At 32.9% G+C, this 72089-nt stretch overlaps 1 protein-coding gene across 1 annotated transcript; it reads left to right on the top strand.

The window, feature by feature from the left end:
• The first annotated feature begins 20481 nt into the window (after positions 1-20481).
• Positions 20482-62264, top strand: LOC129227355 (importin subunit alpha-1-like). Its single transcript, XM_054861902.1, has 12 exons — positions 20482-20565; positions 20943-21012; positions 24186-24314; positions 27814-27995; positions 33914-34086; positions 40220-40302; positions 41712-41835; positions 43805-44073; positions 46089-46193; positions 50123-50305; positions 50659-50808; positions 61996-62264. The coding sequence occupies exons 2-12, from the start codon at positions 20959-20961 to the stop codon at positions 62089-62091; spliced, it is 1548 nt and encodes a 515-aa protein (XP_054717877.1). The 5' UTR covers positions 20482-20565; positions 20943-20958; the 3' UTR covers positions 62092-62264.
• Positions 62265-72089: the final 9825 nt, after the last annotated feature.

Raw genomic sequence — 72089 nt, 5'->3', positions numbered from 1 at the left:
CATGTATAGTTAAAATTTTCTATCAGTTTAAAAGCGAGTAATAGCAATAAATTTAGTTGACCATTATTGCATCTCAAACTAAAATGCTTGCTTTTTAAGTGCGTATTACTTACGCTATTATTTTGTTGTCCATCATAGTTCTAAACGAAAAATATTTAAAAAAAAAAAAACTTTTAAAAACTGAAACCCGATATTGGGAAAAAAACCTTAAAATGTTTTGAAACAAGGTGTGGTACTGTTTGATATCATCGTTTAAAACCAGTGCTTTGATATGTTAGATATTCCTATTCATTTAGTTCTATTGAAATGCTCTGTCACTTTCACATTAATAACATTATAATTCAATTCAGAAGCCATTGTCGTGCTTTGTCAACTAGAGTTTTTTTTTAAATCAACGCACGACTACGGCATTTGAACGGAATTATAAGGTTATTAATGGGAGAGTGTCAGAGCATTTCAATAGAACCTAATGAATAGGCATCTCTCTTAGCATGCAGAAAAGAAACATGTCTGGGGGGAAATGAAATAAAGTTAATACATATTTCTTCAGTCTTTTGCAGTGTAGTCAAGAAAAATTTAGCACAATAAAAGGAAACAGTACCCATGTACCAAATAATTCTTTGCTGCTGAATGATTACAATCAAGAAGGCATGATGGCATGGGATCCCTTTGTTTTGAACGATATGATTATTCTTATGATAGGATTTTAATTAGGTGGAAGGACTGTTTTAACACCCCCTCTGCTTTCCCCAGTAAGGTAAATTCTGGCTGCGCTAGTGGCAATATTCAATCATTTTAAAACTTCTTAAGTTTATTGAATGGCATACTGCGAAAATATTAAAAGTTGGTCCCAAATAACTTTTTCTAACATATAACGTCTGTCAGGTTTTATGTTACGAAATAATACTTAATAAACTAAGCAGAAAGAAAACTATTGAAGAGGAACCACGATTACTATGCATTTCGTCCATTCGTCTTACTATGCAATCCTCATTGCTGCCTATCTATAAGGGCGAAAAATGCCTTGTTGTGTCTGAATATGCAATTCAGAAGCGCAACCTTTTACACTGAAAACACGTAATGCTAATTAGTGCATACATCGGCATTTTTCTTCATATGTGGAGCCATGATTGTTATTTCGGTATGTTTATAATTTCACAAGGTTGAGCATACGAAGTAGCGCAAGAAATTTAATATTCCCCATTTTTGTTCTTGCGGTGAATATGTTATAATTTGTGCAAAATGTCTTTTTGTGATTTTTAACTACTGTCTTTGGTAATTCCACTGCATCATATTATCATACATTAAAAAATACGTTAAGCACGTTAGTATATTATTTACTTGTGCGTAATATGCATTTTTTGTAGACAATAATTTACATTAACTTTTAGTTCAGAAAAGTAACGACTTAACCATGATTACTCAATTCCTTCATCCCCTTTTTCTTCAACTATTTGTGTATTAAATTTAAGAAAGAGCTTTGGACAATGTTTTTGTTTTAGACATTAAATTGAATGCCTTTTCAACGACTTCGTAAGTTGGAAGTAGTCTTTTTAGCGACAAGTTTCAGTCTCAGATTTTAAAGCGGAATATCCTCTGCAATATTATCCTTTAATTCAGAAATATAATCAGTCACCTCCTGTTTCGTGGCGCAACCAGACTGTTCAGAGGACACCCCTTTGGTTGCACCGCCCCGTGCCCCCTACCCTCCAGAATGCTTAGTTGAATGTTTTTCAAAAATATTTACTTCTGAAAGGGAGGGGGGGGGACGCGTCCAACAAAGTGATTTTCATAAGGAAAAAATAATGATGTGTGTTGGGTTAAAACTTTAATATCCATAAATTGGTCAGCTACTCCCATCGGGTCCTATTTCTTTTTTTTTTCTTTTTTTCCTAGTGCGCATAAAAAAGCATTAAGGAGCATCTCAGACTTCGTTTCCAGATCTTCAATTTCACAAAATTTCGAGAAAGCTCACAAAATTTCGAGCAAATCCAAAACAACATCGCTTGAAACTCCGTTCGAAAATCACTTAAATTACGTTTTGAGAGCTTCAATTTCGAAAGAATGCCGGCCGTAATGTCACCAAATATGATCTTACAATCACGTTTTCAAGACTTCATTTTCAGAAATGTTTGAGCAAAGGCCTCCGTTCTTAAATATCATAAAAACTTCAATTTTTCATAAGTCTTTTGAAAAACCTAAGTTAGAATAGCCTCTGAACCACATCTCCTAATATCATAGAATACTGCTTAGGTTTTTAGGACTTTAACTTTGAAAAAAAAAAAAAAAAAAAAAAAATCGGGGGGGGGGGGGGAGCTTCAGAATTCCCTTCTTGTAAAAATCTTCAAAGTGTCTTTAATTGCGTTTTTGTTCAATTTCGGAAAATTGGTGGGGAGAAAAGGGGAACTGATTTCTATCTATTTTTCAAAGAAAAAAACGATCGGGTAGAATCTCAGAGTTCGATTCCTTATTCTAACGTCTATAGATATGAACTATACAATCATATTTTAAAGCTTCAACTTCTATAAATTTCCGCAGATTGCCTTGTACCCATTTTCCCCATAACACAACTAAAAACCGTCTAAAATTGCGTTTTTCAAACTACATATTTCAAAAATTTTCCGGGGAGAATCCCTGGGCCCCTCTTAGTAAAAGAGTTTTTCTTTCAATTTGTGCCCCTTAAACCTATTTTTTAGTTGCGTCACTGCTCCTGTTATCATGTTTTGACAGCCATAAAAGTTTTATTAATTATTCATCACTTATTAGAGATTAGATAGATATTCAAAGTGGCTTTAACTTAGATATTAATGTATTTTCTTCTTCCAAAACGCATTAGCATATCAGAGGAGCTGCTGAACTCAAAATAATTTCGAGATATGAAGTAAAAACGTACACCACATTGAAAAAATAAATATTCACGCATTTTTTTTGTATAAACTAAATTCCAAACGTTATTCTTTTCCCGTTTTATATTTGTCTATAAAACCTCCCAGCAGGTGTTAACTATATTTTCCTCGAACGCCAGAGCATAAAGGCGCTCAAAAGACATTTGCACGACGGCGCCGATCAGGCTTGGCGCGGCCCTGTGTAGGGTCTTCCGTAATATCGATATTTAGTAGTCAAAAACCCTAAACATGAAAAAAAAGGTTCTATTTTTTAGGATTTTACGAACCCTTCGACTTATAATAAACGGGCAAAGACATTTGCTAAAAAGCTACAACCTAATAAACTGATAATTTGGAACATATTAGATTTGACAAAGAATTTTCTATTCATATATATTCTTATTTATTAACAAATGCATATGAATTGGTTTTAAGGACACCCCGCTTTTAGCTTACTTTCGCTAAGTCGCGAAGGGTGACCGATAACTAGGTCCGACCTACAGGGCCCGATTAAGACGTTGAGGGGCCCTAGGCCAAACCCTTTTTCAGGGGCCCCTGTAATCAAACATTACCGTTTTTTTTCGTTGGGTAAAGCAATTTTAGCAATTTGGGGGCCCCTAAAGAGCGGGGGGCCCTAGGCCAAGGCCTAGTTGGCCTATTCAGTAATCAGGCCCTGCCGACCTATATAATGTGTTTACGATTATTTATAAGCGAAACTCTTTCCACCATGAAAAGTACCTTGTTGCACCATTGGCGTGAATCGGTAAAAATGTGCCGGAAAAAGTCACATAAAGGCCTTATCTTTTTAAACTGCTGGAAGAGTGGGAACGCTGTATCATATTGGGTTTAGTATTTAATTGGCTTGAAACGTTAAAATATTTTATGTCCACTTTCAAAGTACATTTGTGCACATATTTATGTACTTAAAAGTAGATTCGTTGGCCTGAAAGGTTCCTAAAAAAAAAAAAAAAAAAAAAAAAAACACATGAAAAATAAAACTCATGGAAACATTGTCCGGTGGGGGGGGGGGGGGGGTTCAAAATAACTTTTTTTTCAGCTAGAGTCCAGGACACCAATATTTTTTTTACATTTACTAATAGTATTATGCTGTATAAGTTTTAGCTTGTTCTTACTCAATTTTTTCTTGCTAATTTTTTCCAAACTTGTTTTTCTTTTCTTCTATTTGAGATTGCCTTTTGTACTCTGCTCAATGAAAACGTGTGCCAATAGAAAAGTACAAAGTTTCTTTTTTTCCAGTTGCAATATTTTGTGGCAACACTGGAATTGTGCTAAAGAGTAAAGTTACTTGCATTTCAGTATTTCTGGTGCAAGGGATTAAGAGATAGGACATTTTCATTTTCAACTAGCCTTTTTGAACTATGAAAGTTCATCTTGTTGTTCTTTGCGTTATAAGTTTTACTTAAAATGCCTTCAAAAAGAAAGTTAGTTGAACTTGAGATTGATAAAAAGTATGAAATATTAAAATTAATTGAAATGGGAGAAATCCAAAGAAAATTAGCTGCCACATATGGAAATTCTAAAACTAGTGTCTAATAAATGCGCCAAACTTCAATAAGGAATTATTTTGTTGAACAATAGATCATCATGGTTATAAATGTATGTGAGAAAAAAAATAAAGCGAAAAATTTATTATTTTTGAATAGCTATGAATTTTTAGGAACTATTAATACCTAACAAGTAACTTTTCATAAACAATAAGATATAAGATTTATTTTTTTGATCAATTTACTGAAATTTTAAAATTGCATGACACATTATACGTCATTCTGGGAAAATTATCTCTAAAAATATTTGAATAACATTTTACATTTTTGTTTCAAAGTAAATGTTAAACAACGAAAGTGAGTTGAACAGAAAGAGTAAGTGTCAATTAGTCAAAAAATGAAAACGTGGTGCAAGAAATGACAAAAAAAAAATAAAAAAATTACCCCTTTATAAGTTGATCACCAAAGTACTGCACCGCAAGTGGTCAACTTACACAGGTTTTACTGTATATATATATATATATATATATATATATATATTATATGATTTGCTTCCAATCCAATTGTAATAGGATTAGACAGTTGCGTGTTTTTAACTATACTTATGTAAAATAATCGAATATTTAATTTCAAAATTCAATTTCACCATTAAATTTAGCATTAAAAGACAACAAACCAAGGAGGAACTATCTTTAAGAAAAAATGAATTTTGGGTTTGTATGTTTCAACATTCTGATTGTTTTGCTTCGTGAATGTCAGTTACCCGTGGAATTGCCCACTTTTGTTACTTAATTTATTTGTAAAAGCAAGAAATAGAGAGGAGGATTTAATCCAAAGTGCTTTTGACATTACAAATATATGATACTTATAACGTCTTTCTTTCCCATCCCTGCCCACTTAAGGAAATTTTTATCAGTAGTAGTTGCCTTTCAATCACAAGAAAGAAGTTTTTACGACCGTTTTATAATGCCCTTTCGCCTCACGGGAAGCTTTCGACGAAGCCCACACACGTCAATCCCTTTCCCTTGTCCCCTTGTCGTGCAAATTGATCTGCCCCACCCACTGACGCATTATACTGTTTACTTTCCCAGCTGTGCAGGCAGGAAAGAGGGGAGTGGGGGCGGATTTATATTCATTGAATGTATGACACTGGCTGTTTTTAAAATCATATCAAATTAAAGAATTTTTGATGCACAAATCCTATGCTTTTTTTTTTCTAACTCGTTTTGTGTATTCTGCGTGTTTTCATGCTTTTCCTTTGGTGATTTCTATATTTTGTCTTGTGTTTTGAACAATCAGTTCCTTCATGTGCAGTTTTGACGATGTGAATTTATCCAGAATAAATTCCGAAAACTCCGATATGAGTTTTATCCAGAACACAAAATAAATTCAAATAGTTTCATACTAATACTATCACATTCAAAGTAGGGGAATGTGGGGGCAAAGTGTGAAATATTTACTCAACTTTTAGTGCCACCTATCAGGCAATATTTTAGCAACATAGTAGCACATGTGATTCTATTTCAGGCAGGAAAAAAATATCGCCAAAGATTAAAGCATATGATAATACGGGAAATTCAAAAAAAAAAAAAAAAAAAATGATGCTCTCAAAGTGGCGTAGCTACATCAAAACTGAGGGTGGGCAACTGAATTTCGCGAGGTCCTTGATTATAACTAAAAATTACATTTGACGCAATTTAAACTAACATCGCATTTACTGGTGCAGGCTGCAGGAAATCCATATTAAGTCAATCAATCAGCTAAAGGGTTGGGGGGGGGAGACTTCAAAAACATATTTCAGTATTTTTATTCCTTTTTTTTTATTTTAGTAGCTGATACAGGAATTCTTAAGCTTGTAAGTAGTTGAAAGGAACTTAAGGTTTCAAAATTGACCCATTAATTGACATCTCTCTGTTACTCAAAAAAGCTCTGTCGCAAACATTAATTTCTTAATATTCATTCTACAATCTTGACTCTGCTGTAGTCGATAGCTAAAAAAATAATTTTTCGAAAAATGTCGTAGATCGCGTTTTTTTAAAATAAGGTTTTTACATAAATATTTTATTTGGAACAATTGGTTTTCAACATCATGTTGAACGTACATTCCTTTAAATGAGACTTAAGTAAAATTTTTAATGCAAGTTTTAACAAAGTTATAAAAGATGATGTTGGTGTGGAAGGGGGGGGGGGGTACAAATTTTGAATTTTGGTTTATCATGGCGATTCATAAAATAATGTAAAAAAATACTAATGCCTGAAAAACTGGACAAAAAAAGAAACATTTTCGCTTTTCACATTTAACTGCGAGCCAAACATTATTAAAATCTTGGACGTCTGAGCTCAAAAGTTATTTTATTTGTTGATTATTTGCCTTGGAAAGATGCTTAGTTGTGGGAGAGAAGAAACTAAAACACAGGGGAACAAAAAAAAAAAAAAAAAAAAGGTTTTTTTCTTTGGTGCCCAGAGTTTGAGAAGGAATTTTATATATGTTTGGGGGCTCTGAATTGTAATAGGAAACTAGTTCTTCGCTAGTAGCGCTACTTTTTTAGATAAGTGCTGCTGTTTTACCCAAAATATGCAGTTTTAACTCCATTTTGAACATTTCTAAAGCTAGTATAGGCTTCTGAAAAAAGGATTGCTTCCAGCATAATTATCTTATTGTCAGTCTGCAGTCCAAATACTTAAAATTCACGTTCAGTTAAAATTCACTGCATATCAGACAGGTTACGTAACAACACTTGAACGAATTAAGGTCAACCTGTGATCTTTTGCTTTGGATATATGCACTACGCGTGGTGTGTTCCTAGTTGGATCTTTCTGTATAATATTTTCAGGTCCCGGTAACATAGTGGGTGACAATTCCTAAACAAACATTTTTCGGGGGTCCTCTGCAGTAGTCAAACGTAAGCATTAATGGAAACTAGGGGGTAATGGTTTCAGGGTTGTTGAGGTGTTAAACCATTCATGCAAAATACTTGTTGTTGGAAGTTAGAGCATCCCACACTTGTTCTCCTAAAAAAAAGGTAAATAAATGAAGAGTACCTGAATTTTCTTAAATAGTAGACTACTACAATTTTAGTCTCTTTGGGACCCTTAAAAATCGGGGACCCATGGCCAAACAGCTTGGTCTGATTGGTAATTAAGCTCTGATTTATTTCTATAATACAATGGGAATAGAAATTCCATGCTTCATTTTTATTTGATCTATAGATGTAAAAACTCATATCATATATATTTCAACGTCTCCGCATGCGGGAGGGTTTCATTTAAGTTTAAATAATTTCGCGCAATAATCTTGTCTAGTCAATATGAATAGAAAAAAGGGGCCCCATACCACATAGTACCCCACTTATCACATAATAATTCAGCCAGGGACAATTGAGAGGGCATGTCAGCCTAGTCCGATGCGAGGAGCCCGACCCTTGCAAGGGCCCGTGTCGGAATCAGAGTTGTGTTTAATTTTTATAAGTTTTATATAGGGAGGGGGGCCTGGCGACCAAACTAACTAGTAATCCGCCTTGGCTCTCGACAACCCTGAGTTCAACCACAACATAATAGTTTTACAAATTGTCTTCTCGTGCTTAAAATTAAGGATTTTCTCATAAACTACAACTTAAGAATGGTGCGTTGCATCCTACCGCATATGTCAAAAGGAGATTAAAAACACAACATAAGATATATTATATATTAGTAATGAAACAATAATAAAAGGACTAATGAGTTAAAAGGAGAGTAAATTTTAAAAAGGAAGGGAAAAAGAATATTACAGAAGACAAGCAACGATTAAATTAAAAATTAAAAAAAAACATCCGATCGAGTCGCAACTGTAAAATCGAGAGGAAAATTTGAAAATTCTTTTAAAGCCTTATATTATTAAAAATCTAAGTCAAGTACTTTATTTGCTATAAAATAGAAACTGGCAACAGATAAATATTTTTTAAAATTTTTAACTATGTTTTCACAGCTAAAATTGCTAAAAACCTTTTAGAGGTTTTTAAATAATATCTTGGTTAATTAATGTCATCCACAGATGAAACCCCTAGCTAAGAACACTCTCGATCAACTCTCCTTTCGAACAAATTCTTTTTTTTTTTTTTTTTTTCAAAATCGGTCCATCCGTTTAGGCGCTAGAGTGTCACAGACAGACACACAGATACACAGACACGTGAAATTTATAACCTCCTTCCTTTGTGTGTGGGGGGTTAAAAATTAAGAGGTGATGAGTTCAAATAATTACTCTGATTGGATAATGTTAACACTGGTACTCTCTCATAGTTCACACATTTGCTACAAAAATGGATCATATTTATTGCATTTTTTACAGAATATTATTATTTTTAGTAGGATTAGATAACTTCAGATCTTTGGGTATTTTATGACGTAAATCTAAGTTTCATTGCAAGGCCGTGGGCTGTCGCCAGCTTCGCCCACGCCTAGCTGTGATATTTGTTGCAAATCAGAAATGATTTTCGGTATGATAAAAGGATAAAGTTCATGTTATTATCATGTATTAAAGTTCATTTCCGAAAAAATGTTTTGACCAATTCACATGAACGAAATTCCTGTGAGTTGGTTCACCACAGAAGAAAATCTATAATGAGGAACATTAATACAAATGAAATAAAGGTTGTAATTAATGAGGCAAAAATGAATTCGTAAAAAATTTCAAGCAGTTACAAAGCAGACAACCAGGAACAGAAGATAAATAAATACCTTTGTGCTGAACAGTAAAGTAAGACAAAACAACGTTAGAAGAAGCACAAATTTGTAAATTACAGCAGACACGTGTTTCGGCGTTATAGGGAACGCCTTTTTCAATGCAAAAAAATAATGAGCTTATGGATGGCTTTTGTCGGATGTCTCTTCATCCATAAGCTCATTATTTTTTGCTTATGGATGAAAAGACATCCGACAAAAGCCATCCATAAGCTCATTATTTTTTGCATTGAAAAAGGCGTTCCCTATAACGCCGAAACACGTGTCTGCTGTAATTTACAAATTTGTGCTTCTTCTAACGTTGTTTTGTCTTACTTTAACCAGGAACATGTTAAAAACAAAACATTTGAACAAATGAATTAAAATATTTCAGCAGTCACAAGAAACAATCACTCGGTTAAAAAATTAGTAATTTGCGGAATAGGAGGGGTTTTTTACCTGCTTGTAAAAGCTGCGGTTAAAACCGGGGATAAAACAACCAACTGACAAAAACTTGGAAACCCTGTTCTTTCATTCTTTACATATAAGTATAATGCATTTAATGTACATGTTTATGCCCTCGAAATGCTTATTTTTATGAATGATATCCTCATATAAATAATAGCCGATGATAAAGTAACCCGCGAGTTTCAACAAATGAACTTTTCATAATATGTTTTGGTAATGTTTAGGAAATGCTTTATCGTGACAAGGCTGAACACGATCCGGTGACTTAACTGTTTTTTTTGGTAAGACTGCCAGTTTATGAGAATAAAGAAACGTAAAAATGGTCAACAATGACCGCTATCTATATTGGAGTTAATGTTTAATCCACTGGAGTAAGGATTAAACTGCCAAATTTAATTTACACTACCAAAATATCACCAAACAGGCAATCGCTGGGTTCAAATGTACATAGAAGCAAATTTTCACCCGTCATACCATGATGGATGACTTTCTAGTTTACAATAATTGGGAAAATATAATTTAATTTTATCAAAATTACCATTGATGATAGTGGATAGATATTGGCTATTATATTCATGGTCTCTGTGAATCTGATTATGTAACATAAGTGCTGCGCAAAAAAACACTGAAAAACACCACTTCTAATACATAAACTAGGAGGCTCCTCCCAATGCTCGCTTCGCGCAAACTTAATATTTTTTGATCCTGGATTTCCTGCCTCTTAAGGTTTAGACTGTCTAGAAAACTGAAACGCGAGCAAGAAATTCCAGCGTATTATTTTCCCTTGCCGTTTTTTTTCCAATTATTTTTTTGTGTCAATTTATATGCGGTTTATTAAAGTAAAACGCATTCTGATTACTGCTTTTTAATATATTGAGCTAATTATATAGACACGTTATTGCGGTACTTTTTTTTTTTTGAATTTACCTCTTTTTTTTTCTAGTTCTTCTATAGGTTTAATAAAGAAATGATATTTTAATGTGCTGATTTTTTTTTTCTTTTATCGCATGATATCGACCCCACGTCCAAAAAAAATTTCTACGTTGCAAAAATTAAAAAAAAAAACTTCACGTATTATGTAATATTTTTCAAATCCTCCCCCTATTCAAACATAAGATTTCATTTATTTGTTCAAAATAATAAAATGTTTCATAAGGATGAGTTCCACTAAAACTCCCAGTTAGACGTTTAATCAAAGATTTCTTTTTTACACATCACTTATATTATTTTACTGCTTTCAACTACATATTAACAATATCCTCATATAAATAATAGCCGATGATCAAGTAACGCGTGTGTTTCAACAATCAAACTCGCTCAACGGAATGATAATTTGATAATTGGTTTTGATAATGGTTAACATGCAGAGAAAGGCTTTATTGTGAGAAGGCTGAACTCGATCCGGTAACTTAACTGTTTTACTGAAGACTGTAAACAATCTGCGAACAAATAAGACTTTTAAAATAATTATCGACTAGTTTCTTAATTAATTTGAAAGATAATTAACTGTCGCTGACGACGTCGTTCGCGTTATTCAAGTACTGTTACACGCGGCGTATTTAAATACACCGCGCGCAACATAAACAAACATCTCAATACAGTTCTTTAAATACGTCTGCAAATCTTACATCACTGGAATCGTTACTAAATTAAGGTTTTAAAATTATTTTTAAAAACCTTTTTCTGTACAGAAATATTTACGAAAAATTTGTAACCTAGACTGAATGTGTTTTCTATATATTTTCTTTTTTGTTTCTGATGACTAATTAAAAATAAAACTTGCCGTACACAGTGCGATTCTTTTTCTTGTAAACTATTCATTCTATTCCCTGCCAAACCACTTGATTTCCAATACAAAATACATGGACTTGGGAAATATCAAGTAAGAATGTGCCCCCCCCCCCCCCCCGCCCCCCCCCAAAAAGAAAACTAAGGAAATGTGGAGATTTTTCTAAACCCTCCCTCCTCCTCGGGACTCTTACACAACTAATGAACTTACCTTTTTTCTGGTTATACCCCTGCCCCCAACTATGAAATGTTACCATGCAACAATCTCCTGTAGAATAACGACTCAAATGCATCAAAATTTAAAAATACAACCACCTCCCTAAGTTGTAATATATACACGTCTCCCGCTACACAACCATAACTATGAAATGTTACCACGAACTATCTTCCGTGGAATGCTGCCTCAAATGCATTAAAATTTAAAAATACAACCCCCCTTCCAAGTTGTAATATATACACGTCTCCCCCTCCACAATCTCAACTATAAAATGTTACCACGAAACAATCTTCCGTGGAATGAAGACTCAAATGCCCCATTAAAATTTAAAAATACAACCCCCCCCTGTTGTAATATATACACGTCTCCCGCTACACAACCTTAACTATAAAATGTCACCACGAAACAATCTTCCGTGGAATGATGACTCAAATGCATTAAAATTAAAAAATACAATCCTCACCGCCCAAAATTTAAATTTCTACACGTCTTCCCCCCCCCCCCAACCTCAATTATGCAATGTTCCGCGAAACAATCTTCCGTGATATATAATGAGTGAAAGGCCCCATTAAAATTTAAAGATACAACCCCCGCCCAAAGTTTTAACATGTACACTTCCCCCCTCCACACACAATCTATCCCTTTGTAACATTTAAGGTAGAAGATAATAAGGTTTAAAGGGGGGGGGTGAGTACCCCCCTTTCTTTGAAACACCCTACCCTCAATTATGAAATATTACCACGAAACAATCCCCCAAAAATACATCAAATATATTTAAAAAAAACAAAACAAAGAAACCCATAACATGACTTTAAACGCGTTAATCCCCCCCCCCCCCCCAGTGGCGGCGGCAGAAAAACAGTTAAAATGTTGCAACGATACAATCTTCCAACAATGCATTAAATATAATTGAAGAAAAGCACAAAATTACACACATCCATCTCTCCCCCCCCCCCCGTAACCCCCCAGTGGCGGAGGCAGAAAAACAGTTTGGGGGATATACGCTTCCGTGGATACACCACTGCCTCTATTTTAAAGGCTCTAAATTAATTTAAAAAATTTACTTTTTAATTTAAAATGCATAGACGGCCCCCAGAAAAAAGCGTCCGAATGGGGGGAGGGAAGGGGACGAGGAGCAACTGAGCAACAACGCGAACCCCCTAACATCACTCTCGATCTGTATCTATACCTTAACCGATCACATCTTATACACGAACCCCAATAACATTAAACTTAAATGAACAACACTGCATTTAATTTGGATACCGACCCTGATTACGTATCCTATTCTAATACTTGCGCGATTACCACAATTGGCTGCATGCCAATCTTTGGCATCGCTAAACAATTCATGAAACTGAAGAGAGTTCTGAATCGCCAAGCGGGACCCGAGTCCATCGCCAACGGGAACTTGCGGGACCAGAGCGGGACCTGTATGGAACCGTATCCGAAAATTGTACTGTAAAGCATTTTTGTTCCTTGAACAATTAGGAATATTTTGCAGCAAATTTAATTTTCTGCCAAAATTAACTTTCTTTCAAATATCAAGTCTTAAGTAAGAATTCTTTCTGTCTCCTGTGTAGTTGAGCATCAAATGACATCATTCTGACATTTATTTTCTTTTCCTGTTGCATAGTTGAAACTAATTTAGGACCATTCCTCCGTCACATGTGGGACAAAAATATGCTTAAATTTCATTAACATTTCGTCATATCTCTTAATATTTTAATGAAACTGGGGTAAGCAATTTTTTTAATCTTTAAATTTGATACAAAGATACTTCTGAAACAATTTTGTTATTTAAATTAAAATTTATTTACATGCGTCACGTGCGGACATCTAAAGTCAACCTCTGGTAACTTGCTTGTGGATAAGCTAATATTTTTGCTCTATTAATACAACGATGACGAAACAAATTGCTGATTTTGAAAGCTATGGTTCCAATGTAAAGGAAACATATCTGATAAGTTTAGAAATAATTATTTAAACCATTGAAAAAAAATGTCTATGCCTATTCCATAGAAAATGGTCATTTTGTCCGTGACGGTTTCTGTATTTCATAAAAAAGAAATAATTTTTGAAGAAAGTTTTGGCTAAAGAAGTCACACATGCGTTTGTGATGTCTTAAGCAACAAAACTTTGTTCATTATCCTTTTAAATTATTATTTTTTATGACATATACGAAGCGTCACGTGCGGGAAAAAATTTCAGTTTTCCGTGGAATAGCCCTTTGACTGTTCAATTTCCCGGCAAAATATTTCCTTCAAAAATTAACTCTGTAAAGGTTCTTCCTGTTAAGTCCCCTTCCCTTCAACCATCATATCTTTTCTTCTTGTTGAATATTCTCCCTATTAGCCTCCCCGGGTGTGCCAAAAATGAACATTTATTAATTTTCATATTCTTGGTGTCAGAAATCAGTATGCTGTTTAATTTACTGTCAAACTTCATGCATTTTATGTATTATTCTTATCCAGCATTATATATGTGTAACAAATAGGTGTTTATCATGAGTAAAATACTTATTTCCTAATCCTTACATAATTCAAACTATTTAGCTGTTTAATTCATTACTTAAAATTATATGCCAGATTTTTAATCTCTACTGAACTTGAACTTTGTCTAGCAACAAATGAAAGATTTTTGTAGTTTGCTAAGAGCTAAATTATTTAAGCATGAAACACTGTTCTATTAAATTAGTAGGGCACCTGGTACATTTGTCAATAGAACCTGAAGTATAAGTTCACCTTTCAGTGAGCAGTCATTGTTAGAGCAATGATTGAAATTTTTGAGATTGTGGGTTTTTCACTGGTCAGACATCAGTTCCAAGTTCATCTGATGCACAAAATTCCTGCGTACATGTGTATAAAAATGCTTTATTTCAGTGTGCCCAAAGTTTAATGTTCTATTTGTATTATGAATACATTTTTCGCTTATTGTATATTTTTCAGAAGGGTTCCTCCATGTTAGTTTACAAAGATGTCAATTGTTTGATCCTGAATAGCGAGAAGATGGATGATTTCATGGAAACTTAAAGCACAACACTAGTTGAATTTAGACTTTGCATGACAGTTACTTTATTAAAGTCTGCTGCAAAGTCTTAATTTTGCTGGTAATAATGTTTTAACTGGACTTTTCAATGAACAAGAACAACCATTAGAATCTTTGAAATGCTGGGTCTATGCTTCGCAGTCAGAAATCAGTATTAAGTTCATCTGATGCACAAACTTCCTCTGGGATAAGTATAAAAATAATTATTTCAATGTGCCCAAAGTTGAATGTTCAATTTGTATTGTGAATTATGAATACATTTTTTGCTTATTGTATATTTTTCAGAAGGGTTCCTCCATGTTAGTTTACCAAGATGTCAATTGTTTGATCCTGAATAGCGAGAAGATGGATGATTTTATGGAAACTTAAAGCACAACACTAGTTGAATTTAGACTTTGCATGACAGTTACTTTATTAAAGTCTGCTGCAAAGTCTTAATTTTGCTGGTAATAATGCTTTAACTGGACCTTTCAATGAGCAAGAACAACCATTAGAATCTTTGAAATGGTGGGTCTATGCTTTGCAGTCAGAAATCAGTATTAAGTTCATCTGATGCACAAACTTCCTGTGGGATAAGCATAAAAATAATTATTTCAATGTGCTCAAAGTTGAATGTTCAATTTGTATTGTGAATTATGAATACATTTTTTGCTTATTGTATATTTTTCAGAAGGGTTCCTCCATGTTAGTTTACCAAGATGGCAATTGTTTGATCCTGAATAGCGAGAAGATAGATGATTTCATGGAAACTTAAAGCACGACACTAGTTGAATTTAGACTTTGCATGACATTTACTTTATTAAAGTCTGCTGCAAAGTCTTAATTTTGCTGGTAATAATGCTTTAACTGGACCTTTCAATGAGCAAGAACAACCATTAGAATCTTTGAAATGGTGGGTCTATGCTTTGCAGTCAGAAATCAGTATTAAGTTCATCTGATGCACAAACTTCCTGTGGGATAAGCATAAAAATAATTATTTCAATGTGCTCAAAGTTGAATGTTCAATTTGTATTGTGAATTATGAATACATTTTTTGCTTATTGTATATTTTTCAGAAGGGTTCCTCCATGTTAGTTTACCAAGATGGCAATTGTTTGATCCTGAATAGCGAGAAGATAGATGATTTCATGGAAACTTAAAGCACGACACTAGTTGAATTTAGACTTTGCATGACATTTACTTTATTAAAGTCTGCTGCAAAGTCTTAATTTTGCTGGTAATAATGCTTTAACTGGACCTTTCAATGAGCAAGAACAACCATTAGAATCTTTGAAATGGTGGGTCTATGCTTTGTAGCCAGAAATCAGTTTTAAGTTCATCTGATGCACAAACTTCCTGTGAATATAAGTATAAAAATAATTATTTCAATGTGGCCCGAAGTTGAATGTTCAATTTGTATTCATAACACAGCTGGCTTAAAAAAAATCTGTGTATTATTCTATTTTAAAACAAATTCTTGCTGTTATTATACCAAGAATGAATATGCTTCTCTAAGTTATTACTGTAGTTAGCTCAGTACTCTAAAGTTTTTCCTGGTGCAAAAGTTTCATAAATGTCAAAAGAAAAACATTTACAAAACTTCTTTGGCATGCTGGCATTAAAAGTTGGAGATCACTATCTGTAATTTTATGGTGTAAGAAATTAGGGGTATGAGGAAAGTAGAAATTAAGCAAAGTATTCTAGTGAGGGGAATCAAAAGAAAATGAGCATTAAATCAACATTGCATTTTAAGTAAAAGGTATAAGCAACACTTAAGTGTATAATAGTAGTGGTATATATGCTTTATGTTATTGATATGTTTCAAAAATTCTGTCAAAGCAATGACATATATAGTTTTTTCAATTATGTATTTAAATATTAAATATCAAAGCTATAGTTAAAAGAGAAAATGATTGTCTTTCTTTGGGTCAAATATATTTTTCTTGTACTTTAATTTATTGTTTTCTACAAAAGCACTATATTAGTAGTTAATGGTAAAAATAATATAGTAGTTTGGTAACAAGTTTAGTATGATAGTCATTAGGCATGTATTTTCCGTATGGATTTTAAAAAGATCATCCTTTCAAATTAACAGAGGAGTAATTTTAAGCTATATTCATATTTCAATGTCAAGAACATTTGAGCAAGAGCATTACAAATATTCGCACCATGTTGAATAAGTGCTGAAAAGCATGTGGAGACATTCCTCAATTTATCATACCATCCAATTTTTAAGAATGTTTTATTCTGGATTTGGTTATATGCTGTAATTGTGTTTTTCAGTGTTAGCATTTAAACAACACACATTACAATTATAAGTGGGTAATTTTGCTTCTAAATTAAAATAAAACCACAGCATTATATTTTGCATATGCTTCACACTTAGCAGGTTTTATTTTTAATACAATCAATGTAATTGACGTTCGATTTTAACAAATTTACTGTAGTACATTCGTCCCTCGTATAACACGGTACTTGCACAACACGGTTTCGATATTACACAGTACGAAACTTCAATTTAATACTTCATGGTTTTGATATAACACGAAAGTTATCTTTAATAAAGAAGACATTTCTTTTTTGTTTAATACATTCTGTTAATGTTTGATAACTCTAATGAGGTTTTACTTTGTTTTTCATGAAACTTGGTTTCGATATAACACAATAGACATGCTTTGATTTACATTATTTCCAAGTCTCGTATAACACGGTTTCGATACAACACGATACATATTGACATGATTTTTACTATGTACATGATAAATTAGTGTAAAAAATATGTTAATAAGTTTAAAAAAGTCTCGTATAACACGATTTCGATACTACACGGAACGAATACGAGAGACGCCTGTATATTTACAAGAAAATTATTCAGCTTTATATATTAAATAGTTTTATAAAGAATTGTTATTTAACTTTATGTTTCCATAGAGTTTTATTAAGAGTTTGTCAAATTTTAATCTATTCAGAATTCTATCATGTATCATATAAAACACATTACTTGGAAAATTCTTTTCTATTTTAAACAAGTGTTATCGTTTTTTTTTCTCCTTAATCCGTTTGCTATATGAACATTTTTCTGTATTAAACGTTTTTTTTTTAATTACTAAAAATTCATAGTTTTGATTTTTTTTTTTTTAAATGAAGGCTGTTTTGAGTGTACAAGCACCTGACAGGCTCGTCATTTCAAAAAAATAACCAAGGGAACGATGCGGAAATTACTTAGTTTCTATAGCAGGACAAAATCAAGACTAGGGGATTTTTAAACGGGGAGGGTGGGGGTGCACCCCTAGTCACGTTAATTTAATGTCTGTTAATCATGGAGTAGGAGAGGATAGGATTTTTTTTAGTTTGTCAGTTTGAACATACATTTGCCCTTTGTATACTTATATGTATATATTATATAAATTGGGCTAAGTAAATAACTTAATGAAGTAGTAACTTGCTCCTTGCCTTTTCGCTGCAATAAATTAATAAATAATAGTTTAACGTAACAAATCGGTGGGTAGCCTTAAGTCCAGGTAGGTTTGCGTTTTCTTTGAAGTGGAAGGGGGGAAAAATTCTAACATATTCTCTATTAGGGGGCAGCACAATCAGAAATATTTTTCTGCGGTCCTTCATTTCGAAATTTGACATGGAGGGAGGGGTGTGTGCACTCAATGGGAATTGACTTGGGGAAAACAACGAAAAACACGCCCGCTATCCACTTATAACTAATAAAAAGCATTATTTTTCCAAAGTAAGGGGGACTTTCGACCTTCCTCCCTTCCGTCCACATGGAGGGGGGGGGGGCAAGTGGGGCTCTAGCCCCACCTTGGAAATTAGAACTTCCTTGCTTTTAGTACTTTTTTTCTAGCAAGAAAGTAAAAACATTTCTCCAGCCATTAATGAATAAATTATTAAAAATGTCAAATTTTAATAACTCTAATCTGTACTGCAATCGGTTTCTATGCGGAAAGTATCTTACTAAACCATGGAAAAAATACCTGACCTCCTCCCCCCTTAAAATTTTGCTTATGCGCGCCCATGACCCGAACCCCCTAAATGACGACGGACTTACTTGTGGCTTATTAGCAATCTTCGTGTTTTCATAAGCACTCAAGGATTAGTGAGGATTGGTTGAGACTCAATGAAGGTGCTCCCCCCCCCCCCATCCCAAAGCCCAATATCTAAGGTTGTGCTTCTGTTTTTGGGCGTCCACTGATGTCCTGTGAATTTCTTCATTTGCAAGGAAATACTACTTTTGCTATTTACTCACGTTCTTAATAAGTCATACATATCATTTTATTACCAATCGCTGAACTCTCAATATTTATTGCCACAGTATCCAACTATTTATTGCTGCTTTTTCCAAAGCTTATGCATAACGGCATGGGGTTGGAAAAGCGATATACAGTTCATTTTGACACAAAAGTTAATATTGTTTCTCTTGAAAGTTGCGCGTATGCTTTATCTATGTTACAAAAAAATAAAAGAGAGAAAATATTAAAATTTTTAATGAACCATTTCTAATGAAAAATGTTACAACTACTATTTTGCAGAAAAAGTTTGCAAAATTACTGCATCTAGGAGTTTTCCCTCCCCTTAAGAGCAAGGGTGCACCCTCTCCAAAATAAGACCCATTAACAGGGAAAATACCACTCGAAATACCCCCCCCCCAAAAAAAAAAAAACAATTTCGATGGTGCAGTGCGCCATGACCTCTCCAAAGGTGGGTACCCCTCTGCATCTATGTGTTTCATAGTTGTCCCCTCCCCCCAATCGGGAGCAGCACCCAGGATACCCCTTGAAATTTCTATGGTACGGTTCGTGCCACGATCCCCCTTGAGTGGGCACTCAAGAGGGTCAATTAATATGTTATCAAAATTAAGGTAGTTAGTACAACGAGGGGGCCTCCGTAGCTCTGTGGTAGAAGCTTCGTCTTCCAAGCCGAAGATCGTGGGTTCGATTCCCGCTTGTGCCTTGAGTGTTGTAAATCTTTCCTGTGTGTGTGTCTGGAGGCAAAGCGCTTGGCACGCAGTCCTCTATCTATGTGAAGCTGTCTAGCTTCTAAATAAATGGATAAATAAAGTGCAACAAGTGGGACTTCAGAGCAGACAGCATGATTGACATTTTTAGGGAGAGGAGGGTTTGGTAAAATTGTCTTTGTCGTGTTCAGGGGATCTCATTTTGGGGATGCATTTGAGGATGAGGGGACGTCATTGTTCTTGAGGGGGAAGAGGAGCATCTCTGATTTAGGAAAGATTTTTTTGGTGCAAATGGAATTTCATAAAAAATGCGAAAAAACTGTAAAGTCATTTAGTTTGTTTTATTATAATTCAAAATATATAACTTTAGAATACAGAACGAACCAGTTTATTTTCTTAAACTAATTTGCATTTAATGATGTTTACCATTCTTGAAAATACCAAATACATGAAAAAAAGTACACTTAAAATCGGAAAGAACATACTCCTTCAGGAAGTGTTTCCAAAAAGGAAAAATAAACTGCAACTGTATTGCTTATGGTATCGCACTTTATTTTTTGGCATCATGTTCGTCATGTTGATAAGACCTCGCCTTGAAATAGATGAAGTCGCCAAAATGGTAACCATGGACCCAGGATCGTTCCTGCATTGACCGACGTGTTATTTTTATTTTAATAAACAAAAAATTTGTTGCCATCTGCCATGACTTTTAATTTTTATAATACTTACGAGTTTTTCGTAGAAGAATTAGTTTGAACTTTCAAAAATTACTTAATATAATTTTGTTGCATCTTTCAATTTTAATGTTACTCATTGATCCTGACTTCAGAGGTTTTTTTTCTAAACCTTTATTAAAATAAACGTTTGAATGAGAAGAAGAGATTTCATGTGTCAGTAATTTTAAATCCACCAATAAAAGCCCCTCTTTTGTTATCTGGCCTCCATTTGACTGTTCGCTTAAAAGACTGCTGTTGTCAAAATTTATATTGTATTTGAACTGTAGGTTCTTTTAAAGTAAGAATTATTTTTCAGAAGTTATTTGAACTTGTTATTTTATCTTTAACACGTATTGGTGGTCATTAAAAGTTGTCATTTTTATTGAGAAATTACATTGACCGCCATTATTGCAATTCAAAGTATTATTCTGTAATAATTAGAAAAAATCGGTTATTTATAGTATATTTTCCAACTGTTTACTTTTTATGTCATGCAAGTACGTGTAAAATGTGTTTTCGTGATGTATAAAAACAATTCAGCTTCTATTCCAGAAAATTTTTCACTGAATTGTGAATGAGCAATACATTGCGTAGTGTGAAAAATTGGTGCACGTTTTTATGGTTTTGTGGCTGTACTTTTCTTCGGATTAATTTTATTCTTCTTGTTTCCTCCAGGTTTTGCTCATACATTATGTATTCACAATCGAGATTGAAATGCTTCAAAAACAAAGGAAGGGATCAAGAAGTAAGTTAAACAGCTTTTTCGACTTGTGGCACTTCTAGGTTCTGGAGAATCTTTCATTGGGGTAGAACAGTGCAATTTGAAGTCAAAGAGTGCGAATCTTCTGTTATTCTGCTAATTTCCACTTATTTAAACATTTTCAATCTATTTTACCCGCATTTCGGAAAATTCATGTGTGGAACAATTTTTTTGAGACATATTAAAACTAACATAAATGACTTGAACTTGAAACCAGCAATACTTAGACTGTTTTGCTCAGCCTTTCTGCACTGCCTAGAAAATCCAATCCAAAAACTTGGTGCATCTTGAAAAACTTATTTCAAGGACTGCAGAAAAATGTGCTTTAATTTTTCTGTTGGGACCTTGTGACATAATTGTCATGAAAAATTTTAAGTGTCATTGCTGTAATTAATTACAAAGGGGGTTAATCATCTATTTGTTACAAGTGTTGTAAGACAGAATTATTTTTGTGTCCTTGAGTATGAGACCTTAACTTTTAGCCGACCAATATAGCATCCAGATGATGAAATGGAACTGAATAAAATTACTTTTCAGTAGCCCCATAGTTGGAAACTAATTTTTAGGGCTTTTAACCCAAGATTACTCGCTCAGGGTATTACATACCCACCTCTTCGCTTTCAAATTTCTCCCCACTTTTTTTTTTTGGCAGTGGAAGATTCCTTGAGTTGCTGACCCATAGGTTATAACCTTGAAGGGGTAGAAACGGTGGGGATATTCTGAAATTAGTTTCTTTGGAATTTACTCCTGTGCGAGTATTTCTGCTACAGTTCTGAACTAAAGCATACGCAATGCTTCCAAAAGACTTGAAATTAAAACTAGGATCTAATGAAAACACTACATCCCTGTTAAAAAAGCAAAGTCAACATACAAAAGCTGTACTGAAAGCCTCAATATAAAAGACGAAAACCAAATTTGTGTGTGAAAAATGTGACAAAAACATTTGCATGGACCATATAGCATGCATTTGCAAAAAAAAGTGTAGAAAATCTTAAAGTATTTTATAACTATACTCTTTTCTCTTATTTGCATGTTCAACCTTTTTGGAAAAAAAATTGAACTCGAAAATACTAAAAAACCTCCTTGTTAATGAGATACTTTATGCGATCACTCCCGTCTGTTTTGATCGCGCAAGCAATCTCGAGTTAAGGAAATAAGTAAGATCTTAGCTTTCAGCCATCTTACATGGGATTCCCTGATATGGCATCCAGATGATGCAATAGAACTGAATAAGATTACTTATCACTGGTTCTGTAGTCTAACTAATTTTATGGGCATTTGAAAATTTGAGGTATGTTCACAGAGGTCTGGCAAAAGGATATTTGGGTCAGTTAATGGACCTTTCACAAAATTCTGATCAACAAAAAAAGACCCTTCATAAAATTACGATCAACCAAAACGGACCTTTCAAACATTATTCATTTAAAGAGCTAATCTGAAATCAAAATAATGCATATTTCAGTGTTTAAGCAGATAATTTTTGGAACCTTTTTTAAATTAAGATTAGGGGGATCAGCTTATACATGGAACTGCTTATTTTGAACAAAACAAAATGTTTGTGCTTTTTTGATAGAAATTAGCAACTTAAATTGGTTTTGTTTATATAATTTTGCTTCTTTTTATCATTGACGAATCAAAATGGCTTGCAGCAATGTTATAGATTTCTCTAAAAAGGCCATCTCTTGCACTGTAAAATTGCCACGAAAGACTTTATTTTTCTTCTCGTTCATGATTAAAGTAGAAAATGGCATATCAAGGAATTGGACTTTGAAGTGTAAATCATAGCTAGGGGAGGGGTGTGAAATGAGATTGCTCTAGGTATTATTTTGGGAAAGAATTACATGGGTTGTGAGTTTTTTATGCTAACAAAGGGTAATTTTGTTTTGGTTATACAGTAAAACCTGTAAAGTTGACCACACGTCTTAAGTTGATTGCATTTTTCATGCACGGAATTAGCCCTTATGATGTAAATCAACCTTTGTAAGTTGACCACCTTTTTAAGGTGACCACTAAAGTAGGGCACCACAAGTGCTCAACTGACACAGGTTTCACTGTACATCCCAAATGCCGTATTTTTCAGTGTGTTAAAACTGTAAGTCTTGTATTATCAGTAATACTTTTATCTTCCCACCTCCGATTTTTTTTTTCTTTATTCCAAATTTTCGGCAAGTATGTTGCTGATTATGAATAATATACATCATCATGTTAAAATGCTATTCTAAATTTATTTCATCGTAATAAACAATTTTGTTAGCAGTTTTTATACTTTTGTTGCTTTTGAATCCTTGTATCCAATATAAGAACCTAACTCTACTCATTTTTGATGCTTATTATGCTTTGCTAGCTGGTAAATAGATTTTTTTTTAAGTTATAGTTCAGAAATTTGAATTCTAATTTAGTGTTTTTTATTAGGGATAAAAAGTTAAACTAAATCATCCGTTTTATTTTATGTTTGGTTTAACTCTGTTGATACATATCAACAATATGTTAATGGTAGACCTTTAAAATGTAATTTTCAATTATTTTAAGTTTTTATTTGATACATATAATGGCTCTATTTAATATTTCTAATATAATAAGGAAAATTTAGAATGTGTAACAGTAAACAGATATTGATACATCAGTGATGCCCATCTCCAGAAGAGCGCTTCCCTGAAAGAGATCCCCCCCCCCCCCGAATATTTTCCCGGAAATGAAGAAAAAGGAAACCAAAATCGCCCACCTAAAAATTCCTATCCCCCCAATTTGTGCCATGACCCCTCCTTCCACCCAATAAATTACTATTCTTATAAATTTTAAATAATTTCATTTTTCATAAAATTATGAGATTTTTTTCACAAACGGACCCTGTGAAAAATCTTGGACAATCCCTGGTTCCTTTTCTGGTAATCCCACGAGCAGAGTAAATGAGACAAAAGCTGCAGGTTGATTTTGGCTTATTGAAACATTTGTTGTTTTTCTTCAAAATTTTATTAAATGAATACGAAAAAAAACTTCATATTAAAAATCTTCAAGATATGTCTGGTCAATTATGTTTTACAATTGGCAGCTCAAAATGTATGAATAATATTCATTTATCGCCTTTCCTTCAGTAAATTTATCTATGTAACTACAAATATTTCAGATATTTTTGTTTTGACTATTTTTTTTCCTTGTAGGCTATGAGGCGTCGTCGTACTGAAGTTAATGTTGAACTTCGTAAGCAAAAGAAAGATGCTGGCCTTTCAAAGCGTAGAAATGTTGATGATACTGATGAACCAGTCAGCCCCTTGCAGCAACAAAACAAGGTAAGTACCTAATACAAACATTCAGGTTTCCATAAAAACTTGAATTTTAGTACCCTTTAAAAAGGATGATTTTCTGATCTGTTTTTGAAAAAAGTGAAATTAATCCAGTTTCATCCTTGTCGACTTTTATTTATTACTCTTAAAATTTAAACATTTTAAGTTTTTTTGCAAGTCAGTGGTAACTTTTTTCACACTTTGAAATCTGATGGCTTCTGTAAAACCTGCATGTATTTCCTTTGTGCGTTATTTTGCCAACTTGAATGTTTTTCATAATGATCTTAAATTTCTATACTTTCTTCCAAACTCATTTCTGAAGAAAAATATCTCGAATTTTCATTGAACTGAATTCTATTTAAAAAAAGAATTGGGAAAGATTACGATCCCCAAATTGAAACCTCTTCATTTCAAATAAGGTTATATTTTGGTTTCAATTTTCTTTTAAAATTGTATTCCATAAAAATTCGGTAAAAAGTTTTCAATATTTCTCTGAATTTTTACCTGTTGCAAGGAAAATCTCACTTGTAGAAAAAAAAACCTTTAGCCTCTTAACATATTTTTTTAAGCTTGGAAGTTAGGTAGTTTTACTTCAAAAAAATAAGAATACAGAATTTTGAATCCTGCTGAATTTTGTATCTTGTAGAAACCTTTAAAAAACCCTACTCATGTTTTAAACTTTTTTTCTTACTTGAATTTTTGTGATTAAATGTTAATACAAAGTGTTCCGAATTTTACACATGAGTCTCCCTAATTTTCAGCTTCAAATGTTAGCAGCACCCTTTAATCAGTAATTTTGTGGTTATTATTTTTAATTATGTTTTATATTAACAGTCGAGAACTAGCACACTCTATTTGTAGCACCCTCTTGAAAATTTCGATCAGTTTTTCACTTTAGTTTGAAATAAAATTTGTCTTCAAAATTATAGATAGTAAGGATGTTACGATATATTATTAACATAAGCGAGTTTTGAGTGTAAAGTTATGCAGAAGTCGGAAAATGTACAGTTTCAAAATCTGTTTTTTTTAGTCATAAGATTTTGGCAATCATATTGTTGATTTTATTGACAAATGTTTTAGCTTTATCAACCATCTGCTTTTGTATTTTTCCATTATTCTTGTTTTCGTGAAATCTAATGTAATCTATTTCAAGGAAATTTATTCAAAATGTGACTTATGAAAATTAATTTAATTTTAGAAAATATAAAATAGATTTTGATTTGCTTTAGTGTGTTATTTGCATTGGAGTTATCTTTGACATTTATAGATTTGAAAATTTTTTGAATAATAACCGAAAATAATTGCGCAAAAGCGATGTACTTTCACTAAAGTAATAGAGAGCCAATCGAGACGTTTTTAGGATATTTCCTGCAAAATCGATTAGACGTTAAACACTAATACTAGAAAATATTTCTGATTTTTTTTTCCTTTATTTTTCCTATTCATGAATCTTAAATTTTAACTCAAAATTTATGTATTTTTTTAAGACTTAATTTTTCCTCCACATAAAAAAGAATAAATCAGTTCCATAAATGTTTCAAAAATGTCTCCCAACTTTTCCAGAATTAAAAAATTTTGTGATTTTGCCCGGTTTTGCAGAGTTTTTTTAGTTTGTTTACAGCTTTAAAGTGGCTGTAGAAAAAGAATCTTGCATTTAAAAGTTCATTGACAACACATTTGATTTAAATTTTCATGTGCTTTTTCATGTCTAAAATGCCTATTTGATTTCTTTTAGTTTATTTTGTTTTGAAATTTCACGAATATAGTATTTTTTAACCCTTAACAGAGGGAGGTGCGGTCTCGCAGACCGCTCAAAAGTTCATCTTAATACCCCTATTTAATTTTTTGTCAGATTGAATGGGTTTTTGTTTTTTGAGCTTTAACACCCCCCCCCCTTGTTTATCAGTATTTTAAGGCAAATGCATCTGGTTTAAATTTCATTGTATTTTTTAGAAGTGGTCTGAGTCCGCACCTCCCTTTCAGTGTTACAATTTTCGGCAGTAGTTAACATGGCTCTTCACGTTAGAACCGCGGATATTAGTCCATTTATCTTATCCGCGTTATGCGGAAGAGATGCAAAATATTCTAAATGAGGTTGAGAATGGTTTGAATTGTTCACAAACGTTAAATAATGATATTCTAGGGACAATAAAAGGCTGAATTATTCCTCGAAATGCAACGTGAAATACTTAGTTAAAAGGCTGTCAAAAATTTCTCGTAACGTGATGTAATCAATTTTCTGGTACTAAAATGTTCTGTATATATTAAAGAACCAAAATGAAATCATTAATAAATAATAGATTTTTTTTTATTACAAGTAGGTTATTTACTGCAGCATATGATTTTCTCAAAATCTTAAGACTGTAGCAAAATTTTCTCGGAAAAGTTATATTTCGATTCAAAAATATTTTTTCCCCATGCTAATGAAAGTTCAAAAAACACCTAAGCAAAATTATAGAAACGTATCTTAATTGCACTATTTTTAAAAAATTGTAAATAGAGCAGTCTCAGAGGCCTCATGTTCCCTGTTGCGCCCTATTTTTTCACCTCCCCTGTTATGGGTTAATAAAATGTTATGAAATGTGCAAAATATAATTGGTAAAAACAACTTTACAAGAAAAAAATAGTAAAGTAAATCAGTTCAGGAAGAAAAGTTTAGCAAAAATTAAAAATGTTGTTTAAAATTATTTCTGTTTCAAAGCAAAGTTTTCTTTGAATATTTTCCTTCTCTAAAATTGATCCTTCTAAAGTTATTAGTCATAGTATCCAAGAAAAAGTTAAGTTTTTAAAACTTATTATCTTGTAGATTTGAAAGTAATTTTAAACTAAAAGTTTTTCTGTTAAAGGAACATCAACCTTGATATAATACTAATCTTCCAAAAGTAGTGTTGTACAAAATTTATCTGTTTGTTTATTTTTTTTTATCTGGATTCTGAAACAATTTTTAAGTTACTCTGAAGTTATCTAGAAAATTTTACTTGTAAAAGCAAAAATGTTCCACTATGGGAAAAATACGATTCAAGTTTCAAACTCATTTCTTTAGTTCTATTTAATCTATTTTTTAAAAAACATGAAATTGATTGAACAAAAGAAAATATGAAGTTAATGTCAAATATTGAAGTTTTCAAATGTTAAAATCTGCAGTAAAATATTATTCAGCTTGTGTTTTTAATTTAAACAAAAGTATACACAGACTTATGCAATATGAATAAGAAAAACAAGAAAGATTTTTATATCGAGTATAAATGTACGGCAAATTTCAGAATTCTTTTACGAGCTTTTATTAAAAACTTTATTTAAGGTAGTGTGTTTGCTCTTGAATATTTTTCTTTGAATTTTTAACCATTTTTGATGAATTTCTGTCCCAGACTTTATAATCTTTAAAAAGTTCTGTGGTATGTGTACAGGTTATTTTCATTTGATAGGTTATTGGTTAGATTGCCTAATTGTTGTTCAAATTTTGGTTTAAATGTTCATTCATTGAATTGACGTTTAATATTTTCAGAGTTCTGTTATGTCTATTGAAGAAATTGTGATGGGTATCAGAAATCCAGATCCTCATATGCAACTCCTTGCTGCTCAAAATGCTAGGAAAATACTATCTAGGGAGAGAAATCCACCAATTGACATTATGATTACTGCTGGAGTTATTCCTTATCTTGTGTCCTTTCTCACACAAAGTGACAAGTAATAAAAAAATTTTTACGTTACATTTTAAGTTTTATGTGTAAAGTTAATGGATATGATAATATTAAGTCTAGATGTGACTATACTCCAGATCAGTGTAAAAAATTAGTATTAAGAAGCATTATGGTGGCTAGTATAAGTTTCTAGGTGCTATTTTTAATGAATCAAATAAAAGTCAAAATATGTTTACTTTTTATTAAACATTGTCGATAGCATTTTTGTGAAATATACAAATTTTTTTAAAAGAAAAATAGTTTGAAAATTACACTTTGCAAATTTCATTCTTGACAATCACAGGTCGAAATGAGTTTGGAAAGAAGAGCTTCAATGTGATCCAAAACTAGAGGCGTCAAATTTGGCACCTAATCCAGGTGTCTGATTAATGTTTTTGATTACAAAATGCATCAAAGGACCACTTATTTCTTAATATTGGTCCCAATTCTGCTGGAATAAAAATAGTGAGGACTTTTTAAAAAAACTTACAATTTTTTTTTCTTAAGTCAAAATTCCTGCTGGATGTAGTTCTTTTAAGAAAACTTGATTTTGAAAATTATTTTTTGCAAATTTATCCTCACTGACAGTCACAGGTCTTAATGAGTCGGGAAAGAAAAGCTTCAATGTGATCCTAAACTTGAGGCATCAGATTTGGCACCTAGATTGGAAATCTATGTGTCAAATCAACATTTTTAATGTAAGAGTGAAGGAGTAACATTTTTAGCTGCAAAACATCAAACGACCATTTTTAACACTGGTCAAGATTCTTCTAGAGTAAAATTTGTTGTGCAAGCTTTCTATTACAAGAAAATTGTAAGAAACTGTGCATGCAAAACAAGAATTAAATCTTTCTGCTTTGTAGCAGATTAGTTCTAGTTTGAAATTACAAAAACTAGTCTAAATTTTCATTCAACCATTAGTTTTCTCTATTCTCATCATCCTGAACCTAATTTAACCATTCTTTTATGTGAAACACATCCTAAGCCTTTCAATGACTGCAAGAATTATCCATCAATGGTGCCTTTTTGTATATTCTCTATCTTCTGTTCAAAATCTCCCATTTCAAAGAGCACCCTTCTCCCGAGGATCAAACTTGTTCTAAATTTCACAGCAAAATTTGCAAAAGGATTTCTGAGGACTTGATGATTGTTTTGTATGTTTGAAAAGTAGTTTTCCAATTCGTAGTCTCCACCAACCTTTTTCTCTTTAGCTCCGAGCTTAAATTAGGTTTAGGCTAGCACTTTCACTAAAATAAGTCTGAAATCTGCTGTTAGAGTTAATAGAGAACTAGAATAAACCTAATGTGTTACTGACAAAAAAAAAAGCTATTTTGAATGACATAAAATGAGAAGTTCCAAGTTAATTGCATTTTAAGTTCAGATCCCATGTAGGCTTTCATTAAAATATTTTCTGAATCATGCTGTACAGCATGTGTCGGCCAGTGTTGCTATTTTGTCCACTTTTTGTAAAAAGTCCGGGACGCCGGAAGACTCTAGACAAAATGAAAAGTAAAAGGATTATACATACATAAACTTATTGTTATGGTGTAATATTAGTATATTCTATTGCATTTTCTATTATGAATTGATCATTTAATTAAAATAGAATCATTTGCTTTGGAATTTCATAAATTTTTTAATTACACATTGGTGCAGTTAATTTTAGATCCTAATTTACTTAAAAGTAATGAAATATAACAAGGCGAATATACTATTGGGCATGATTAGATTATTATATACTAGCCGCCTTCGGCGACCAGCTGGTCCACCTTTTTACGCCATTCGCCTTTTTGCGCCAGGGTTGCCGCCTACGGCGGCTGCTTAGACAATTTAGCGACGGTATTAATCAATGTTTTTCTTTATATACCAACATTATCATTTGCCTTTTTACGCCAATGTTGCCGCCTTCTGCAGCTGCTTAAATAAATTTCGTGGCGATATCAATCAATCTATATCTATCTATATCATTAGTAGTTTGAATAAAATATTTTCTAGACCTATCTTCAGTTCCGTCGTTTGGAATACTTTTAAAGGAGTTGAGGGGAGACACAAACGGTGTACTCTTCATGCAAATTTTGTCGAAAAATAACAAAAAGCACTCTCACTTTTATGTGAAAGCATTGTTTTTTCAAAGTCATGATGTGTGTGTGTGTGGCGGGGGGGGGGGGATTGACACCCCGTTGAAGTTTTTTAAATGACGGGCATGTCTCTTTCTTGCTGTCCATCTACTATATCGACCTCTATATTTGTCTATCTATTTGTCTGTCTGTCTATACGATCTATGCCTATCTACCTCTGACAGTAATTAACAATCTTTTTAATTTATGTAAGTATTAATTCGAAAAAAAAATTTTTTTTCCACTCAATCTCTATCTCTGTATCTACCTAACCTAACCGCCAATCCGTAACAAAAACACAGATCATGCAAAAAATCGCTTCCTTTATTTATTTAATCAAAATAGCCCGCAAAAAAAAAGTCAAGAGAAGGCAAACGATTTCAGTTGGATCACGTGATGAGGTAAGTTAGGAACTCAGCCGGCAAGCGAACAGCTCGCGTTGTGTCCTGCATTAAAAAAATTGTAAAAAAAAAACTATTGCGTATTTTTCAAAACTTTTTTCTTCTGAAGGGGGCGGAATGTTTTCACTATTACCAACTAAAATTTTAGATTTGAGGGTTCAATACTTGCCGCAGGATGGGTTTCGAAAAAAACTAAACCTAGAAAAAAATGTAAAATAAAGGTTTTTTCAAAAATCTATAAAAAATACAAAAATTGCTCTATCTTCAAAATTTTTTCATTCATCATATTTAAAATTAAATTTCCTACACAATAGTACAAAAAATATCCGTCTGGCGCGATTGGTTCGGGATCTGTGAGGTCAAAAGTACTAAAAAGTGCAAAAAAACGCATAAAACATTAAATAACTTTTTTTCTAATAAAAATATCAAAAATCGAAGCCCGAGGTGCACTTTTTCAGCAAAAACTGCACCAGTATACCAAATTTCATCTTTCTAGGCCTTACCGTTTTCCTGGGATGCGCGCCACAAACACACACACACACACAAACATCTTATTTTATTATATGTATAGAAGACAATAGTAGAAAATAAACTCGATGGGAAAGCCAAATGAAATGCTTGGAGACATACATACAAAACAAAGATTTATAGACTAAAAATATTTTATAACTTATATTTTTCGAGTTTATTGATGTCACCCCATAGTAAAATATTTGTACTTGTATATTTTATGGATATGTTAATGTCATACAGATTAAGAAAAATTACTACTTTAGTAGGTTTGCGGGTACTCAGAGCAGTGTATCGGAAGAGGCTGTAATAGGCAGGGTAGATTAGCTTTAAAAGGACCATTAATCTTCATTGGGGGGGGGGGAATAATAAATTGATTAGGGAACAGTCTAGTCAGAGCCTGTTGTTGATCATCACATTTGTATTCGTATTGCAAGAACAGATTTCACTTCATGCCAATATTTCTTTTATTAATATCGAGTAGTTTTTCTTTTTAAATATAAATTACAATGTTTTGAAACTTCAAGCTTTAAACTTTTTATTTATACAGTGAAATCCCGTTACAACAAACTTTAAGGGACTGCAAATTTTATTCGTTGTAACGGGAATTTCGTTGTAATGGAATTCAAATAATGTAGTAGTAGTTATATAGGGACTGAAAATGTAGTTCGTTGAAACGGAAATTTCGTTGTATTGGTATTCCTTGTAACGGAATTTCACTGTACTTTTTAATTTTATAAATGCACTTATTATGGGAAATGAACTTCCACGTCAAGGTAAAAATCATGAAATTTACAGCTGATGTGTTTGTTTTATAAATGCTATTACATCTCTACATAGTATAAAATGAAGTCTCCAAAAAGCGTCTGTGTGTTTGAACTCGCAAAACTCGAACTACCCGACCAATTTTGCTGAAATTTTCAGTTTGTTCCTTTAAGTCCTGAGAAGGTTTGCAGACCAGTTCGAGAACAATTCGATGAATAGTTCTTTTTTTATTCCAAATTAGGCCCAATTTTCAAATTCCCGAATATGGGGGTGAAAAATTACTCGCAAATAGTAATATTATATACCGTTGGAAAGGGAAGAATTTTCCGCGTTCAATGCAATTTGTTTTAATGTTCCAACTAAATTGCAGAGGGAGTTTTTTACGTTTTTAGCTCTAATTTTTTTAGGCTTAGCTGAAATTTAGGCACTGCTTTCTTATTAAATCCATCAATAAAAAGTGAAGGAATTGTTCCACAGTTTTCTTTTTTATAGCATTGGGAAAAAGCTGCTTTTTTCACCCTAGATCTAACTCGACCTAAGGTCAATAGTTTAACCCTCTATCTCCATTAGAATAAAGTTACTAGCGAATTAAATGAAGTTGAAAAATCTGTTCTTTATTCAAGTTTTTAACCATTTTATTTTGCGTTTCCATGGTAACGCTTTTTGAATCCATTGTTTATTTCCATCTTTCTCATTTTCAATTCTTACTTATTTTATTTTGTGTTTCCATGGTTACTCCTTTTAAATCCATCTTTCTCATTTTACTTTAATTTCTTAAAAGTATTTTAGTATCTGTCGTCATCGTTTGGGGAGAATATTTGCATGATGGTTTTTTTTCTTTCATTTAATCCTGGTTATTGAAGATATTTCACTTGACGCAATGGTTTTTTTTTCTCCCAAGGTAGACCGAGCAAAGCGTTGCAACACAGCTAGTGCATTATAATTTATTTTAACACTCATTTGATTTATTAACACGCCTAAATTTCAACTGATCTTACTTTTTTTAATTTTCACTTTAAAATATTTTACCATCAATTGTTTATATAAAGATTTATGCATACTATTTTTATATTAAAATATTACTTGAATAGGAAAAATCTATGTAATTTGTTATTTTCAAACTTCAAATTTTTAACTCATTTTTCAGTTTACTGATGGGACAAAATGACATTTTGTCTAAGACAGTTTTTTCCGGGGTGGACAAAATAGGACAACCCTGTGTACAGCAGCACCTACTAGGGTTACTAGTACTATTTCTTGCTCTAATGCAGAAGAGGTTTTGTAGTGGTTATATATCCAAAATTTAGTTTTGTCAGTTAACATCCGTTTGCTTCTCACTGCCTCAAATGTTAATGGTTGAAATCTTTCATCCCTTTAATATGCAATTTATGCAAAATTTTAGCTTGAAGAAATTTCAATCTTATTAATTGGAAGTTTTAAAACTAGAAGTGCAAACCCCCAGAGCTCGAAGTAATTTTGTACCAAATTTGAAAGAAGGTTCTATAAGGTCTCCTAAACGCAGGCAAACTATTCAGGGGTGATTGTGTTTCCGTATTTTACCGAATTTCCGGTATTTTCGGACGTCTTTCCGGTATTTTTATGTCCGAAAATACCGGAATTATGTTTTTTTTTGTTGTGCTTTTATCTCCCTACCTCCGCAATTTCTTTTAATTTTATAATACTCATCAGATATACCTGTAAGAGCCTTAGGATGGACAGCTATCCCTTAAGATGTACAAATGTCAAGATAATTTGTATAACACCAACTCAAAAGTAACTTTGTAACCCATTAAAAATTTAATCAAATGCACACACAATATTTTGACTCGGAACTATTTAATACTATGGCAAAGGTGCACTTAAGTAATAGGGGCCAAAGATTCCCCCCCCCCCCCACCCCCCGCGTTCTCGCTTTGAAACTTTCAGGTATTTTTTGATGAACTCACAATCACCCCTGACTATTAATATAGTATCAGTTTCTTTGACGTTACTTATTCATGTATAGAGAAAACAAGGAATGTCTAGTCGAGTACAAAATTTATTCACCTTTGTAAAAAAGTAAGATAATCTTTCTATTAGTTCTATTTAGTTTTAAATATTGCAATTGATCCAATCTGTTTTTTAAATTTCAGTGTACCTCTTCAATTTGAAGCTTGTTGGGCATTGACTAATATCGCATCTGGAAATCCATCTCAAACAAAAACTGTCGTAGATGCTGGTGCTGTTCCCATCTTCACTTCTTTGTTGTCTTCTCCTCACCCAAATGTTGCTGAACAGGCTGTTTGGGCTTTAGGAAACATTGCCGGTAAAATTTTCATATACAGTTTAGATCAGTTAAAGTCTGGATTTTCTTTGAATATTAATATATTGTATTTTATTATTTACAAAATGTAATAGGAAAATTGTTTCATGTTTAGTTGCCTAAATAAATGTATCATTTTTAATATACTTCTGGATCACCTGGTTTTTACTAGGGTTTTTTGTTTTAAGTTCTGATAATTTTTTATTGAATGTTTACATTCATTATGCCAATGTCTTATTTCAAATCTTGGTTTTCAAATTCTAAAATTTAACTCATGTTAACTAAATATACAGCATACAAACCGAATCCCTTTTTAATTTTCTATTATGGGCAAAGCTATGCGGGTACCGCTAGTGAATGAAGACTGACATTAGACTATGTGCTCACAGTTGGGCCATTTCATAGTTCTTCAGCAGTATCAAGGTTATTATTCTTGTAATGCACGAAAATTCTTAACTGTTCCATTCCACCGGAAAACTTGCTTGTTGTCCCGTACAAGACAGCTCTTATATTTCATTGAAATATAATTTTAATGGGAAATAAAATTTCTGAAGACATTGCACATGTTGTCCGTTTTTTAAGCAACAATTTGTTATCCTTAAAAATTTTTTATTAAATACGAGTTGTCTTGTATGGAAGAAACGATCCGTTTTTCCTTGGAATAATAGCACAGTTAAGCATTACGCTAATGATTATTCAGATTGTGCTGGAGAAATTCTTGATTTGTACACTTAAGTTTTGTTAAAACTTATCCATCAAGGAGCTCTTAATACAACTAATTTGTCGTTGCTTCGAAGCAACAGTAGAATATCTTAGTGTTATTCATGGGATTCAATGTGTTCGTGTTGCTCTGAGGCGAAGATGTGTTTTTTAACCAACAGGGCTCCCAAATGGTCCGCTTTAGACCACTTTTTAATATTTTGGTTTGATTAGTTCGCTTTCATATTGTTTTTACTTAAATATCAGATTTTAAAAGTTTTTCATGTCATTAAAAGTTACTGCACACCCAAACACGCCGCCGCAACGCGTGTTAAACAAGGTTCGTACACCTATAAAAAAACCTTGAAAAGTTCTTGGAAAAAGAGGTTAATTTCAAGTGCTTGAAAAAGTATGAAAAGTTTCTTAACTGCTTGAATTCTATCGATTCATTGGATTGTGCTTGTAATTCTTTTAAAAATATTTCAGTAGTACAATTTTCTGAATATATATATTTGACATGATTTATCTCGAAAAATTGCTTTCGTGTTTGAGGTTTCAATCCGTTTGCATCTTGTTAATATTTTGATGCTTTTTACAATCCAAAGTGATTTTGACATGTGCTTACCTTAGCTTATTTTTCGTTTAATTTCAATAATTAACGAAGGAAATATTCTGGAAACCATAACATCGATCTTATTCGGACTTCGCGGAAAATTGCATCTCGCGTTTGAAATTTCAATCCTTTTGCATCTTGTGAACATGTTGATGTTTTTCACAATTGAAAATTATTTTGACATATGCTACCTTAGTTTAGCTTGTTTTTTGTTTAATTTCAATAATTAACGAAGAAAATATTTTGATAACCATAACATTGAGCTTATTCAGACTTTGTGGAATATTGCTTCTCGCGTTTGAAATTTCAATCCTTTTTCATCTTGTCAACATTTTGATTTCGACGATTGAAAGTTATTTTGACATATTCTACTTTAGATTAGCTTATTTTACATTTAATTTTAATAATTAATGAAGGAATTATTTTGGAAACCATGGTAACCTTGAACTTACTCGGAGTTCGCGAAGTATTGCTTTTAGTGGTTGAAATTTCAATCTTTTTGAATCATGTAAATATTAAAATATTTTGCCCAATCGAATGTTATTTTCCCGTATGCTACCTTAGATTAGCATGTTTTATGTTTAATTTAGTAAATTTATTTTATGGGAAACATGCCAACATTGAACTTGGTTCGTGAAAACTTGCTTCTCTGAGCTTTCAATCGTTTTGCATCTTATAAATATTTTTATATTTATGGAATTAGAAGTTATTTTAACATTCTAAGTCAGATTAACTAGATTTAGTTTTTATTTAAATAACTAAAAAAAATATTCATTTGTATGTTTAATTCAAGTTTGTTTAGTTTTCCAAACTTAATTTTGATTATTATTAGCTTATTTTCGGTTATTACTGTTTTTTGTGTGTGGAGGGGGGAGATATTAAATTTAAACAATTGAGCACATAACATTTTAAAGTAGCATTTGTATATGAAACAAAGTTGAATTATGTAATTTTATGAAGTTGAATTTATGTACAACATTTCATTGTCATGATGCCTGCTAAAGGGGGATTTTGTTTTTCCTCCCATAAAAGTTCAAAGCACTCATGGCCCTGCAATCATGGAGTATTTTTTTTTTTAAATGTAAGCTTTATGATTCTTGAAAATATACTTTGAATATGAAAATTGCAAAACTAAGTCTCATGTGATCTGCTTCTCTTTGCGATTGAGCATTTCAGACAATTTTAGGAAAACTTTCAATACAGTAGATCTGTTTGGTGTGTGATAGATTCATATCGGTTGAAAAAGGATACAGTGAAACCTGTAAAGTTGACCACCTGTCTAAGTTGACCACTATTTTCAGGCACAGAATCTTATCATATAATTCAACCACTATAAGTTGACTACCTGTTTAAGTTGACCACTAAAGTAGTGCATTGGAAGTGGTCAACTTACACAGGTTTCACTGTATAATGCTATTAAAAAGCATTACAAGACAGAAAAACACAAATAATTTTTAACTGAAGAAAGATGCACGGCTTCATCTATCTTTCAGTGAGACTACCAGCATCCCTGGTTCAATTCAAAATGTATCATTACGCCTATTTAGTTCTAAGGAGGCTGCCTTAAGTGCTGAACTGTGCCTCCCCCCCCCCCCCCCATCCCATCGAAATGCTTGTGTAAATATTATTATTCAATGGATAAAAAGATCAGTTGTGCAGAATGTGAAAAAGAAATTGTATCATTAAAAATCTCAGTATTATGGTTAAGTAACAAATTATCTTCACGGATTTTGCCAGCAGGCAGCTAATTTGCCTTTTGGTGCTTCCTTGAGTTAAAATGAATGGTCCTCCCAAGGTCTTCTTTTTAATTCTAAGTGGTCCTCTTTAGTCCTCTTTTTGATTGAAAATGGTCCTCTTTTACCCTTTTCTAAAGCTAAAATGTGTTGGGAGCCCTGAACTAATTACGAGCTTTGAGCTAATTAAATAATTTTAAAAAATTACTGAATTTAATGGAATAACGCAATATAAGAGTGTTCAAACATATCTACATCTAATGAGAGGAGACATTAAGCCTTGTTTTAAAAAGTGTTATTGCAGTACCGACTCAAAATTTGCCGAAGAACAATTTTGGGGGTGCACAATAGCCTATATGTATCAGCTCATGAAATTATTTTCTCTCACTTCGTTATATTCTTAGTATGTTGAAAATGGCACAAATAGAACTTTTTTCTCTTAAACAGTGGCACTCTTCCAAAAAAAAACAGTTGGCCACCCTTGTTTTTAATGAATGAACCCTTAATTGGTTTTATTTTCGAAAGAATATTTTTACATCAAGATTTCTTTCTAGTCCTTAGAAAGTCCTTTTTTTTTATTTCTTAAAAAACATGATTATTTCTTAAATGTTCCAGTAGATCTTATAAAATTTAAAAAAGAATTTAAATCTAGACATATCATCTAAGAACAGTTTCTAGGCATCAAAATAAATGTATTTAAAAAAAATAATACACTGCTATAGGCTACACACTGCCAATAGCATGTTAAAAATATATAGGGAAGAATGATTTTTTAAAGACGACAATGATTGAAATTATAAAATTACTTGTACAAATTTATCTTTCGAACCAAGCAAGAGTAAATAAGAATAAAGTTGGCACTTAGAGTTATAAATCTAGACATCAAATTGAAATATTTCGTCCCTAAATGCGTTTAATGTCTGCTTATTTCTAACACTGGTTCAAAGCTGTGTTTTTACTTTCTTCTATATCTAATATATAGAAGAAACTATTGGATTCATGCAAATTTTTGAATTCCGAATTTTGACAGATTTGAACGTTTTGAGGTGTGCTAAGTCCATTTCGACCATTTTTGAAAAATGTCTGTGTGTCACGTATATGTGTGACCAGTTTTTTGTGGCTGCTCTACATCAAAAACTACCTTATGAAATCGAACGAAATTTGGTACGCATATGTGCCCCCATATGAACTTGTGCCCATTGGTTTTTGGCGCAAATTCCTCGGTGGGGGTGGAGCAATAGGACGCTTCTTGAGTTGTGCGTGCCTGCTATTCCTTAAGAAGTAACTGGCGGCATGAAACAAAATTTAGTTCATATGTTGCCACTAACAGGAACAGGTGCTGATTCAATTTTGGTGTCAATAGCTTAAACTGGAGTTGAGCTATAAAACGTTTTTTTGTCGTCAATTGTGACTGCTGTATCTCGGGAAAAAATGAATGGAATCGAACAAGAATTTATTGACAAGTAGCCCTTAGAGGGTATAAGAGCCGATTCTATTTTGGTGTCAACAGCTGAAAAGGGGGTGGTGCAATCAAACTTTCTTTTTTTTCATTGTGAGTGCCATATCTCAAGATGTAATGCTACGTTCTAGATGAAATTTGGAATAAATGTAAATCCATATGTAAATAGGAGTTGGTTCAATTTTGGCCCAATTGTTCCAAGAGGTGCAGATTTATTTATTTATTTTTTTTTTTTTTTTGGGAATAAAAATATCTTTATTGTTGCATTAATAAAGCTAAATCGTATTAGGGTCATTTTCTCTAAACTGCTAAATTCTTGTCCTTGCTCCAAAAATAACTAACTAGTATAGAAATAAAACTGACGCTAGAATGCTTTAACAACATGTTTTTATGTTTGTAAAATAAGTTAAAACAAACACTCTATTATTATTATACATTTAAATAATTTTTTGACGTGATAAATGTCATTCCCCTGTGTGTCCCTACCTCCACCTTAAAGCACAATCAGCTCTAAAGATTCAGGAAGCCATGCATATTTGTACAGAAAATGTTGTTTAACCTCTTAAGAAGTGTTATGCAATGTTGTAAAATAGAAAAAAAAATTCTTCAAGGTTTGCATTATTTTTTTTAAAAGTAAAAAATGTCCTTTGATTTTTTGTCATTCCCCTGTCGAGGAATGGAATGAATGTTTCTTACACCCGGTAATAGTTGTATTAACTCATAATTTAATCTTTGAATTCCGGTCTCATCATAGAAATAATCTTAATTAGTTCTTTTTGAATAAATATACGCTGTCGAGTATATTCGGGTGATATCAAGTTAAATCTTGATAAGTATTTTTAATGACTGTCATTACCCTGTCTTTGATAATTCATTTAATTTTGTAATAATAGCTCAATGAATGATTGACTCTTGTTTTTATAGAGTTCCCCCCGCCCCCACCTTACTTTAAGTGACATTGATATTTGTTGTTTGCAGTTATGACAATATATGTTTAATTTTTGTCATTCCCCTGTCGTCCTTCCCCTGTAAAATGTAAAGGAAACAAATAACCACAATAACTACTTTTTGGACACCACGACATTGGATCTTTTTCAATTTCATCAAAGTAATTTTTCCTTTTCCCACATAAATTATAATATCGTCAGTAAAACGCATTATTTCCTCTAAGTGTCATTCCCCTGGCACACTGAATGCCATTCCTTGCCCTGTCCAAATTGCGCTGTTTAGGGAAAATGACCCATTAGACTGTTGTCTGCCTATTTCTCGTGATTTTAATGGTATGGAAATGATCAGAAATTATGTCTCAATGATTTGAAATTTTTACCATCTTATGCTTGTTTACAAATAAAATATTTAATTCAAGCAAGGCTTTTAAAAACTTTCAATTTTCGCTCTTTGCTTTGCCTTTGCAACAATTCAGACATTGGTATGGTCGTCAAATTTTTACATGCATAATTGTGTTTTTTATTGCGAATATTGCTTCCTCTTCAAGCATGGGGAGGGATCAGAATTATAAGAAATATAGAAGAAAGTTTCATGATGGCCACAATATACTAGTTAATATTTTATTAATGTACATATGTTTTCATCTACCTTGGTTTTAAATAGATTTTGCTCTTTAATGTTTAGGTGATGGACCAGAGTTGAGAGATTTGGTCATACGAAACAATGTCATCAAATCTTTAATCAACTTGCTGAAGCCAGATATTTCAGTAAGTATTTTCTTACGTGTATTTGCATGAATCATTTATCAATTACATCTTAAGGGGCATGATAGAGATACAGTTAAACAATTTAGTCTTCTAATTGACTGAAGCTGTTAATCTGCCTCTGATTTTTAATAAAATTTCTGCAACTTTTTTTAGTTTCAACTTTCAGGATTACTGAGTTTTTTTTTTCTCTAATTTCATAATGTTTCTTCTAGATAATGTGTCAAATTCTGTAAACCAATTTCTTATTAATAAAATTATGTTAACTAGATAAAAAAAATTCAAATATTTAGTAGCAAATATTTGAATGTTTAGATACTTAGTGGATTAAGTAGTATTAGTTTAATAATCTATTACCGCATTATCTGGCATGCCACAAAATTCTGGGGCCACCAGATATTCAAAAACACTTGTTTGGTCCTTTCTGACATGCCGAAAAATCAAGGTTCGGAGAAAAAAATACTATAAAAAAATATATGTTCAGCTTAAAGAATAATGAAGTTCTATAAATATCTTAAGTATTAATAAAGTTTAATTTTCTAAATATTAACTAACAATGTTATTTATTTTAACAAGAAATTATTCAATAACTAGTTACTTTATAAAAAATTGAATTAAAATTAAGCAAACATTTACGCAGTAAGTTACCGCCCCTCAGCCAGTGCTAAAGAAATTACTATAATTGTTCAATAAATAAAAATTAGACTTGCCTCTCTAAAAGGAACCAAAAATAATTTATTTTAAAAAATTATGAACGAATCACAGTAAAAGTGGTTTGCTTTCTGATTGCAACTTAATGGGAGAAATTAATTTTTGTTCTGTTGCAAAGTAAACCTCGAATTTCCCGACGTGCTGGTCATTCTCTCTTTTTTCCGGCGTGCCAGATAATACGGGGTAATACGGCATTTAGTAGTAATTAGTCTGTAGACACTTTAAGGCAATCTTAAAGCACAAGGCCATTTGTAGGGTTTAGAGAAAGCTATTGACATATGAGATATGTGCACATGCATATCAATAAGAAACAGAAAAGAAATCAGTCAAATCCAAATTTTGATCAAGATTTAGGTGAATTTCATTCATATCTTTAAACTAAGCAAGTTGATTTGATTTGCATTGAAAGTATAGTATATTGATAATAAAAATATATCTGGATTGATCTTCCTATGACTTTTCTAAAATGAACTAGAAAAATCAGTGTTTAGTTCTCAAACTTCAGTGGCAGTCGTGGATTAAGTATTGCTCTTTAATTTGAAGTATAAAAAAAATCTTGTAGATTTTTTTTAATGCAGGATGTGCAGGTTTCAATAAATAATAAAATATTGATCTATAATGTTTATTAATAAAGAAAGAAAACAGCTGTAGAGATTTCTCATATAGATGTTTGAATTATTAATTTGATTTTAATTTCGCAGAGCACATTCCGTCGTAATATCACGTGGACATTATCAAATCTTTGCAGAAACAAGAATCCTCCTCCTCCTTTTGAAGCTATAAAGGAATGTTTACCAACATTTGCAGAATTAATCAATGATACTGGTAAGTCAAAAATCAGGGTTCATTGATTTAAATAGATTGATTTTTTATTAAGTTTTTTTAACAAAATCATTGATTAAAAGCAGTTGATTTTATTTTTATAAATTTTGCATTTTTAGAGTGTGTGGCTCTAAATTTAACAATATTGCGTTATACAATCTTAACTCCAACTGGCTAAACTACATGGATCCCTCTTCCTATATGTTGTGTGTGCAGCAGGTTTTCAAACTCTTTCAATATTGCTTTTTCTGCAAAATTAGTTGTGCAAACAAAATAAAAATTTGCAGTTTTCCTCATACACCATGACAATATGTTACTCAGAAAAAGTAATTGTTCAACATATTATTTTACATTAAAAATGTAAATAATGATGGAAACCGTATCTTTTAGCAAAACGTAAAACAAAATCATATCTTATCTAAACGTTATAACAAATTGATATATCTTTGAAAAATATTGAATATTTAAAGTACTTTTCCTATTTTTAAAAGTAATCTGAATGGGTTCATTAGTTCAGATTGCTTTATTGTCACGGTTTTCTTCATCCCAATTGAATCAATGTCTGAATTTTTGTTGGCTATTTGCTGATAGACATAGAAAACTGCCAATAATCTTTTTTTCTAAAAGGCATGAGAATTATAATTCTAGGAAATAGTGGTACTACTGTTTCTTATAATTATAGTTGAAGGATTGGTGGTTGTAGCTGGTGGGGGGGGGGGAGTAAAACATTAGCTTTTACTGTGTACTAGAAATTAAGTTTTGGAATTTTAACCAGTTATTCAAGATTTCTGGTTTTAAAAAAAGAGAGGCGTATCTAAGTTAACAGGCTTTCAAGTAAATAGATGTAATAAAGAAGAAATAATCGAAAGTATTAAAAAATTCCTTCAATTGGAGTCTCTTTTTTTTCCCCCTCAAACTTCCTAGCCTAGTGATGTAAAATATCTAATTTTTGAAGCGGTGGGAAAGAAAATTCTGGAAATTGATTTTTTTACTAATTATAAAATGTATTTACTCGCTATATTTCTTTAAAACATCAAATATTAAACATTTGAAGATAAATGCAATCCATGTTATTTTCTTTTTTACAGAAACATATGAGATTATTGCTTTTAAACAATTTTTGCTAATAGCATAACATTTTAAATTATCTAAACAAGTCAAATCATCAACCATTAATTTTGAGTAAGATGTGATATTTGTAATTGCTAAACATAGTTTCCACAAACTTGTATTTTTCTTTCTGTCTTTTTTTTTTTTGCATCAATTGTAAAAGTCACAACAGAAAGTTGTTTTAAGTGTGTGCATGCATACAAACATCAAATTTTTCAGATCAACATTTCCACTTGATATGCTAATTATTGAGTTATCATAACATTATGAGTATATATTCCACTTCATACTGAAATTATTAATATACTAAGTCTGTTCTGTATTCTGTATATACATTTAGTGGGATACTGAACATAAAAAAAGGTATTGGGATGTACATGTTTTAAATTTCTAAAGACACAATTTAGTGTTTGAAATTTTATCGCTCATCTTTTACAAAATAGAAGAACTGGTGTAAATGGGTGGTTCTACAAATAGAGAAATAATTAGGGTAGGAAAATTTTGAAAAATTAAATTATCATTAAAATAATTTGTAAATATTAAAACATTTGCAATATGTTAATAAAAACAGTCTTCTAAAATAAAGTATGATGAGTCAAGTACACTGCATCAACGTGTAGTTTTGTCATTAAAGTTTCAAAAATATTCAGTTTTTATCTCAAAATCTCGATGCAATTTATATTATTACCTTTCATACGTTTTGAATCTCAAACTGCAATGTGATAACGTTTATTTCCTGCACTGTGATACAGCAAATTAGTTACAACTAAAAGTATAAAATATGTAGTTCATCTAAATTGTAACTTATTGTTACAACTTGATCCAATTTGTAAACTGATTTGTAATAATTTACTTTCTTTAGATTCAGAAGTGGTTACAGATGCTTGTTGGGCTGTGTCTTACTTGACTGATGGTCGAAATGAGCAGATACAAGAAGTCATTAATGCCGGTGTTGTGCCACGTCTTGTTGAGCTGTTGGAGATGAAAGATGTTGCTATCATCTCCCCAGCATTGCGCTCAGTTGGTAACATAGTTACTGGAGTCGATGACCAAACACAAACTGTAATTGATGCTGGTGCTCTTCCTTTGTTGAGACATCTGCTTAGACATCCAAAGCCAAATATAGTAAAAGTAAGGAGTATTCTTTAAACTGTTTTATAATTTCTATTTGAGTAAGTGAGTATGAATACATGTAATGTTATTGAATCCTGGAAGTATAGTTAGGCAGAGTAAGATGGGATTTCGGTCTGACTGAGAAACTCCTACCTGTTGCATCAGTTAACGAAAAATTGGGTTTTTAGGTTTGACTGCATTTAAAATTCAACTTGGCAAAGCATTTTAGTTTTCTCCCTTTGAATAGCAATTGTATTAACTAATATGCTAGAGGGGGGAAAGATGATGCTGTTTTTTTTTATGTTATGAAATTTAACATCTCATTTTTGGTTCTATTTGCTTTAGTGTCTTATTGTGTTTTAAGATTTTGGAGGACTTACCAGGGTTTAAGTTAGATGTCATGCTGAAGAAATAAAGACAGTTATGCTTGTGCATGCTTAATCACTCGCTACTTTTCACGAGTATAAAATATATAAACATGAGTACCAAAAACCATATTTTGCTGAACGCTTGCAGAATATTCGGTTAAAATTTAAACCAAATGATTTTGCCGAATAAAATATAATAAGAAATAAACTCTTTAATTGCCGGCCTAGTTGCAGCGCTGACCTATTCTTACGGACAAAATTACACAGCAGAGAACAACATATTTTCAAACAAATAGAGAAATTATCCTCACTTTTTTCAAAGAATGCCTAGAAAGGCCAAAATGAAGAATACGATCCCCAAATAAGAAGACTTAAACTGCTGAAATGATACCTTATCATTTTTATAAGGGATAAAATTGATTTAAATGTAATACAATAGTATTTTATAGTTATTCAAATTTGTAATAAAATGCGACTAAAAGATCCTTTTAAGATCTGCCATATGTAAAACCAACATAAATGCAGATCTTTCTTTTCCCTTGTATATTGCCTTTATGGATATCTGCCACATCACTAACAATATCATTATACTTTTTCCCCCACAAGTGCAATTTTGAGCCATCACTTGTAACATCATTGATGACCAATTGTAAGCATTTGGGGAAACGTTCCTTGTCGAAGGCACCTGGAATTCTTTCTTTTATGATCCCCATTTATAAATTATCTTTGAAGTCTCAACAGCTTGAAGTTGTTCGCCATTTTACTATTGAAACGTGATCTTTTCCTCACTGGAGTAGAAATCGGAGTTATTATTTTGATTTTTTTTTAATGAAAAAAGTCGGGATTTTTTGAAATTTAAATTGGATTTTTTTAATCTTCAAAAATTTGTAGTTATTAATAACTTAACATTTATAAGCGTAATATATTTCATACAATAGATAAATCCATTCAGTTTACTTTAAAATCTAAGATAAGGTCTCTAACTGTTCAATACATTTTAAAGATTTTATAAATATGTTATAATAATTAGATAAGAAATGATTTTGTTTTATGCTTTGCTCAAAAATAAGATTTCCATCATGTATTTTTTAGAGTAAAAGAACACGCTGAGCAATTATTTTCTTAACTATATTAGTGATGGTGTATAAGAAAAACTGCAAATTTTTATTTGGCTCTGTACTGAATTGAACTGTAGTTTTGTAGTAAAAACAATATTGCAAGAGGAAAAATCAGTTTCACAGATAGGAGGGATCTATGTAGTTTTGTCTGTTGAAGTTAAGATTGTCTAATTCAGTGTAGTTAAATTCAGAGCAAGATATTCTAAAGGTGCAAAATTAATTCATAAAATAAAATGAACTGATTTTAATTAATGACTTTGTTTAAAAAAATCACTTGATTTAAATTAGTGAACCCTGGTAGAAATCCACTTTTTTTTCACTTTCAGCAATTTAAGATTAAAAGATTCAAAGGCTAAATTACAGTTTGTTTTATTAAGATTAGTTATTATGCAAAAAAACTTATTAATTAGTTTGAAGTTACATAAGTATCTCGTTGACTGTTCATGATAAAAGAATGTTATGGATTTCAGCAGATTACGTAAATATAAAAAAGATTATTCCTAGTCTGCTTCGCACTGTTAAATCATGAACATTTTCTTTTGTGTAGGAAGCCTGTTGGACTGTTTCAAATATTACTGCTGGGAATGTCATGCAAATACAAGCTGTTGTTGATACTGGCTTAATGTCACTCATCATTGATGTTCTGAATGAGGTAAAATTGTTTTTTCAAGTCTTATTATTGTGATTCTATTTGGTTTTACTATAGACTACTACCTCCAGATGTTTTTAAAATGTTATAAATTTTGAAATTTAATCATGCAATGTCAGAATACAGTAGATTCCTGCAATGGAGCAGAAAAATGACAGTAACTGCAAATTTTAATTTTTTTAAAAAAAATTATTTTATCTATTTGTTTTGTCATCAACTGTAAGTTAGCTACATTGTACAAACTTGCTTATTTGGTTTCACTGCGAAAAAGTCGAATTTAAGCACAGTATTGAATCCAAAACTAGTTTCTTTCCCAACCCATGGGTGATGACCCACTTGTGAGCCGTTAACAGTGTGTTATTGGCCATGGACACTGTTTGGGAATCTGGACCAAGTTGAATGTTGGTCAAAATTTCGTTTTTTTTTTCTTGATAAAATTCAATTATTGGATGTACCATCAAAATCTCTCCCTGGCTCATAGCCAATAAGGAACTTTAAGATTTTTAATTTCTTAGGAACTTTCCCCTATAATTGAAAATAAGATTAATGAATCAGAAACTCCTTTAAAGAAAATTGCCAAACTGGTATTAGCTTCAAGTTGAAAATTCTCATTTGTTGAACTGGCATGACTAATAAGTGAATTGAGACACTTGAAGGGCTTTTCGACAACCAACCTATTTGAATGAGACTTTTCATCGCAGTTTTATTAAAGTAATACAGAAATACATTAAATGTTGGGAGTTATTTACGACTAAACTATCAATATATCAACTCCTTCATAGAGGAAAAAGTGTCAGGAAACCCCACAGGGTTGCCACGCACCGGGAAAACCTGGAATTGTCAGGGAAAATGAAAATGGCCGAAAATCAGGGAAATGTCAGGGAAAATGAAAAATTGCATATTTCCGATCGTTCTTAGCGCGGCTTGCGGTCTATGACGTCAAAAAAAAAAAAAAAAAAACTTTCAGCCTTGTTTTTTTTCGCCGCCATTCCCTTCCCATTCGTCGTTTTGTCATTCCCCTCTTTCTTCTTCCCCCTGCAGTTCTTTTTATCAACTCTCTGCCATTGGCGCGTGCGCCATAGCAGTCGACGGCGGACATGCGCAGAAGGTACTTCTTTTCCTCCTCGTTTGAGCGGACTCTTAAACGCTGCTTGTTTACGCCAGCAGTTCTGAAGTTGTTATGATGCACAGCACATTGTTTTGTCTGCGAATGCGACTGAAGTTTTTAATGAGCTGCATTAATCTTTTCATATTTTATGTTATTTCGTTAAATTAATTAATGAAATCGTATTATTCTAAACAATTTTGTTCTGTAAATTTAATTCATTAGACCATTTTAAACTTAGAAAGTTTCTTTTTTACAGAAGTATCGCTAATCTTTTAGTATTTTGGTTGTGATCTTTAAAGACTTCCAATGCGCTTCTTTCTTTCAAAATAAAAGTAATCCGATTAAAAAAAAAAATTTGCGCATCAGAGAAGTTTCTGATCAATGCTCAAAATTTAACTTTATAAACGGGTGCCCACAGGAGTGATTAGGCGCAAGTTGCAGTAGCATTTTTTTTTTTTTTTTTTTTTTTTTTTGGGGGGGGGGGGGTATTTTTTTAATTATTTATATTTATTTTAATTTATTTTTATTCTAATTATTTACTCATATTATTTTACTTTATTATTTTCATCTGTGTGTGTGTATTTTATTGGGGAGCGAACACACTTTTCTTTCAAAACAATAATAATTAAAAATAAATAGGTAAAAAAATAAATAAAAAAAGAGGGTAAAAAATAAAAAAAAAAAGCGCTAAGGCGTTCAGAAATATTGGGGGGGGGGGGGGTTGTGCCATTGAACTTGGGGGGGGGGAGACCCCTGTTTTATGAGCAACAAACAGGGGAAATATGTGAAGCTAAAAGATGCATGATTTTTTTACAGGCCATGTCTAAAAGCGCTTTGAGTTCAATGGATTTGAGGGGTAGAAGGCAATAATTGAAAAAGTTTAGGTTTCATAAGTTTTTAGTTCAGATTATTTTAGCAATTAACTTTATTTTTGTGATACAGATGTCACAATTGTTAATTTTGCAGTTCTTTCACTTGATGTAAGGCAGTGGCTCCTCGCTATTGAAAATTAGACATGATACATTTACATTAATTGTTTATTACAGTGATTTGCTTCACTTGTGTTAGTACATTAGGGTAGTTCAAAAATACACTTTAAAAAAAAGGTTTCTCCTAGAAAATAGGACACTTTCAATGTTTTTAGACTTGTGGATAGTAAAATACTGGAAGAATTTTAACTTCCTATTCCAACTGAAAGAGGGTGCTCGACCCCCTCCTTCAAACTTCATAAGCATGAGGAGGGGGTAAAAAAATACATTGAACTGAAAAAACAATGTTACATACTATAATCTACACGAGTTATATGCATATTCATTGCAATAAAATAATTACTTACATAAAAAAAACAGCTGGGGAAATTAAATGTTTCTAAATTTGTTACTTTTTCTATGCTAGGGCTAATGTTAAATCAAGGAGTCATTGAGCACCCTCTTAAAATTTGAGTAAGAAGCTAAAACTTTTACAGCACAATACTATTAGTAAGTCTAAAAAAAATAAGGGGTGTCTTGGACTCGAGCTAAGAGAAAAAAAAAATTGAACCACCCTTTGTACATATTTTTGATTATTTCAGCTTGAGTAAATTAAATTTGGTAACTATTGTTTGTAAAGTTTGAAAATGAGGTAAGTTTTATCAAAATTTGAGATGTATATATTAATGTTGCAAAATGAAGATGGAGAGCGATAACCTGGAATTTTTCTCAAAACCACCTGGAAAACCTGGAAATGTCAGGGAATTTCATTCTTGAACTTCCGTGGCAACCCTGCCCCATGGAGCTTTAACTTTGATTTCTGAGTTTTCTTACAGCAATGTCAGCTAAGTGAATGCAATCAAGTTATTTTTTTTTTTTTTCAACTATTTTGAAAATTGTTTTTGTACATATTATGTATACGTCAGTGGTGCAACATGAGGGGAGAAGGGTATTAACATCTCCAGAACTCTTGTTTTTAACACTTTCAATCCTCATATGGTATATTTACATTTAAGGACAGTTTTGAGCAGAAGCCCCCCCCCCCCCCCCCCCCCCCCGAGTACATTTTGGCATTTTAAGTAATGTATAGCAGTTAGTGGGCCTCAATGCTCTTTTCTACAAAACTGGTGGGCCGTACAACTAAACAGGTTGGGAACTGCTGCTTTAAATATCTCAAACTAATATCTGTAGATACTGCAGTTTACCTGCTCATGACAGTATTGATGATGCAATTTTGTTATTAAAGTTTAGGTTTTTTTTTCCTTTTTGAAAACATTTGTAAAATGAGAATTTTAAATTCTCTTAACATTGGTACTTTACTTGGAATTCAGTTTAGTTAGCTGTGCAGGTTTAATAGCATTTGTGGTAATTAACTTGAGGTTTTATGTTTATTATTCTTATATGCTTCTCATGTATTAAAATCATTCAGAACTAACTTGTTAATTAATGCTTGTGTTTCATTGTATTTTTCAAAACATGAGCTATGATTGACTGATTTGGCTTATCTAACTTTTTAATATCAAAGTTAATTGGATTTTGTATGATTGAGGGATTAAATTTTAGAGTTTTTATGTTTCAGTCATACTGACTTGAAAAACATCTCTGATGCTTAAACATAGAAAAATTTTGGGCTCTTCTGTAAATTTTTAATTGCATATAACGTTGTCAACTTAACTCCTCCAGAACAAGCAATGTTTAAAGACTGAAACTTTTTTGAGATCAATGAATTGTGAATAAACACTTTTTAATCAAAAAGCTATCACAATACAAGTAATTGTTTTAAAAGGCTATTTTCTTGTGATATAAAAAGAGAAAATTGTATTTTTGTTCATAGTTGTTTTTTTTTCTCTTTATAGGGGGACTACAAAAGCCAAAAAGAGGCGGTGTGGGCTGTAACCAATTTCACATCTGGTGGCAGTTTAGAGCAAGTTATCTATTTGGTTAAGGCTGGTGTTCTAACTCCTCTGTGTAACATACTAACAGTTAAAGATCCAAAGGTGCTAACTGTAGCATTGGATGCTATTACAAACATATTGAATGTAAGTTTTTTCATAATTTATAGTTAAAGTAATATAATATGAAGCACTTAGAGCTGAATTAGATCAATTGAAATGCCACCAAAATCACTGTTCTTGAATTTTCCAGTTATGACCCATGCATAAGTTAAATTTTATACTACAACAATTTAATAAAAAAATCGCTAAAATCGAATAATCTGAATTCAACAAGGGTTTATTAACTTTGATCTTGATTGTGTCAGAACTAGAAATTGTCTTGATCCACTTCAGCTCTAAATACTTCATATCTTGTAAAAGTGGTACACTTTAAGTTAACTTTAAATTAGAAAATTGTGTTGCAAAACATACATGTTAGCATTGTTGACATGTTTCAGGCTGCCTCAAAGGTTGATGCAACAGAAAATGTGTGTTGTTACATTGAAGAATGTGGTGGACTTGATAAAATTGAAATGTTGCAACATCATGAAAATGTAGATGTTTATAAAGCTGCTTTTGGAATTATTGATAATTTCTTTGGTACTGAGGTAAGAGAAACAATTTTTCAATTTCATTTATTTTGTTCTAATTTCAGGAGAACTTCTGTTATGTTCTGAAATAAATTTTTCTGTTTGAGGGTTGTAGAATGTTTCCACGCCATTCTGGTGACATAAACAATTGCCAAAAATTTACATAATAAATAATATACATTAAAAATGATTACATTCATTAAAGTTTCAGCATTGCATACTATAATTTTAATAAATTATATTTTATATATTGTTTACTTGTTTTTATACATCGTAACTTTAAACGCTGTTAAGATGCATAAAAACAATGATCTATGGGAGAGAGGCATAAAATTAGTATATGTAATAGTAATAAAAATAATGCACTATAATAGTTCTGTGCAGTTACATTTATAACTTAAAAAATTTAGATGTTTTATGCTGCATGATCAGATTAGTATTCTAGTATGTTTCTAAATACAGTTGCTTTGCCTTTGCTCTCATAACATTTCCAGCTGTAGTAACACCCTTCTTTCTGGTCTCTTTAATCCACTACATAAGATCTGCTTCTGATTTCAAAATGTTCATATTGTGCATGGATATTTCTCGGCAAGCATCAATATTGAAAATAAGCTCTGAACTTTTTTGGAATTTCCTTTTCTTGACTTTTAATTGTACATATGGGAGATTCAGTCATACTCAATTGTCATACTATCTCAGGTGCACTTTTGGTTTAAGCATATCAAGGTTCCTTGCCTTTTCTTTCATTGTGAGAAACTTATTCTTTTTCTCTCCATCTTCACTAACTCTAGGTTAAACACGTTTAGGTGGTATTATATTTCATCAATTTTCAAATTTGGAAAAATAATGAAAAGTGTGGAGTAGTTAATTGTATACACCAGACGTTTATTCCGTGGACCACCACCGGCTAGTTCGTAAATTACTGGTGCACTGCAAACATATATACAAAAAAAGAAAAAAAATCTTCAAAAAAAGAAAAGGGGGGGAAAAACTTTAGGTGCCCTGAAATTTAAAATAACATTTTGAAGAGTTTTCTGTGATGGAACATTTTAAATCCTTATTATAGAAAATAATTGGAATAGTTATTTATTGAAATAGTAGTATAGTTAAAAATACTATTTGGTTCACTACAGTAGTCATAGAATGTCTAAATTTTAGTGATAACTTGTTTAAATGGGATGCAAGCTCCCAGACCTTTATTTTCGTCTCATGCATCCCAAATTTTTCTTTCAATGCCATGGTCCCCTAGGGACCATGGCCATCGTCTGAAAATGGAAAGAAGTCTAAATTTTCTAAAAGTTACATAAAATAAATTATTCTATTGAACTGAAATTTCTAGGAGATATTAATAATACCTAGAGTTAGCATTTACACTTCCAAGCATTTCCAAAATATATTTTACATTTCGTAAAAGAATTTCAAAAAAGGTAGATTTTTTGCACGTTTGGACTTTTTTGGGCGAATTTGGAAGTTAAAGATGTTATCCTTGTAGGCTAAAATTTTAAGGGTACCTTATTGATGCTAAAAAGCAACTTTTGGGACCTGGGGTGTTTTGAAATTTAAAACTTTTTTCACTCCACCCTAATACTCACGTAATGTTGTAAATGTTTCATAAGGTCAGTCATTTTCTCTAAAGGAAAGATAACTAAAATCATCTAAAAGTAAGAAAATATACTTGTGAAAAATAAATCAAAAAACTATTGAGGTTCAGATAAATAAAGCAATTATAGTTCATTTTGTAAGAGATTTGACAGTTTGCAAAGGGTGAGATATGTTTTACATTCCAAAAATTGCAGGTTTGAGTTCAGTACATTATGTTACTAAATTGTTCCAGCAACAGCCCTGTATACATACAATATTACCAATAGACCATGTATAACGAAAAGAGTAATAAGAAATATATCGGTAGCTTAGCTGGAGTACCGGATAACTTAATTAAAGTCTCGCCTAAATGTTAAAGAGCTTCAAAATTATTCCACAGTATCGATGAGAATAGAAATAGAACCGCAACATATTTAAAGGGGGGGGGGTCTCTGGATATTGAATGTAAAATAAGTGGTTTGGAAGTCGCAGAGAAAGTTAAAAATGAAGCCAAATTAATATAAATGGTATTTGATAAGAATGTTATAGAATAGAAGACAAAAAGATTGCCAGAAAAGTGACAAAAGGTATTTTTAGAAATAATTTCGGCGACAAAGTGTGAGGATTTTAGCAGGTGCATGGGACAGGAAGTGGAATGCCCAAACATTTTGTTAGTAGCCCAAATAAGTTTTACCATCCGCCGGAATACAAAAATAAAATGTCGCCACAGTCTGCCCATGTTCGTTCCGCTCAGTTTTGGATTGGTTAAAAAAAATGTAATGAAAATAAACTTTTATAAATATAATACATGTGCAATTATTTCATAATTTTATTGTGGTTTGTCTCCCCCATTCAAATGGTCCATTTAACCTGACTACTTCAGGTGAGATGGAACATATAGCAAAAGTTTTAAAAAATCATCACTTGAATTCCTTTAAAGATATGACCTTCTACATTAGGATTTTTGTAAGAAATATCATACACTATATGTACGTACAATAAAAAGTAAAAGGTTCAAAATGAATATACTGTACTCTGGGTTCCCACAATCCATAAAAGTCCTTAGAAACTTCATATTTTTTCATTTTCAAAAATAAGGCGCTTTTAAAAGTACTTATGTTTTGCTCAAGGTCCTTAAAACCCTTAAAAAGTCCTTATTTTTCACTACTGCTGGCAACTTTCTAAACAGAGGCACTAACCTCTTTTTAAAAAAATTCAAAAATTTCATAATCGTTCGAAAACAGGATTGTATAAATGTAATTGCAAGCAATTTTTGAAGTTTGGAGAATTAAGAGGAATGGTTTAGTAATCTGCCCGGGGGGGGGGGGGGATGTTTTGAAAGATCCTGAAGATCTTTAAAAAAGTTTTGGCTGTCTTTAGTGATGTAAAAGTAAGGGAGAAGGGTCCTCTTTTTTTAAATTACAAAACTGGAGTTTTGAAAACGCTGAAATAAAGCTCTGTTTTGGGCTATCTTTGGGTGAATTATGGAGAGGGGGTTCTGAGGCTCTCTCCTGAAAAAATTTCGTAACTAAAGCCTTAAAAGTTTTAGGTTGTCTCTTGTCTTGGGTGATACCAAGGTAAATCGCAAGGACTTCTTCGTAGAAAAAATTTAAAACAGCAGCCTTAAAGACTACATTGTATGCCATCTTTCATGAGCATAGGAAGAGGGGTTCAGGACTTGCCCCTCCCCCCGACAAATTTCTGAAGCTAAATTAGAACTACTCGGCTATCTTTAGCTCTAGCATCTTTCTATAAGTTACAGGAGGGTATGTGGAGGCTATCGCACGAATTTTTTTGAATTTGTACTCTTAAAATTTTGGATGGTCTTAGGTAGTGTAAAAAAATAGGACGGGTGTTCTTTCCAGAAAAAAATCCAAAACCGAATCGTTAAAAACGCAAATTTAAGCCATCTTCTGGTGAATTTATTGCAAGGGTTTAGGGGGCTCTTTCAGAAAAATTTTTTTGAAGCTAAATTATTTAAAACTTTGCTTTAAGCTATATTTGGCGATTCAAGGATGAGGAAAGTTTTAGATTCCCATCCAAAAAATATTCGAAATTGAAGTCTTAAAACTTTTCAGTTGTCTTTAGTGATATAAATATACAGGAGGGTTTAGAAAAAATTCTGAAACTGGAGTCTTAAAAACACAAATTTAGGCCTTTGGTAAATACAGGGGTAGGTGTTTGGCGATTCTCTTCCAGCCTCCAAAAATGTTTCAGAATCGACGATTTCTGGGCTTAATTTTAAGCTGCTATCTTTTGTTGTTAGGCGTTTGTGAGATGCCCCCCGAAAAATTTCCAAAGCTGTATGAAGTCTTGAAACTTTTAGGCTGTGTTTGGTTGGATAAAAGTCCGGACTATTTTCAAAGAGGAGATTTGAGACTTCTGTATGTGTTATCCTGACCTGAATTTTAGCCCTTGAATAAATAATTCGATAATGATTTATTAACTTCTGTATAAATAATATTTTAATTTAATCATGCTAAAAACTAATTTATTAAAGTTAGTACTACAGTAAAACCTGTAAAGTTGACCACACTTTTTTCAGGCACAGAATTAGTCCTACATCACATACATAAATCAACCTCTATTAGTTGACTACCTGTTTTAAGTTGACCACTAAAGTAGTGCACCGCAAGTGGTCAACTTACACAGGTTTCACTGTATTAAATTAGTTCTCCTTCTCATGTTGGGACATCCAATTAAAAATGTTCTTTTGGAAAAATTTAAAAATTGAGCTTTTTTTTCCTTATATCAACTTTATGTGCATGGTGTATGCATACTATATTTTAAGGACTGAATGATGCGCTTTTTTCTGTCGAATGTTGCCTCAAAAACTCTGGTACATCTTGCACTTGAAGTTAATAAAAAATATTCTGTGTTCAATTGAAAATTGCCTGCCGTCTTGGAATTGTCATGGAAAAGAAACTTCAGATCACGATTTTCTGAGTTTTAAATGTCTGATTTATTTTGTAAACTTTTTTTTATTTCCAATGGCTGGCAGCAAGAAAAGGTTACAAAGAACAAAATAGCAGAAACAAACACAATACACAGAACAAGGAAAAATACAGAAACAATAGGGTGAAATATTTAGCTGCCGATACGCTCTCTTGCTTCCCAATAACGGTCACACAGGCTACGTCTGGAAAGCTGGGTGCAAGTGTGCAGGGGACGAATGTCCATTTCTTCGTTTGAATTGCAAAGGGACTCTTCACAATCCTTAAGGCTGCTCTTCAGTGAGGGAAAACTTTGAAGTTAGGGTGTAAATGACTTTCTTCCTTGAACGATGGGCGTGAACCTGAATCAAGTGATTGACACTTCAACAGCCAATGGAGTGGACGGTAATCGATGTAAGGCAGGAACACGTGACCTGTCACAGCTGACATTGTTCTGGAGGGAAAGAAACCCCTAAATGACCCCCGTCGTGAAGAGCAATCAAGGAAATTAGCTGGCGGCCGAAACCCCACTTGAACAGTACCGATGCGAAGGTTGAACAGAACAGAAAATAAAGTCAGTACCAAAGGGTCTGCCGTAATTTTTGAAACAAAGTTTTTTTTTTTTTTGGATATGCGTTCCCAGATTTTATATTCATGAAAAATTTATGAATGAAAAGAAAATTTATCATAAATTGAACAGGAAAAACGATTGTCTTATTTTTTTTTTTTTTTTTAAACGATGTTTTCAATTGCCACGTCCGAATCTTATTTCGTTCATAAAGCTAATTAGTTTCTTGTCTGATGTTTAATTAAAGAATGCAATTTACGCATTAGACGAAAAGTGCAACAGGCTATAATAATAAGTAGTTGGTAAGTCTTTTATTGAAGTGTATTTTCGAAGCAGCAGTTATATGATGTTTGAGAACATTTGAAAATACATTTCGTGGGTGGAATTACACGAGCAACAGGGAATTACTTGCAATAATGCACTTAAATTAAAAATACAAGCTGCAGTTTACTTGCAGTACACTTGGAACAATGTACTTCGACTTATTCAAATGCAAAATGTTAGGAGGAATAGAATAACTTTTTAAAACTTTTGATTTTTTTTTTCTTCTCAGGTCTTTTTTTTTCCTAACGGTTTTCAATTTTTGGTTACATTAGTTATGCATTGCTTTCTGCGATTCAAAATAGTAATAATAACAATAAACATAATCAGAAATGCTTTCCTTTCTGCGGATACTATGGTGAGAAAAGCAACGGCTAAAAGCATAATTTTCAGAAAATTCATTCATGTTCGCATTTCGAAATTAAATGAAACCTCTTTATTACCACACAATGTTGACAGCTTCGTGCAAACGAAGTCCTAAACTTGATAGCTGCACTCAATCAAGCTTTCATTGATGCAAACTATTGCAATCAATCAAACAATCGTAACAATTACGTGGAATATTCCCTATTTACGTCAATTGTTTGCTTGTAAGAATGTGAACAATGTCTTACATACGTAATTTATATTCAGAAAAAAATATCAGAATTGAAAATATAATTCCACATTTGCAAATCACACACATTAGTATACTATCCTTTAAATTTTAAAAATATTTCAATTTAATTTTTCTCTTTTTGTATAAAAGTATTCATGAAGCATAATTTATAAATTGTTGAGTGTACTAACATTTATTGCTCTAATTTTTCTAATTTTTCTTTTTTTTTTTCTTTTTTTTTTGATCTCTTCTCGACTTCCCGGAGAAATTTTAAACTGTTAGCAAAATTAGGGTAACTCAAATAACTCCAGAACGTGGAAGAGAAATCTGTCAGGCCCAATAAAAACTTTTTGAATGATGTAAAAGGCAGAAACACATGTATCTATCTCTATTGATAAAGATGTTCTTAATAACCCCGAAACAAGTGTAATTTAATTTGCACGTTTTTACATTAAAATAGTGTAATTTCTATGTCAATAAATTTTAACATTTAAAATCAACAAAAGTTGAGAGATGTGCGCAAAGTTGCGTGAGACTAATACCAATCATTCGCCCTCGAATACCTTATTGCTTGACCAAGACCAAATATATTCTTTTTTTGAGCGACCACAGTTGGTTATTGTTTTCACTTGTCCGTAGTTGATGTTCTTTCGACTTTAATTTTCTATTCTTTTAATGCAAACTCGTCTGTTCCACGTGTCTTCGCGAGCATGTCCCTCCTCCTGGGCGGTGAAGTTCATGTCCCCGCCATCGATTTTACTTATTCCCGACCCTCTCGATTTTACACAATACTTTTCAGACAAAAACAGCATTCAGTCAACAACGTCCAGCATCCAGCCCCTGGAATTCATTTGAATGTAGACGTCTTGTATTCAAATCATGACTTTTACAAATATAATTCTGATAGGAACCATTTGTAGAAATAAGAAACCCAACGAGTAGGGTTCTACCACAATTCGTGATTGTGAAAAACATAATTTAAATTCAAGACGTCAAAATTCAAATGAAAGCTATGGGCTGGATGCTAAATGTTTCTTTCTTTTCTGTTTGGTATTAATTTTTTTTTTTTGAATTTTTTTCCCCCATTTATGAATAATATTAAATAATGATAATGTTTCAATGAAGCTTTAACACCATTTTAAATCGGGTGTTCCAAAATAGCTTCAATTTTTAAATGTGTAAATTGTAAATAAAATATGCACTTTGAAAAGCATGAGCTTTGTGCAAGAAATAGATAAAAGTCAAAAACAACGTCTTAAAAGCACAAGTAAAAGATGTAAATTATAAGTGTAGAAAATGCATTGCTTGATTGAAAACTTGTGGCTATGTATTTGTTTTTTTATCCAGGATATTAAAAAACTTTGACCTTTGACACTTTGAATTAAAATTCAACTAGAAATTTGGTTTTTCGTACTAATATTCAAGCCGTATGTATCGTATTTATGGTTCAGTTCCCTTCTTGTTGTTTACCTTTTTATAGCGAAATTGAGGCTATATACGAAATTGTTATTCGGTTCCTTAGACTTCACTATGAACAGATGCGACTGCACAGTGCATACACACAAATATATATTGATAAAGATCGGCTAAAATTGAAAAACCTTAGGTTTCGGGGAAATGTTTTAGACGTCAGACAAATTATTTGTCTGAGCTTATGAAAATTTCAGTGTAACACGACTACCGAAAGATTCTTAGAACATGGTGTATTCATCCAGTTAAAAACAAAATGGTCAGTGTTCTCCCCCTTCCCCCATCAGTTCTCTAATTATCTGTAAATTTAAACCAGTGGTTCCCAATCTTTTGCACGTTGCGACCCTTTTTTGACTAAGTAAAGGACCTGTGATCACGTAGCCTACATGTCAGTAAAGTATCGCAAGGTGTGGACCTAACCTGGCAACATTGTGAAAGCTACGTTAGATCCTACATTACAAAACTGCTATGTTAGATTCGATCCACCCCCAACTATACTGTGGTAGGAATAATGTTTCGACCGAAGAAGAAACGCTACACGACCCCATTTGGGGTCACGACCCTGGGAACCCAACCCTGCTTTAAAACAATTTTTTTATACTCATTCATGCTTTAAAGAAATGCAGGTATGTATCATTTTTCTCCTTAGAAAGTCTTCAAAAGAAAAATTCAGTGAAATCCTGTTACAACGTATATCAGTATAACGAAGTACCCGTTTCAACCAAATAAGTTTTCAGTCCCGATTTTGAAGTTCATTGTTACTGGATTTCACTGTATTATGAATTACATGATCAATGTGTACATACCTTGTAAAGAATTTTTTACGAGTTTGGCTCGAGAAATTATTTTCAAAAATGTTTGTTGAGCTGTGGAAAGCATTTTATGCGTTTACATTTGTAGTAACATAGTATAATATAGACAAAAATAGAATCCAAATATCTAGTAAGTATCTAGAATACGGTTTTGGACTCGGTTTTTTTTTTTTTTTTTTTTTTTTTTTTTTTTTAGAAATGGTCGCTTTATTTCGAACAAAGTCTCAAAAGAGTGCTGGAAATATTTTGCCAGATTTTTTATGGAGCAAAATATCAAACAGTACCTACCACCTCTTTCAACGAAATTCATTTTTTCTCGAATTTTAAACAATCAAAGAATGGATATTTCAAAAAAGGAAAAAGTACACGACACAGATAGAGGCTTGAAAAATACTCGGAAAAAAATTTACATGAAAACTTCAAAGGAATTTGTAAAATCTTCATCCAACTTTCCCCGCAGGTTAACATTGGATCCGTAGGCTTTCAGACTCTCAGTGAAAAGCATCCTTAAATTTGCTTATAAAGTAGCATTAATATACATATTTATCTTTCTTTGGATGCACCAGCTCCATTGTTTATGCCTTCTTGATGTTGTGAAAAGTAATGGGGGTAGTGCATCCCCAGAAATAGAAATATTCATTAATGCTATATTATAAGCATACTTAAGATAATTTTAATCTTAATTATATCCGTGAATGAATTTGAATAACACGAAAAGGTTCTTCACTGAAGGTCTGCGATGCAACTTTACGCAAAATGCGATACTTCCTTTTTTTTAAATTTACAACGTGAAAATTTTTTTTTTCGGATATAGGGTTTATAGGTGTGAGTCCTATACTCTGGTTTCATGCCAAAAAATAAGGGAAAAATTTTTAAAACAAACCCCTAGAAAAAAGGATGGATTTTGATGATTTTAAAAATATAATAAGTGGTAATACCCCCCCATGAGTTAACCAATTTCCTTCATATGTTCTTGCGTACAAACGTAGCACCTCTCTAGCCCCTCAGAAAAGTATTAATGTATAATATAACGATAACTTCCCCTCCAAATAAAAATAATGGCTATGAAACTCAAAAACTGAAAAAAATTGCGGGCGACATTTCCAAAAAAGCGGGACGTGTGAATGGGAAAAGGTGGTCATATTTGGATTCAGGAGGTCATTTAGCACAAGAATTCACAAGAATTATCTCAGAAGCACTCTTTAAAAACTATATCCTTTCTAAACACAAATCAAATCGTGAAGATGTTTCCAAGCATGTGGATTCACTTTCAAAAGCACTCATTCATTCCTTCATTGAAAAATGCCTCCGGAAAAGAGGGGAGTAGTAAATGGAAACGGTCGTTTGCGCTAATGATCGTAAATCTTATACACCTCACCCGGTTTTTCCCCTCAAGAAAGGGGGGACCAGTGAAGGGCGTGGCTTAGTAGAGAAATTGAGCTTTTTCGAAAATATTTCAGATGGTTGGAACTCCGATATTTTTTTAGAAATGGTCGCATCATTTCAAACTTAGTCTCAAAAGAGAGCTGGAAATATTTTGCGTGTTGGGGCGTTCTTAAAATTTCGATAGCACGATTTGCAGCTTTTTTACAGAGCGAAAGGTCCAACAGTACCTCGTTTTCGTAGAAATTCATTTTTTCTCGAATTTTAAAAAATCGAAGAATGGACGTATCAAAAAAGTAAAAACTAATATACACAGACATAGGCTTGAAAAATACTCAGAAAAAAAATTGACCCGAAAACTTCAAAGGAATATTGTAAAATAACCTTTAACTTTCCCCGTAGGTTAGCATTGGATCCGAAGCTTTCAGACTCTCAGTGAAGAGCACCCTTAAGCGGTAAAGATGTTTTGGTAAACAGTCATGGCCAGTTAAAAGTCGAAACAAAGCCACTGACTCTGCTCTTGGTGCTGAAGGGACAAAATAACGGTTTGTAAACCAAACTTTGTGGTTGCTTCTACCTTTTAGGTCTTGCCAAAAAAAAACTCTTGATTTTTTCCTTATATATAACTTTATTGCATTGAATGAGACTGACTCATTTGGTAGTTGAATAATAGCAGACCCCCTCTTGGCCAGAGCATCAGCAAGCTCATTTCCTCTAATCCCACAGTGTGCAGGGATCCACTGCAACACCACTTTTATATTCTGCTGCACCAGATCGTTAATGAAACTGCGACATTCAGAAATTTCCTGCGATTTGCAGCTCTTTATCGATGCTATCGCCTCAATAGCCGCTTGAGAATCAGATAGGACAAAATTTTAATGAATTATTTTTAGTCTGACTTTGCAATCTAATTATGTTTACAGTGTTATTTTTCTGGGGGAAAATGCTTAAAAACTAGGGCATAATTATATGCTACATATATATGGATTTAATAATAATTTGATAATTAGTTGATATTATTAAGGTATTTAAAAAAGGTCCTTAAATTTTTTTTTTTTGTTTTGATAAAGGAGTGGGAACCCTGTGTATTGCACTGAGAAAAAGGAAATTTTAGATTGAGGTTTAAAAATTTGAAGATGAATGTAATTTTTTTAATGAGATTTTATCACAAGTGCATCAATACAATGTTTCAAACTGCTGACCGTTCAAAAGAACGGTCTTTCATTTTTTAGGTGAACGAACGGAACTGTTCATTTTAAGGATTCGTGCTTTTTGACCCGTTCAATTCATGAACGACATATCTCTAGTACATTGTAAGATTTTTTTTAAGTTGGCATGTTGGCAGCTATGCATTGTGTCATAATATACATTATTTTCCAAAAAAAAATACTTGTTTATTTTGCGAGTGTGACCATATGGTCATCTATGAGAAGAATGCTACTGCATACGAGGCTTTGAAAGCATTGTGAGTTGTGTTGAACAAGTATTGATTAGTTATTAATTTTAATAACTGAATTATTCATATGTATTTCTCTTTAGGATGATGAAGCTGCTGATCTCGTTCCTCAAGCGGACAGTACCGGAGCTTATGATTTTGGGCCCGTTGATTCTCCCAATGGTGGATTTTCTTTTTAGTGTCGCTCACTAAATGAGTACTGAACATTTTACTTTTGGTATTCATAACATATTCTCTTTTAAGCTTTATATTCGGTTTGTACAGTTTTCAATTCCAGTGGAAAAAATGTGTAAAAATTTCTTCTTTGATCTGTGATTAAATTTATTGCATTAAAGGCATTTGAATTTTTATACCTCTTGTCTCTGATTTGAATTATTTCTAACTATATATTAGAAGTCTGGAGTTTTATTTCATTCACCTGCAAATTCATTGCATTGAAAGTTATGCTAATAAGTTGGAAGCACGTTGGTCCATTTTTGTTTTCATTTCATCAATTTAGTCTGACAATGAGTCGATGACTAACTAAACTATAAACATGGAGGAACTAATAACTGTGCTAGAATGTTAAACTTGCACTTCTATACCTGTAATATTCTTATTTGTTTTCATACTTATTTTTAAAAAAAAATATGTACTTCTTATTACTAATTGGTATAATTAAACTAATTTTTGCAATCATTAGCCTTGTCTCAGCCTACTTAGAGCAGGAATGACATACATGGGTGCAAGACCTTCCGTCTCGGGACGGAAAGAAATTCGATGACTTTCCTTCAGTTTTTACTTAAAAGAAAAGTCGAGTGTGTGAAAAATATGCTTTAATTACTGGACCTTTCCATAACCACGAATTTACATAGACATTATCTTGATTTTCCGCCATGGGCTTGTTTTGTTTGCAACGTGCATTTGGAAGAGTGGCTTTTAGACTCGCGCCACTTGATTCTTTTAGGTAGATCTGTTATTTCTAACTCACTGCATTGCAGACCGTGGAGTTGCTCACTAATTTTTTGAACTGATCGCTTTTATTTTTCACTTGCTATTTTCGATCATCCTTTCGTTTTTTCTCATTTGAGGTTTTTTTTTTTGCGAACTTTACATGCATAAATAAATATTTTGCGCTCTTAAATTGTCTTAGAGTTGAATCTGAATCACGGGTTGAGAGTGATTGCTGACGGGATGAAATATTTACGTCACATCAAGGTGCGTCCATTTTATACCAGGAAAAACGGGAACTATCGGGGATTTTGAAGATTTTAATGAGAATGGGATTTCTGGAAAGAATCGGAGGCTAAGTTCCTGCATCTTTGACATGTTTCTGGTAAAATATTCTAAGGCTTGAGAAATCACTAAAATCCAATGACTTTCAATCTAACACTCGCTAGAATGCAAATGGGGGGAGGGGGGGAGAAAGGAAACGAGAAAAATAACGGTAGCACAAGTTTACAAAAAAAATGCTGCTCTTGCAAAGAGAGTAAGTCCGCAAATTAACCCAGGATACTGAGGTCTTGAAACGTTTATATCATGGACAATCTAAGGGGGGGGGGGGGCAACTCAAGGGCTCCAGAATAAAAAATCGAAAAACTTAATTTTAAGTCGTTTTTGAAGCTAGGAGTGGTTCGGGATTTCTCCCTTGCAAACTCAAAAAAAGGTCGAAAACGTTTATTAGACTGTCTTTAATCATGTAAAAGTGGGGAGGGTGAGGTTTAAAAAAGAATTAAACTAATTTAGGCAATCTTTGGTGAATTTATGAGAGATGGTTTCGGTGTTCTAACCTAAAAGTATTTTGTAGCTGATGTTAATAACCATTTGAGGCTATACTAAAATGACTTAAGAGCAAGGGTATTTGGCACCCTCTCCCGAAAAATGTTTGTAGCTGAAGTCTTAAAACTTTTAGGATGTCTTTGACAATGTCAAGGAAGGGGGGGGGGGGCTCAATTTAGGCAAAATTCCAAAACTGGAGTCTTAAAAACGCAACTTTAAACAATCTTCAATAAACATGGTGAGGTTCGGAGTGCCCCTCCTCATACAAAGCTGAAGTATTTATAATTCTGCTTAGGTAATCTTTGGGACTTAAATTCGAAGGCTTTCTCTCGATAAACTTTAGAAATTAAATTCTAAAAACTTCGGTGATGAAAAAGAGGAACCACAAATTTGAGTCAAATTTAGTGAACTTAGGAGAAAGAGTTCGGGGGGGAGGGGTCTCTCTCCCCCGAAAATTTCTCTATGCTGAAGTATTGAAATGCTATTTTGGCTGTTTTCGAGTGACTTAAGAGTTGGGGGAATTCGGGGGTTTCTCAAAACATTTTCGAAAGTGAAGTCTTAAGACCTTTGGGTTGTCTGGCGATGTAGGGAGGGGAGTTTTGCTCTTTCAACAGAAAAATTAATCTTAAACACAAACGACTTAAGTGGGAAGGGAGTCGGAAGTTTCCGTCAAAGTCCGAAATTAAAATATTAACTTTTAGGCGGTCATCAGTCATGTATATAGGTAAAGGGGGGTACTGTTAATTGAAAAAAAATTAAAAACTGAAATTAAGGACATTTGTGGTGAACTTAGAGGAAGGGGTTCTGGAGTTCTCTTCCGAAAATTTTTCGATGCTGAAATATTTAAAATGCTTCTTTTGGCTGTATTTGAGTGCCTTTTGAGGGACATGATTCGGGGACCCTTCCTTGGGTGAGGATTCAGTTTCCCTATTGTTTTTTTAATTAATGAATATTGGATAGTGTTCCGTGTTTAAAATATCTTACTGTGAGCTTTTATTGCTAATTTTACCACCTGTTATCATATAAAATTCTTTTACAAATGAAGACTGGAGGGGGAGTGGTGCCAGTTAATTAATCGCCCATGCCCCCCCCCCCCAACCTTTCTTTTCTGGTTTACTCGCGATATCATGGGTAGTTTACTTTCCGATCAGAGCTGATTTATGTTGCAAAAGTGAAAATCTTATATCCCTAGCGATTTTATTGCTGTAATGAAGAGGTTTACGATCAGCAAAAAACTAATGACTTGGAGCCCCGAAAGCTTTTATCCTTTACACAGGGGTCGAAGTAGTCCTATATATCCTTTATTTTCAAAAAAAGCATCAAAATCGTCCTACATTCCCGTTTTTTACCCAATATATCTTTTAAAAGGAACAGTAAAACTTTCTGACATCGGATTTTTCGTTGAAAATATGTGCCCAAACGAACTTCAAATTAAAAAACTCAACTGACTGAATCCTACGACAGGCATCTTCACTCATTGGCTATAGCAATGTGACGTCACTCTATAGTGGGTGGAGTTTCGAGAACTAAATCTGAAGTTGGTTTTAGAATTTTGCGTTTGGGGGGGGGGGAGGGCAACAGCCATTTGTTTTGTTTTCCATCATGGTTTTCGTTGGTATATTGGTATGTGTTGTGTTTAGTGCATTTTCTGATCGGAATGTTCTAATCTTTTTGCAATCCTTTTTTTGAGCAATCACGATTGCTTATTGCTTTCATTTGACTGTTTTTGGCGTTCCTTTGATTTTTCCCACCGCCACCCTCCGCACCATCACCGTCGACGGGCTCCTCACGATGCTGCTCCTTTAGCGAAAACCGTCTCCAGGTTTCGTCAATATCCTACACTTACACGCATACATACACGCACCTACTCGCATATACATCTATACACCTACACACACATGCACCTACACAAACACACAACTACCCACACACTCATGCCTGCACACAGACACAAACACATATGCCTACACACACATACACATTCCCCCCCCCCCACACATACACACAACTACCCACACACTCATGCCTGCACACAAACACACATGCCTACACACACATACCCCCCACACGCTTACATATACACACACACTCGTGATTGTGAAAAACATAATTTGAATTCAAAATGACAAAATTCAATTTATATTATTTTTTTTTCTTTTTTTTTGTGGAATGTTTGTTTCTTATGATGTTATAACGTAGTATGTGGTAATAAGTGGAATTATAATGGCGAAATTGCATCGCTCAACAAAATTTCGTGTGGAGTGGTTGAATCAGGAGGACATTAATTGTACAAATTTTGGTGCATGGTGCACTAAAGGAAAAGATGATTTTACCGCTTTTTGCCATTTTTGCAACTGTTCAGTGCCCATAAGCAATAGTGGATTTTCGCAATTGAGGCTGCATGCTAAAACATTTAAGCATAAAGAAAACTCTGCAAAACGTCAGAAGGATTCTTCTCACGATCTGTTTGTTCTTAATACAAGTGGTAAAGGGTTCAGTTTAGGTATAAAATCAAAGAGCAGTGGAATTAGTACTTGAGTCATAAGTGGGAAAGATAAAATAAAAAATTTATCTTTGTTCAAATTTTGTTTAGTTATTTAGTCTAAAGTACACTTTTTTCAAAAATATTTCTTCCAACTACAGGAAAGTCATTTCAGATGTAAATTATAATTTTGTTTGATTTTTTTTTTTTTTTAACGAAATCATTGATAAGAATAAATAATATATGATATGTATTTCTTTTTTCAGAGCAAAATTATTCATATAATGTGTTCTATATTTGTCCTATATTTTTTGTGGAAAATGTCCTATATGTGACAAGTCGGTCACTTCTACCCCTGCTTACATCATCCGACATCATCTAAAATTGTGTTTTTGGAACTTCAATTTCGAACAATTGCCGAAAGAGAGTTCTTGAATTTTATTCCTTCGATAATGCATTCAAAAAGCGTATAAATGTTATAAAAGATGGAATACAATTTCGTTTTTAAAGCTTCAATTTCGGGAAGAGCCAGCGCCCCTCCCCCGCCCCATTTTTATAATAATTTTGAAGAATGCCCATTATTGTGATTTTGGGACTATCAGTTAGAAAAAATTGTAAGAGGATCCCTGAACTTTGCCAAAATGGCTTATCATTGCGTTTTTTGGACTGCAATTTAAAAAAAATTCTGGGGGAGAGCCCCAAGACCCTCCGTTATTGCAGGTTTTTGGGACTATGATATCGAAACATTTAAATATTACAATTTAAACTAGGTCCATGTTGTAAGAAAAGTCAAAAGCGAAAAATTCAAATTAAACACTGATTCCAAAACTGCATAGTTAAAATATACAACATTTATGCTCATAAATTTTTCCTTAAGCACGCATGTGTGGGGGGGGGGGCTCAATATATTTTCCGTCTTGAACACATTACCAAACTTGCACCCATGATGACATATTAGTGAATCTTTTTCATTACTGTTTGGTAAATGCTTTTCAAATTCTTTATTCAGACATTGTAGACTTAAAATTAGTATACGCAATGAGCTTAGAAGGATCATGAAGTAAAATTTATTAATAATGGCAAAAATATACCTGTATGATGGAAAAGAAGCTACGGAATGTTTACATGCTAGCAAAACAGCTATCTGCTAAAGAAGAAAATGTTAGTTCGCTTAAGAAAGCACTTTGAAGACTTCGCTCTTTATGACTGAAAAGCATTAAATAAAATAAATAGCTCTGCAGATAAAAACTTAATGTTTGGGTAAAATGATGACAGTATTAACATTCATAAAATAATCAATTTTTAGAATAGACTAATTTTGTTCCTGGAATCTTCTTTACTAATAATAAAGCTTAAAGTCTCTCTGTCCAGAGGGTGTCTGTAGGATGTCTGTGACGCGCATAGCGCCTAGACCGTTCGACTGATTTTCATGAAATTTGGCACAAAGTTAGTTTGTAGCATGGGAGTGTGCACCTCGAAGCGATTTTTCGAAATTTCGATGTGGTTCTTTTTCTATTACAACTTTAAGATCAAAAATATCATAAGATGGACGAGTAAATTGCGAAATTATCATAACGTGGAACCGTAACATGGGCACAAGCCAATTGGTGAGATACGAAATTATCATAACGTGGAACGGTAACATGGGTACAAGCCAATTGGCGAGAAAAATCACCATACATTATTTGTGTGTAAATATACAGGCGAACCAAAAGACCTTTTAATTTTTCTATTACGGGCAAAGCCGTGCGGGTACCACTAGTAGTTTATAAACTTGATACTCATAACACACGATGAACTCCAAAGTGTATTTCATTCTGTTTAAATAGTTGGTTTGCCATACGATGTGGTTGAAAATGGATAGGATATATCGCTGTTGCGGTGGAACATTGACGCAACTGCAAAAAGTGTAGTTTTACAGGAGAACAAAACATACAAAATTATTTTATTCATTACCTCATACAATGAAACATACTTTAGTTACTGCCCTGGCGGCATAAAAGGTTGAAAAACAAATGTGTCCATACATGAAATACACCGCCAGCTCAGCCATTCCAGATGAGGAGCATGAAACTGTAGTCTTTGACTGGAATCACTGAGCTGGCAGTGTATTTCATGTATTTCTGCTTTAGCCCTTGCTATAGGGCGGTAACTTACTGAAAATCTGTCTTATGTTCTTCCGAATGGGGTAACCACGTTTGATCCCAGTGTGACGACAATAAATCATTTTCAATTAATTTTGCAGCTACGTCAATGTTCCACCTGAACAGCGATATGACAAGAAGTTCCGTCTAGAACTAAACGAGCCTACTTTCCCGTATTCCAATTTCAACTTTCTAGTGTTGATCAATATTCTCAAAATTAGCGCAAATTATTTAAAGTAACTTTTTAACATTTTAACCTGATTTCTAGATATAAAATATGCCTTGCTCATCTGAAGAAATAGATGCATAAAAAATAAGCGTTCAAATAAAGTAGTATAGAACTTTATAAAGAAAGCAACTAATATATTTTTCCCTTTAAAAAATGTTTAATCCTTTCGAAAAGAGAAATAAAAATGAATGAAAAATGAGCTCATTAAAATAAGTACATTATGTCAAAAAGTAATTTGTTTTTCCCCTGTTGCCAAAAATAAATGAATAAATGTACTTTCAAAATAAAAAAGAAAAAACAAAATTTCAACTTGAAGAAATGATCTGTTAAAAAATAAGTATATTCAATGCATATCTTAATGTAGAAACATAAAGGACTGAATTTCTTTGCCAGAAATTAAAATGCAAAAGATGGATTTTAAAAGCGTAACCATGGAAACACGAAATAAGTTTAAGAAATTAAATACAAAATAAAGAAAGAAACAATGGATTCAAAAAGCGTAACCGTGGAAACGCGAAAATAAAATGGTTGACAACCTGAATCAAAATCGCATTTTTCGAATTAGATTTAAAAACCCTTGTAACTTTTTTCCTTTGAAGATAGAAACTAAGTTTCTCGACCATAGGTCGAAAGAGATCTGAAGTAAAAAATGTCGCTTTTTCCAATGGTGTCAAAAAAAAAAAACTGTGGGACAATTTCTTCACTTTTTATTGATAAGTTTAATGAAGAAAGTTGTGCCTAAATTTCAGCTAAGCCTCAAAAAGTTCGAGCTAAAAGCGCAAATTACTCCCGCTGTAATTAAGTTAGAGCAATGAAACAAATTGTTTAGAACACGGAAAATTCTACCCTTTTCAACGATGTCTAATATTAATATGTGCAAGTATTTTTTCACTCCCATATTCGGGAAATTTGGGCCTAAATTATAATAAAAAAAGACTTATTAATCTTATTTTTTCGAAATATAGCCTATGTTACTCAGTAAGAAAGCACCTTTCATACAGTGAAGGAATTTTTTAATTAGGTGCAGTGGTTCTGGAGATTACCTCGAACATATAAACACGCAAAAATCCGCCCTTTCTCTTTATAATATTAGTATAGATTTTTTTTTTTTTAATTAAAGATACTGAGTAAACTCATATCTGATGATAGATCGTCAAGCCGGTTGAAGAAAAATCAATGCGCTCATGGCTTATATTAACGGTTTTGTTTTCTTCGACATTCGAAAGTTTTTCAGCACATTAAATCAACCTCTGCAAATCAAGTTACATTTCCTTGCAAAAGTTATTATGCAAAATATATTGTTACCGCAAAGATGCGAAATTTTAAGAAACGATATATTTTACAGAAACTAGGTAAAGTCTTGCCAAGTTTTTTTTCTCTTTCTTTAAAGTTCCGGATTTATCCCCAAAATTCTCCCGGGTCTCAAACAATCTGATGGTTTTTATTCACCTCGATCCTCTACTACAGGATGACTCAAAGTGGAGTGCCACAGGGAGAAGCAAAGGATTCATTGTATCAATACATAAGAATAATATAATAGAGTTCGGGTCTCTTACTGTCTGAAGGTTTTTTTCACCTCTATCTTCTGCCACTGGATTATTCAAAGAAGGTGCCGCGGTACCCTGGGTGCCACAGGAAGAAGCCAGGTGTGCCCCCCCCCCCAAAGGCAAGGGCGCGCCCCTCAATATCGTGGAACCCCCCCCCCCAAATGAAATAAATACCCCTCGAAACAACCCTCCCCCCTAGTGGGCACCCCTGAAGAAGCAAAGGGTGTGAGAACGAGTTAATTCTTCATAGGGTCCACGAATCGAAAAAGTTTGAATCCCTTCTCTCACACAACAATTCACAAACACAGAATGAAAACTGAGTCAATAACCAGAGCAGCGTTTGAACTTTCCCTTTGGGGAAAAGCTTTAAATTTTAGATTGACCAACCGACTTTTTATGATAATCAGGGTCATTTTTATTACTTTTTTCCATAGAAAGTTGGCGATATTTTGGTACTTTTTCCTCATTATATATAAACGGTTACAGTCGCAGCGAGTATATCCCGCTGAGCGGTCATATTTACTCGCTACTGCTGTAAGGAACTGGTGAAATGCGCGAATACATGACTTCGAACAAAGATCAAAAGAACGCCGACTGGCCCTGGAAGAGGGGGTGGGAGGAGAAATATGAAACCTTTTGAAGAATGAGAAGGGGGAAGGGATGGCAGACGAGACGTTTTGCGGGGCGTGCTGCCGCGAACACACTTAAAATTCCGTGCCGGCGTTTCTTTGAAGTTGGCGCGTGCGAAAGACTTTTCTGAGGGAAAAGCGGCTCAGTTTTGACATCGGCGCATTAGGAACAGCATTTTCCCTTTTGTTATCACGATTTTTACGTCTTGGAGCATGTTGGAACCAGGCATGTGTGAATGGAGTTAATTTCAGTGAATCGCGATTAAGAGTATGAACTGAAAAGGTAGAAATGATTACGATCCTGATAAGGCTGAACTTGGCGATCTTGACATTGATTTCGAAAGTTGGCTTGAGATTTTAAATTGCCGTCATTCTCTACTCCCTTGCATTGAAATTGTTAGTTACGCGTTCAAAATTCCAACTTTCTGTTGTTGCCAACTTTTACTTTGTAATTTTCGTCCGAGATACATGCATTTTGTTCTACCCTCGGCAATTTAGTGAGCAGATCGATCATTTATTCAATCCTTGTTAGACATATTGTTACATGAACAGAATTGTGTTACCCGTAAGTTTTGTGTGATGTTTAAGAGCTTCCATTTTGCAGAAATTGTACAAAATACTTAATTTTGAGCAGAAAAAGAAAAAAAATTCAACAAGCGGGATGCAAAAAAGAAAAAATCTAGAATGAAAGGAAGAAAATACCAAAAACCATTGCTAAGCATGATCGTAGCGAAAGAGGGGCAGGAAGGGGCAACTGCCTCTCCCTAGAGGAAACTATCGCCTTCATCCCTTAGTCACTAAAGATAGTGCATTTTTGGGATTTCTATTTCAAAAAATTTCTGGAGTGCAGTCGCTAACCTGCTCTTCTCCTCTCATTTGACCAAAAATAACTAAACCATCTGAACTGAAATAATTATTAGATTGTCGGCCTGCGTTGCCTCTAAAAATTTACAATGTGACCCTTGAGTGAACGATGGTTTGGCGACCCCTGATATAGATGACAAACATTCCATAAAAAGAAAAGAAAAATGAAAAATTTCATCGGATGAAAGAAAATTCAGCATTTTTAGTTCGGATGTTGTATTATTATAAGTATAAGAAAAAAACGAAAAACTTAATTCTAAAACCTTAGTTGCAACAGTTAATCATGGCAATGAAGGTGTTCGTGTGTGAGGGAGCATACATATTTAATAAGGGGGAATTTTTAATTAGATGAAATAATGAATTACGCTATTAATTTAAATATTTCAAAGGACATTTTTAAACTACCACTGTGGTTTTGAACTACTTCATGTTGGTGAGAACTGGAGGTTAAATTACGAAAATACTACAGTAGACCCTCGTTTTACGCGGGGGTTACGTTCCACGGAAATGCCGTGTAAATCTAA

Source organism: Uloborus diversus, chromosome 8, assembly GCF_026930045.1.
Source record: "Uloborus diversus isolate 005 chromosome 8, Udiv.v.3.1, whole genome shotgun sequence".
Taxonomy (NCBI): domain Eukaryota; kingdom Metazoa; phylum Arthropoda; class Arachnida; order Araneae; family Uloboridae; genus Uloborus; species Uloborus diversus.
This window is presented reverse-complemented; position numbering and strand designations above follow the sequence as displayed.

Bases quoted from the DNA above. Each gene is read 5' to 3' on its own strand.
- LOC129227355 (XM_054861902.1), top strand. From the start codon at position 20,959: ATGTATTCACAATCGAGATTGAAATGCTTCAAAAACAAAGGAAGGGAT. The intron at 40,303-41,711 runs GTAAGTATTTTC...TTAATTTCGCAG, and splicing joins TGCTGAAGCCAGATATTTCA to AGCACATTCCGTCGTAATAT. The intron at 50,809-61,995 runs GTAAGAGAAACA...ATTTCTCTTTAG, and splicing joins ATAATTTCTTTGGTACTGAG to GATGATGAAGCTGCTGATCT.